Source organism: Nicotiana sylvestris, chromosome 9 (genome assembly GCF_000393655.2).
Source record: "Nicotiana sylvestris chromosome 9, ASM39365v2, whole genome shotgun sequence".
In the NCBI taxonomy this organism is placed as follows: domain Eukaryota; kingdom Viridiplantae; phylum Streptophyta; class Magnoliopsida; order Solanales; family Solanaceae; genus Nicotiana; species Nicotiana sylvestris.
In genome coordinates, this window is record NC_091065.1 from 56796107 (window position 1) to 56868195 (window position 72089).

General features: G+C 36.4%; 3 protein-coding genes across 3 annotated transcripts; 1 reads left to right on the forward strand and 2 right to left on the reverse strand.

Annotated features, from left to right (window-relative positions):
* Positions 1–14561: 14561 nt before the first annotated feature.
* On the forward strand, positions 14562–18174 carry LOC104223403 (uncharacterized). The gene is made up of 4 exons (XM_009774836.2): positions 14562–14979; positions 17352–17477; positions 17552–17635; positions 17746–18174. Exons 1-4 carry the CDS (start codon positions 14673–14675, stop codon positions 17880–17882), a joined length of 654 nt encoding a protein of 217 aa, XP_009773138.1. The 5' UTR covers positions 14562–14672; the 3' UTR covers positions 17883–18174.
* Positions 18175–22612: 4438 nt separating this feature from the next.
* Positions 22613–27122, reverse strand: LOC104223402 (uncharacterized). Its single transcript, XM_009774835.2, has 5 exons — positions 26726–27122; positions 24792–26039; positions 24002–24151; positions 23730–23910; positions 22613–23059 (listed from the first exon to the last, which is right to left on the reverse strand). The coding sequence occupies exons 1-5, from the start codon at positions 26945–26947 to the stop codon at positions 22881–22883; spliced, it is 1980 nt and encodes a 659-aa protein (XP_009773137.1). The 5' UTR covers positions 26948–27122; the 3' UTR covers positions 22613–22880.
* A 9771-nt stretch (positions 27123–36893) lies between these two features.
* Positions 36894–38534, reverse strand: LOC104241274 (putative xyloglucan endotransglucosylase/hydrolase protein 1). The gene is made up of 4 exons (XM_009796203.1): positions 38363–38534; positions 38052–38152; positions 37734–37930; positions 36894–37316 (listed from the first exon to the last, which is right to left on the reverse strand). The coding sequence occupies exons 1-4, from the start codon at positions 38532–38534 to the stop codon at positions 36947–36949; spliced, it is 840 nt and encodes a 279-aa protein (XP_009794505.1). The 3' UTR covers positions 36894–36946.
* Between the last annotated feature and the right edge of the window lie 33555 nt (positions 38535–72089).

Consider the following 72089-nt stretch of genomic DNA (forward strand, 5'->3'; position numbering starts at 1 on the left):
TCAGGTCTTCTAATAATATAGAGGCGTTATGTGATAGAATTAAGGATGAAGCTATTGAGAAATGTTATCATGTGTGAATGACTTTGCTTATCATTTCACGGTGGATTATCAATATATAGTAATTTATGGAATAGCCTTCTAATTCATACTGAATGATGTATTTTGATTATTCAAATCATCATGTAAATAATAAGTAATTATACTAGATAATATTAAATGCTTTGGTATAACTATATATGTTATATTGAATTAAATCTTTAATATGTATGTTTACTTTATGTTTTATATCTGAATTAAGTAAAACTTCTATGAATATTTAAGTTTATTTTTCTATTTAAAATAATAATTAGACCTTAGTACGATCCTTTTAGGTAATTTGACACTCAAAAGTACTTTTTAGAAAGATCGACCAAATATAATTTGTTTATCAAATGTTGCAAAAAGTACTTCTTGAATGAATTGGCCAAACACAAACTGTTTTTTTCAATAGTACTTTTGGATAAAACAATTCTGAAATTAGTGCTTTTCAAAATAAACAATTTTTGACAGCTTGGCCAAACGGGCTCATATATGGATTGCACGAGGGGCTTTTGCATCTATACCCGATTTTGGGGTCACAATTGAACCTTAACCCACTTTGCAAAAAAGTTTGCAAGCGTACCCACGTTACGATCAACTTCAGACTTATTGGGTCTGAAGTTAAAAAGAATGGCTGAAGTGAAAAAATTGCAGTAATACACTTAAGGTCAAATAGGTCTGAAGTGCAACCAATGATTTCATGCACTTAAGGCTAATACGTCTGAAGTGAAAAATTGCACTTAAGATGCACTTAAGGCCAAAAAGTCTGAAGTGCAACAAATGTTTTCATTCATTTAAGGCCAATAAATCTGAAGTGAAAATTTGCACTTAAGATGCACTTAAGGCCAAATAGGTCTGAAGTGTAACTAATGGTTTCATGCACTTAAGGCCAATAAGTCTGAAGTGAAAAATTATACTTCAGATGCACTTAAGGCCAAAAAGTCTAAAGTGCAACAAACGTTTTCATTCACTTAAGTCCAATAAGCTTGAAGTGAAAATTGCCCAGAAACAGAAATTTATTCTTCGAATTATAACAATCCAACATACGACTTAATACCTAAATCTACTCCAAATGAGCTCAAATTTGAAACATAACGTCCAAATATCATGAGGAACAAACCCCAATCATTAATTTTTCAAAACAACAATAAATCTAATGAACCCATTTTGCAATTAAGAAAAATAAAAAGAAGAAACCCTAAGTAATAGTAAAAAAAATAAAGCATCATAACAACTAACCATTATAAAATACATAAACTATATTAAAATATATTCACAACCACCATATAAATCATTGTTGAAGAAGAAGAAGAAAACGAATGAGGAGAAGGAGTAGGATAAAGAGGGCTGAAGTTGTTTAAAAAGTGGATACAAGTTAAAACTCTTTTAAAAAGTGGGTATAGGTTAAATGGGGGCGACCTAATAGGACGCACCATGTAATTTTTACATTGCACGATTACAGGAAAAGCTCATAATGACCCTATATTATAAACGATCTAATGGTCTACAAGGGTATGTTTCAAGTCATTGGGTTGTTATTAGAATAATTACTCAATTCATTGTTACGACCCGAATTTCCCACTGTCGAAATCGTAATGGCGCCTACTCTTGAAAGTTAGGCAAGCAAAACAGATAGAGTTCTAACACATTTATTATTAACCCAAACAGTAAAGATAATGATAACTACAGCTAAACAGATATAAAATGTGAAAATTTTATAACAGATCCAAAACTCTAAAATAAGTCTACCCCAATGATCTGGTGTCACAATTTCACGAACATCTAAGAATTTCTACAAACACTGGTTTAAAACAAATACAGTTGTTCTCAAAATGAAAAAAGACAGGAAATCTAAGACAGAAGGAAGGGGACTCCAGGGTCTGCGAATGCCAGTGGGTCTCCTGTAGACTGAAGGAAGCAACCTCGAACTCTACTCACAAGGTCTGGCACCGAAATTTGCACAGAAAGTGCATAGTGCAGTATCAGTATAACCGACCCCATGTACTGGTAAGTGCCAAGCCTAACCTAGGCGAAGTAGTGATGAGGCTAGGACACGACAAACAACATAAACCTGTGCAGTTAAATAATATACTAATAAAATAACAATAATAGAAGCTAAACAAAAATTAACGGAAAGGGGCAACATGCTATAGGGGCATCAGAATAAGGAATCATAGTAATAACGGGAATTAAACAATTAATGCACTTGAACCGATAACAGCAAATAATCACAACAAACATAAAATGCACGGCATCACCCTTCGTACTTTTACTCTCAATCATCACCATGCAATCAATAATAGAAATGTGCACATCATCACCCTTCGTGCTTTATCTCTTTTCCTCACCATATGAATAATAGAAATATGCACGGTATCACCCTTCGTGCTTTACCTCTCTTCCTCACCATATGCATCAATATGAATGTAAATGTGCACGGCATCACCCTTTGTGCTTTTATCACTCTTCCTCACCATATGCATAAGTATGAATGTGTACGGCATCACCCTCCATGCTTTATCACTCTTCCTCACCATAACAACAACATAAACAACAACAACCCGGCAAGGGCATCACAATCAAACAACTATGTTTCATCATTTAATTTCACAATAGAAATCTCAACTTGAGCCGATACTCACCCAATATCCAAATCAGAAACAACATAGTAAAACTTGTTAACATGATCAATAACTAACTTAAGCAGGAAATATACGTATAAAGAAACGCAACAGTCATAAGTATAGAACTCACTCGCATGCTATGACCAGACAACGACGTATAGATACTCGTCACCATACCTATACATCGTACTAAACAACTAACAAGTAGCAAATAGGGAAAACAATACCTAATCTCTCAATCTAAGGTTAGCCATAACACTTACCTCGATTCCACTGCCACAACTAAACCTGATGGGTTTTCAATGTCTTTGCCTTATGCTTCTTATGTTTTGATGATCTAACAAACTTATTGTCTAGAACCAGATAAAGAACCTCAACCACCTGGTGTACTCTTCAAATGAACAATACTCAGTCTGATCTCCAGCAAGTGAGTGAACAACCACAAGGAAGAACACAACAGGGACCTGGTCCCTTAGGGTTCTCCGACAGAAGTACAAGTCAGTTGTACAGATGGAACATAACAGTAGATAGTGACTATCCGCAACTGATTACAAAGCAGAACACAACAGGGACCTGGTCCCTTAGGGTTCCCTAATAGAAGAACAAGTCAACTATACAGTTGGAACGCAACTGTAGAAAGTGATTGTCCGCAACTGTACACGCGATAGTGAAGCAGACAACGCGACAGTCACTTCTCATTGGGAAGAAGTGTGTGCTAAGAGGTGATATCACCATTGTGATGTCTTTTGTAGTATAACAACCTGGTGCAAGGCACAACACTTCACTTGAGCATTCAGTAATATTCTCTCAAGCATTAAAGTGTTCATCCGGCATTGAAGTCACTGGTGTGTCAAGAACAAGAAGTCAACTCCACTAAAGGATCAGTTTCACAATGAGTCTATGTGTATCCGTAGTTGAGTTGTAATCTTGTTATTTGTACTTCATTGTAACTCCTATCTTGCTTTTTAGAAGCTTTGTTTTAGGAAACCCAAAATCCGTAAACTTTCTATGTTTATGTTGGGACTAGGTTTAGTCATAAATTTAAAGCCTTTGTAACTAGAGAGTCACAAAGTGGCTTGTGATATGAGTATCACAAGTTAGTTAAGTTGAATCTTTTGTAGTAGAGGTATTACAAAGTGGCTTGTAATAGTGAGATTACAAGTCAGTGAAGTTAAAAGCCTACAAGGGTAGGCCGTGATTTTTGTCCCCTTGTGTGGGATTTTTTCAGGTAAAAATCATGTGTCTCATTTACTTGCAGTTTTACTAGCATTCTCAGCATAACCTTATAGAGAACCAGGTACACTACTATTTGGTGGACTCATATAATCTAACAATTGGTATCAGAACGGGTTTTTTATAAAAGGCTAACACCTAGAAAGGATCTCAATGGATGCTCCACCCAACTTTGAGGAAGGATAATCAACCTATAGACCTCCTAAATTCAATGGTCAATACTACAGCTGGTGGAAGACTTGCATGCATGATTTTATAATGGCTGGAGATTCAGAACTGTGGGACATCATCTGTGATGGTCCACATGTTTCTATGAAGAAGCTTGAAGAAACAGGACCAATGGTGCCGAAAGACAGAAAAAAGTACAGCTTCATTGACAGAAAAGCCGTAGAAAAGAACTATCGTGCCAAGAAAATCTTGGTGTATGGCATAGGACCCGATGAGTACAATAGAGTCTCAACTTGTGATACAGTCAAAGAAATATGGGATGCATTGCAAACCGCACACGAAGGAACTACTCAGGTTAAACAGTCCAAGATTGGCATGCTCACCGTAGAGTATGAGCTCTTCAAGATGAATTATGATGAGTCTATACAGGATATGCACACCAGATTCACCTCCATCATAAATGAGCTTCATTCACTTGGAGATGTTATTCCCAGAAACAAGCTTGTAAGGAAAATCCTCAGTGTTCTACCTGGTTCTTGGGAAAGTAAGGTAAATGCCATCACTGAAGCTAAAGATCTACAAACTCTAATCATGGATGAGTTTATTAGTAATCAGAAGACATACGAGATGAAAAGAAAGAAATACAGTGAAAGGAGAGAGCCAAAGAAAGAAAAGAACCTAGTACTCAAGGCTGAAAGCAGTGACTCAAGTGATGAAGATAGTGATATGGCCTATCTTACTAAAAGATTTTAAAAGATGGTTCAAATGAATGGTGGTATACCAAAGAGAGGCAGTTCAAGTAAGGCAAGGAACAATGATCTATGTCACAGGTGCAGAAAGCCAGGGCATTTCATCAAAGACTGCCCACTCACGAAACAAGAGCAATGCAAACAAAATCCTGACAAAGCAGCAAAAAGGAACCTGGTTCCAGACAAATGATTCAATCAAAAAAGTGCAGCTAACAACATTGCGAAGCAGGCTCTTGCTGCTTGGGGAGACTCCTCCAGTGAATCAGAAAGGGAACCAAATGCAAAAAACAGTTCCATGATGGCAGTAGAAACTGAAGCAACGAAGTATGACTCACTGTTCGCGCTGATGGCTCAGTCTGATGAGGATGAAGATGATGAGGTAAATTTCAGGGATGTTCAGAGAAATCTGAAATCTTAATCTTCTAAGAAGCTAAGGTCATTAACAAATGTTCTAATTGATGCTTATTATAGTCTTGATAATGATAAGGAGATCCGACCATAGAACTAGGAGAAGCTGAACAATCTAGAGATGATTTGGTGGTCTGTATAGTGGACCTAAATGAGACCATAGCTAATCTTGAAAAAGAAAAAAAAAACTCTAAATGAAAAATTAACTAGTGTAGAATATGAGAGAGATGACCTGATGGTAGTGATCGTTGACTTGAAGGAAACAATAGAAGGTCTCAGTAATGAGAAACACACTCTAGAAGAAAAAATATCAACCACTGAGTAAGAGAGGGATGATTTTTTAGTGATAATCACTGACCTAGAGGAAACCATTGAGGGACTCAATAGAGAACATAGGACTGTGAGTCATGAGAAAGGGAAGGAAGTAGCTAGTGAGACACACATCAAGCTTGAACATGAACTAGTCTATGTGGTGAACGTGAGAAAAATCGGCAACTTCAAACTGAATTGGAGAAAGTAAAAATTGATCTTGAGAAATCTCTGTAGTGGACCTGGTCCTCATATGTTGTCACTGCCATGTATTTGAATAATAGTAGAAACAGGCATGAAATCGGGTTCCAAAAGGAGAAAACTCCTTACAACCCTCACAGCAAGTACATCACTATTTCTGATAACTGGTTGTGTACCCACTGTGGGAACAATAGGCACTTCAAAAGAAATTGCCAGGCCAAGGTTCAATCTGTTCAAAAAAACAAAGTGTTTACTGACAAAGTGACTACTAACAAGGGACCAGGTGTCGGTCGCAAGAAACGAATATTGCCTACATGGACTAGAAAATTCCTCATCTACCCCTTTTATCATAACAAAGGACCCAAACTAGTTTGGGATCCTAAATCTAACCCATAATTTACATGTGCAGGGAACAGTGAGAGGAAGCGGACTGCAATGAACCATGGACAATGGATGCTCAAAGCACGTGATTGGAATCACCATAGATTTCTTCTCACTGAAAGCCCTGCAGGAAAGGTATTTACCCTTTGAAAAAGGAAAGGGTACATTCTCAGTGCTGGAAAAGTTGGAAAATCTCCTTGTCACTCAATTGAGAACGTGTACTATATGGATGGCCTGGAGTACAGTCTCCTGAGTGTCTCTCAAATCTGCGATAAAGGGAATAAGGTACAGTTCTTATCAAAAGTGTACACAGTTACCAATTTGGTAACTGGAAAAATGGTCTTAGTGGCCAAAAGAAACAAGAACATCTACGTTGTTGATTTTGAATCTTTACAAGCTGGTGATATGAGATACTTGAAGTCAGTTGATAATGATGCAGAACTTTGGCATAGAAGATCGGGGCAAGCAAGCTTCTCACTTCTGAACAAATTGATTCAGAAGGACCTGGTTCGTGGTCTGTCAAATTCAAGATTCACCTGGACACTGGCTCTTAGAACAAAGGATGAGACTTTCGAGGTGTCTTAGGGCCTTTGTCAAGAAGATCTAAGTGAAGATAAAATTGAAGGCAGTATGCATCAGATTTGACCACGGGACTGAATGTGACAACGCCAAATTTGATGAGCTTGTAACAAAAATGGAATCACACACATCTTCTCAGCACCAAGGACTCCACAACAAAATGGTGTTGCTAAAAGAAAGAATAGAACTCTGGAAGACATGGCATGGACAATGCTCATCGATAGTGTAATCGCCAAAAATATCTGGGCAAAAGTAATAAACTCTGCTTGATACTTGGTGAACAGGTGTATGATCAGGTCCCTCCTGAACAAAATCCACTATGAGCTGCCAAATGGAAGAAAACCAAGGACAATTTATTTGAGAGTCTTTTTGAATGAAAATGCCATAGTTTTAACAACAGGAAGGACTAACTTGGGAAGTTTAATGCAAAAGGGATGAAGGAATCCTTCTGGGATACTCCCCACAAAGCAAAAGCCACAAATTCTACAACAAAAGAGCACACTGGTGGAAGGAAGTGTTCATGTGCTATTCAACGAGACACCTTTTTCTAACAAAGGAGGAAACAGTGATGATCAATATAATGAACAATGTCTGGCCCCTAAGAAATATCTAAGGTTTCAAATAAGAAGGCTAATATGATGAGTAAGATGAAGGAGACAGGTGAAAGACAATGCAACATTCTCTTCCACTTCTCATAAGGAACCTGGTACTTCAATTACTACCACTGAAGCTGAAGAAAAAATGGAGATGTAGAGCAAGACATTCTACAGGTAACAGAACAAGGAGTGCATGGAAATCCAATTAACCTGCTAAGTTCCTCTACTGATCAAACCTCAGTCCCATACTGGAAACACAAAAGCTCTCATCCACCTGATAACATAATCACTTCTCTTCATTCTGGTTTTAGACAAGAATCAAAAAAATAAATTTGTTTGACCCTTCTGTATTTCCACTCCAGAATAGAATTCAACGTCAAGTCCCAAGGAATCCTACTTGAAGGCTGCCAAAAGAAGTTTGAGATACCTAAGGGAACTTAAGACCTGGTCCTTTATTACCCCTCAAGTGATAGTTTTAATCTTATTAGGTATGCTGATGTTACCTATGCAGGTTATCTTGTGGACAGGAAAAATACTTCTGGAATGGCTCACTTGTCATGATCATGTCTCGTATCTTGGGGCACAAGGAAGCAAAACTCAATGGCTTCGTTAACAACTGAAGCAGAATGTGTAGCAACAGCATCCTGATATGCTCAAACCCTTTGAATTAAGCAGCAATTGGAAGATTTTGGGGTATTTTCTGATGGTATACCTTCTCTATCTAGTTCAAAATAAGAGGACCAAGCACATTGAAGTGAAGCATTATCTTCTGAGGATCAATATGGAGAAAGGGTTGATCTGTGGAAAGTCCTACGGCACAGAAGACCAATTTCCAGATATCCTCACCAAAGCCTTGAGGAGGGAACATTTTGGAAGAAACAAGGTGAAGCTGGGGTTATTGAAACCTAATGGAGAACCTGATTCTTCATCAGTTGGCTATGAAAAGTACCTTCAGGTAAAATTAGCTAAAGTGTTTTCTAGCAAAGCCTAACTCACATCGATACTGTTGCAGGTAAACACGCATGACAATCATAGAAGCTAAAGGTATAGTTATGAACTGTGAAAGAAGAGCTTCTAAAATCTTTTTCAAAAAAAATGTTCAGGCATCAGGTTCATGTACCACATGTTAGTAGTAATGTGCTTGTTCTGCATGCCCTCTCAAAAATATTAACAAAATTAACTCAACTGCCACATCATCCAACTTTTCAAAGTCTGTATGTCATGTCTTGTCTTTAAAATCCCGTCATCCCCTCTGCACGATAACGTTTTCCCACAAACCTACCGCCATTTTCAGAACTATTCAGAATCTATTTCTCCCTCTTCTCATCATTAGTCCTTTTTCCAATAAAACTTTCTTTCTCCCTCACAGCAAGTCATAAACCTCCATCTCTTCTGTATAGTTGTGATCCTCTCTTCATCTCTCTCTCTCTCACTTTACTGCTCACTCTACTTCTTTTCCAAATACTCCTATAATGGCAACCAAACGATCGCTTCCTTCTCCCACCATTAACACCACTCCCACTTCCCTATCATCCTTAAAATCATATCTATAGATTCACTATTCCACTCCTTTCAGTACTACTGTATCCACACATGGTTCATTCTCTTTTCCTATAGTTTTTTCTTTTCTGACGAATCCTGTTTTCCTCCCATGTATTGAAAACTCTATGTCTTGTCATTCTTCTAATCTCATCAAGGAACACTCAGGGGATTTCAGCTCTTAAGTGTCAGAGGTCTCTAAGGATGATCCTGATCAGTATCTAAACTCCTCCATTTTGGACTTAGTGACACTCACAGAGTCACTAAAAAAGGAAGCAATGCATAACATCATGGCTATCGCTGTTGAGAGTCTAATGAATGAAGGAGCATATCTCTCGTCTGAGTATCAGGGGGAAGAAACTCCATTCCTAGGCGATGTAAGAACCATAGTACTCCTCGAGCCTTTGACTCATGAGACGTTCCTAGAAAAAACTACTAAAGAATCTGATTCTCTTCTAGGCAAACCCATTTCTGCACCTCCTGATCATCTTAAGCTCTTAGAATCCTCCTCCAAGTCACCCACTATCAGGTCACAACAGAAAGAGGGTTTTGAGTCTACATTGCAGAAAAGTAGGAGGGGTGTCAAGACAAGGAAAAAGAGGTTGATGAATCAAGGGGAACTTGTTACTGACAAGAGTGTTCCTGTAAGTGGGATTGACAAAAATGCTCCAAAGGAACCTGCTTTCGATGAAACTATAAAAGCTCAAAAGTCTATGGATAAAGCTTCCGATGAAACTATTGAGAAACAAAATGGTGCATCCGTGAAGGGTAGCAGCAAGTCTAAGAAGAGTCTAGTTGAGCAAGTCATGTCTGAAGATGATACTATGGGGCTAGTAAGCTAGAAAGGAAATTATGTTGAAGGATCTAGCAAACGAAAACGGGAAACTTCTAGAGAACCTGGTCCTCTGAGGACCATGCCCAGTGATAGTGGTCTTTGGCAGCAGAGATTAAGAACTTAGAAAGTCTTGTGGAGTCGTACATTTGACCCAGCAATTTCATAGATGGATGGTATGAGACAAATTCTGGAGATAGTGGAATTTCAGCAATGAGAGCACTTGTTTCAGGGGAGCATGCCTCTGGTGTACAAAGATACGGTACAAAATTTCTATGCATCTCTCTTCACTGTTGAGGGGGATCATATTTGTACGCTAGTAAATGGAGTAGACTTTGTACTCGACGCTTCAGCATTGGGAAAGGTTCTCAGAATTCCATGTGAAGGAATGTTCTCAGTCAAAGGTGTCTGTGGTGTCAACTTTAGGAAAGCTATCATGAAAGAGCAAGCTATTCGGCAGGGGGAACAGGTGCATAAGAAGGTATTACTTCCTAATTATCAGCTTCTTTTTGAACTGGTCAATAAGGTGTTGTTACCTCGTTCTGAGAGACGGTCCATTGCTACAAAATTAGATATGGTCTTAATGGAGGCATTCGATGAGTTTGTCTTGATCAATCTGCCAGCAATCATAATAGATCATATGCAAAAGGTGGGAAACTTTAAAGGTGGGAATCATGGGCTACCATATGGTTTTCTCCTCACTCAAATGTTCAGATTTACAAGGTCCCCTTGGGTAATCCCAGAGGAGGCACACACAAGCAAACCTTCTCTAAAACTGCTCTAGAAGAATGTGAGTGCGTAGAAAGAGTTGGTGGAAGCATCTCGACCATTTCTCAGCTGATCAATGCTCAAAATGCAGCTTCTGAAGAGATCAGAAGGTTGAGGGCTCAAAATGCCATACTGGAAACTCAGCTCAGTCAAGCAGTTAAAGGACCCGATTCCATTAATGAAGAAGTTGCCCGCCTGACAAAGGAAAATGATAAGCTTCACCCAAAACTGCTTAAAGAATGTCAGACTGGACCTAGTTCTCAAGAACATTGCTGCCTCTTCTTCCAAGCCTCCCTCTTTTAGTGCCCCCTAGGATCCTCTCAATGGCCAACTATTTTTTGCTCTAATGTTTTGTGGCTGTTGTTTTCTTTTTGTTTGTCTTTTTGTGATAGGCATGCTGGATTTCACCACTACTGATCCTGTTTTGCTTAGTCCATTGTTAATATTAATGAAACAGCTCTTCTTTTTGCATGTAAAATATTGTTTTCCTCTGGCTTCTCTTTTCTATCATGCTATGTGCACATATGTGGCATGAGTTGGCTATGCTAGACTTCTTTATGCTGATTGCCTGCTTGTGTATCTTTTTAATGATGCCACAAAGGGGAAAGGTGTCAGGGTGTAAGGGCAGGGGTCAGGGAGTCAAGGTAAGGTCAGGGGACAGGGAGTTAATGTCAGGGAGTAAGGTCAGGGGTCAGGGGGAACTTGTATAGTTTCTTGCTACAAATATAAGAGATCTGATTAAGGGGGAATCAAAAGAAGAAGGCCAGGGGGAACATGTGTAATTTCTGGTACCTTATCTGGTTATCTCTACTCTAAACAAATACCATCACTGCCTAAGTTTGTCATCATAAAAAGGGGAAAATTGATGGGTTTTCAATGTCTTTGTCTTATATTTTGATGATCTAACAAACTTATTGTCTAGAACCAGATAAAGAACATCACCCACCTAGTGTACTCTTCAAATGAACAATGCTCAGTCTGATCTCCAGCAAATGAGTGAACAACCACAAGGAAGAATACAACAGGGACCTGGTCCCTTAGGGTTCTCCGACAGAAGTACAAGTCAGTTGTACAGATGGAACGTAACAGCAGATAGTGACTATCCACAAGTGATTACAAAGAGGAACACAACAGGGACCTGGTCCCTTAGGGTTCTCTGGTAGAAGTACAAGTCAACTATACAGCTGGAACGCAACTGCAGAAAGTAACTGTCCGCAACTATACACGCGATAATGCAGCAGATAGTGCAGCAATTACTTCTAATTGGGAAGAAGCGTGTGCCAAGATTTGACATTACCATTGTGATGTCTTTTGTAGTATAACAACTTGGTGCAAGGCACAACACCTCACTTGAGTATTCAGTGATATTCTCTCAAGTATTAAAGTGTTCATCCGGCATTGAAGTCACTGGTGTGTCAAGAGCAAGAAGACAACTCAACTAAAGGATCAGTTTCACAATGAGTCTATGTGTATCCGTAGTTAAGTTGTAATCTTATTATTTGTACTTCATTGTAACTCTTATCTTGCTTTTTAGAAGCTTTGTTTTAGGAATCCCAAAATCCGTACACTTTCTAAGTTTATGTTGTGACTAGGTTTAGTCATAAGTTTAAAGCCTTTGTAGCTAGAGAGTCACAAAGTGGCTTGTGGTAAGAGTATCACAAGTTAGCTAAGTTGAATCCTTTGTAGTAGAGGTATTACAAAGTGACTTGTAATAATGAGATTACAAGTTAGTGAAGTTAAAAGCCTACAAGGGTAGGTCGTGGTTTTTGTCCCCTTGTGTGGGATTTTTCCACGTAAAAAACTTGTGTCTCATTTACTTGCAGTTTTACTAGCATTCTCAGCATAACCTTATAGAGGACCAGGTACTCTACTGTTTGCTGGACTCATATAATCTAACAAAACCTCAATTACCGCTTTACTTCTCGTATCTAGTCATAATTAACTTAATAACATCAATAAATGCTAGAGAAAACAATTCTAATGCTTAATTTTAGGTTTCCCAACATTTTCCCCAAAAAGTTAAAACCTGACCCGAGGCTCACTTGGTCAAAACTCGAAATTCGGACCAAAATCCGATTACCCATTCACCCCTGAGTCCGGATATACAATTGGTTTTGAAATCCGACCTCAATTTGAGGTCTAAATCCTCAAATTTTAAAATTCCTAAATTCTTCCCAAAAATACCCAATTCCCCTATGAAAATCCCTAGATTTTGTGAAGAAATTTTGTAAAAAGATGAAATAGATTGAAGTAAATGAGGTAGAAGTTGTTTACCTATGATTTGGGGAAGAACTCTTCTTTAGAAAATCGCCTATGGGAGCTTAGGGTTTGAAAATTTGAGAAGTGAAGTGAAAATCCCGTCAAAACATGTTTTTGAATAGTTGCAGGTATCGCATTTGCGATCACAGGTTCGCAAATGCGACCAGTGCTTCGCAAATGCGAAGATTGGACTGGCATGCTGCCTTCGCAAATGCGAACAGATGTTCTCAATTGCGGGCCACTGTTCTAGTCGCATTTGCGATGATGAACTTCGCAAATGCGAAGGTCCCCTGCCCAGTCCAATCATCGCAAATACGATGATTCTTCGCAATTGCAGTGCTCGCATTTGCGAGCCTGACTTCGCAATTGCGAAATCTGCAGATCTGTAACACACCAACAAAATTCCTTAAGGCTCAAAACTCTCCGCAGCCTATCCAAAACTCACCCGAGCTCTCGGGGCTCCAAATCAAACATGCACACAATTCTAAAAATATCATACGAACTTGTTCGTGAGACAAATCGCCAAAATAACATCTTAAACAACGGATTTAATACCAAAACTCATGAAATTTTCAAGATAGTTCAAACTTCCTATTTTCTCAACCAAAGGTCCGAATCACGTCAAATTACTTCCGTTTCTCACCAAATTTTACAGATAAGATTTAAATATTATAACAGACCTGTACCGGGCTCTGGAACCAAAATATCGGTCTGATACCATCAAGTTCCAATAATATTCAATTTCCATAAACTATTATATTTTTCAGTTAATAATTTTCTTCAAAAATTTATTTCTCGGGTTAGGGACCTCGGAATTCGATTTCGGGCATACGCCTAAGTCCCATATTTTACTACGGACCTTACGGGACCATCAAATCACGGGTCCGGGTCCGTTTGCCAAAAATGTTGGCTGAAGTCAACTTTAATCAATTTTAAAAGCACAATTTAATATTTTTCTTAAATTTCACATAAAGACTTTACGAAAACGCGCTCGGACTGTGCACACAAATCGAGTAGAATGAAAATGAGATTTTTAAATCCTCGGAATACGAATTCGGATTCTAAAACGAAATATGACCCTGGCATCACGTTCATTCTCCAACCTGAAGTTACTGTTAATCATTTCCTCCCACAAAATTCATTTTTAGGCTTAGTTCAGTATCATATTCAAACCGTAATTTCTATTAAGATTATTTAATCATCATAAACAAAACTTTAGTTGTGAGATTACCTCTTTTGGCTCAAACCTTAACTTTGAAAAAAAATTGTGTTCTTGGTGATCTCTTAAAAATCTGAGAATTTTATGAATTGTGAATGTTACAACATGCATTAAATAGTTAAAATCACCATAAATAACTCACCTTATGAAACATCACGAAAGTGCCGTCAAATTCTAGAAATTGCAATACCAAAAACTATATCACATACTAGAATTAGAGCAAAATAATAAAAATTACACATTGAAAAATTGCATCCAAACATTAGAAATATACCAAAAATAAGAGAAACTGCAAAAGTTACAATGTGAGTTCCCATTAATTATTATTATTTTATATAGTTCCCGTTAAATCAACAGCCAAGGTTTGTTAGATAATTGTCGGAGGCAAAAGTGCTCATTTTTACAAACCTTAAGCACTAGAACAGCTTAGAGATAATACTAAAGGGATTAATTTAGACTTATCTGAAACATAAATGACCATTTCGCCATTACTTTAATATTTTGAAGGAAAAAAGAAGACCCGCAAACACCAATCCGACCCGCGGATCGGAATCCGGGTTAACAAAGGTTTCAGACACTTCCAGAGGTCCGTTAGAACTTGAAAGAGAAACACAAGTTCACTCACTACACATTCATCATCCACAATTCTACCCACCAAAGCTTAGCTATCTGCAGAAACGAATACAGAGAAGAAAAGGGTTATTATAAAATAAAAAAATTCCAAGAAAGATGAGTGGAGGGGATGATAAGAAGAGAGTAATAAAGCTGTTATGTCCTTCACTACCAAAGATAGTAGCAATAATTGCTTGGGAAGACCAAAGACTTGATCTTGGTTTCATTGCACGTGTTTTTGGGCTTGACCCAGCAACTATAAAGCTAAATGGTCACTTTATTAGTAGAGGGGTTGATCTTATTGCTTCCTCTGTTACGTGGAAGTCCCTTCTTTCGTTCTTCTCTGCTCGTGGGTTGGCCATTGGTGACTCTGATTCTCGCGCTCTCATTGTTGAAGGAAAGCTCTCTAAAGTTGGTTCCAAAAGTAAGCCCCCTTTGTTATCTCTTTGCTTCTTTTTCTCTTTCCTCTTTGTTGAACTATAGCTTTATATAATAGCAAGGGCGGACGTAGTGTACAAGTTATGTGTTCATCCCACCCAGTAACTTTGACTCAAATTTTGTCTGCGTTAAAAAATTTATTAAATAAATACAAATATAATATTTTGTACCTGTAAATCAAATGAGCTGTGGTAGTATTTCGAACTCAAACCCATAGAGTTCAAATCCTGAATTCGCCTTTATATAATCATGAGTTATGATCAAATCATCTAAAGGTTTAGACTGTTTGAGTTTCGATTTTTTTTTTGGGGGGGGGGGCTTTTCAACAGATGCTCGAGCAAGGTCTATCGAAAATAGTCTCTATACCTTCGCAAGCTAAGGGCACTAACCTTCCCAGACCCCAATTGTGGAATTACACTGGGCTGCTGCTGTTGTATTTTGGCACTTCAACGCTTAGACTTTATTTATTTTTGTTTTTTTGGAAGAGGTATGGCTGGGGCGGTTTTTTTTTTTTTTTTTTGGGGTGGGGGGTGGGGGGGAGGTTGGTTGAGTTCAAAATATTTTTGGCAATGGGTAGCAGTAAGTTCAAACCTTTACCAGCTCCTGTAACAGATCAAACTGAGTGAACTTTTCATTGAAAAGCTTAAATTGTTGGATAGATGAAACACATATTGTTTAATTCTGCAAAAATAATAAATGGAAAATCAAATATTGAGTTCTATTTTTAGGCTGAACTAGGATAGGGTCTATATGGGAATCATGAGAATGTGTTATTACTTTATATTTTAGGCTATAAACAGTATAGCAAGTCTTATATATAACAACACCAATTGTTTGATAAGATTTGCGTTGTTATATTTTCCATTTCAATATATAACCATGCCAAATTTTATCAAACAATTTGACGGGGCTTCTGTGTTGTTGATACACACAACATACGCACGCACACACAAAGAGACATATGTTTACTTGTGCTTTATGGAAGCAGTGATTGTTGAGAATATGCAGGGTTGGATTATGTAATCCTCAAAAAATTGATTGCCGTAGATAAAAATTCTGCTTCAATGTTCATAGACATCTTAGGTTTTGCTGGGAGAAACCACAAATAAGATAAATCTACAAATGGCGGTAGATTTATAGGACTACTAATGTTACGTGTAAATACAAGCAGTAAATTTGTGTTAGTGTTGGAACTTTTGTGCAGAAGTAAAACCGTGAATTTATAGCCTGCATTTTGCTCAAAAGTTCAATTTGATTATTCAGGAAGGTTTAAGTTTTGCAAAATTACGAGGCTTTGGTGATGTAAATGGTCTGGAACATGAAACGGAAAAAAGGTGTCAGATGAGTTTTCAAGCTTTATATGTATGTACATAACACCTAACGGGATAATTTATGATTTTCTTTTACTCTAATCCATCCATAGCCTTATAGATCTGATATACAGATCTATTGATTTTGCATTTTCTCTTATTTGTGACTTCAAAACATAAGATGCAGATCTGATAGTTCCCACAACCTTCTAGATTGAAGGATTACAGACCAATGGCGATGATGCGTTGACATTTCTTATTCATCAATAAATGAATGAATAACTAATGGATGATATTAAGAAAATATGACAATATATTATGTTTCGGTCCAGCTACCTGGGTTCGATTGAATGTCACTCAAGTTGACGTTTCCTAAGTGTGCTACTCCGTAAGCGTCTCCCTCCCTGGCTTGAGTGTGCGCAAAACAAAATGCTAGCACATCTTATGCAGTAAATTGCAGAATTGAATAAATGGTGGCAGAATATCGCATCCTGTATTTGGTGGACAGTCTGGAATGAGAGGAACTCCAGATGTTTTGAGGATGTTAGGAACCCCCTTCAGAGAATCAAATGAAATGTTTAGTACTTCTCTTTTTTGGTGTAAAGAAGCCCTGTAAATGATAGTGACTCCGTACTTGATATCATAGAATCCTTGTAAGTTTTCGTCGTGCGGGGATTCTTTACTGTTTTTGGGATATGTATTTTCACTTCTACCAGCACAAACTTTATGCTGTTTTCATTTATAAAATGTTATAATTCTCAAAAAATAAAAAAAATGTTGCATGTCATTGTGAAGTGCTGCTTCCAAGCTATTAGTCTGTCAGCTACTGCCTCAAAGTTGAAGGTTGACAGGTGAGTAAATGTATGTGACCCAAAAAAAAAAAAAGAATCATCAAGGGTCGTAGGTTTCGGAGACTTGATATCATTTTGAAGCTATTTAGAAGTCATGTGTGTGCTTATTCACCTCCCACCACCATTCTCCTGCTTTCCCTCAGGTTACGAACCGTGATTTAAAGTACTTGTTGTTGAATGTGAATGTTATCGTGCAGGAACACGTAGTCCAATAGAAGTTGAAAAAGGAGTGCTCTGCATGAAGGAACTCAATGGTGAGAGAGAAGAACATCTTGAGGACGCCACCTCCCTCAGTAACAAGAAATTTAAGGAAAGGAATAGAGGTAATGAAAGATTTAGACATTCCTCTCCATGAAGTAAGCTATATTATCCATCTTATATACCTCTGCTTGTGCAGGAGTTGGATTGAACCTAAAAAGGAAGCTGTGTTTGGAAGATTCTGGTCTCTTGAAGAGGACAAGAACAAATAAATGTGATTCAGGTTTGCTACAATGGAATAGGCTTACTGGTGTCTTATATCTCAATTCCTTGGGCAGTAGTGTTGTATCTCTTCATTTCTACTCAGAATGGTTGTTTCTGGTATAATTTCAGGTATGCGAGAGAGGGAAGTTGATTTTCAAAAAGCTATTTCAGATAAGCCACTTGTATGCAGTTTGGCTAGTGAAAATCTGAAAAGGATTAGAGATGATGAGATGGTTGTAACTGCCTCTTTCAAGAGAATAAGATAATTAACCAAATACTGACTGTGTTAGCAGGTTGTTTATTGAAGGCATTGTTACCATTGTACTCACCTGTAAATCCTTGCTAGTGGGTTAAAGTAGTTGATGACAGAATTTTGATGTGGGAAAAGCCTTTCTTGAGTTTGTCAACGTAGATTATATGACTTGCCCTTTGTAGTTTCTGATAGGTGAGAAGATGGCTTTTTCCTTTTTTCGATGCCTGCATTATTCACCGTATAATTAAATTTGTGGTATTTGAAGACCACATTACCACCTAACATTGTGGTATTTAGCCACTCCATTTCAGAGGTAAGTCTATGAGATGTTACATCTTGCGTTTTCGTACGTTAAAATTTCGTCTTCAGTTAATTGACGTAGATTTGAGGATGAGATTATATTGAGATTATAAGCATTTATGCTATTTATAACAAGCCATAAGTAAGTGCCGTGAAAGATAAAGGGTAAACGAATCAAAGAAAATGAGTTTCGTTGAAGGTTGTCGATTGGGGATAAAATGCGGCCCGAGCTACAATACCCGATATTTATGGACTAGTGCCATACAAAGTACTCTATAACCACGATAATAGGATACATAAAGTGTGTTAAAAGTAAGTAGTATTTTAAGTAATTTGAGATAATTTTTAATTATGTGAGTAATTGATTAATTATTGATTTAATGGAAAATTAACCCCACGTGACAGCAAGTGGAGAAAGATCTAATAGTGACTCTTGACTTTAGGCAATTAAATTAGGAGGACACATGCATTCATCTAATAGTGACTCTTGACTTTAGGCAATTAAATTAGGAGGACACATGCATTCCTTACAAACACAAACACGTAGAAAGGGAAGTTATATTAGTCATTCTTACACTTTATCTTCAATTGATATCAAAATTCATTTGGGGGAGTTATAGAAAGGGAAAAGCCAGGGACGAAAAGGTGAGGGGATTTGGAAATTCATACAAGACTCAATATTATAATAGCAACGGGATTTTGCGATTCTAAGGGAGTACGGTGCAATTTTTCTTAAGAATATCATACGGATTTTTTCCTACTCCAGGTATGTTAAGGTTAAGCCCTTCCTTCATTTTGGTATGATCACGTAACTACATGAGTTTGATAACGAGGCATAAAGAGAAGTTCGTATTCCTGAACTTATGTACATTATCCTAGTCTCATAAATTATAGTATTTTCCCTTATCAGGACTTTATGTTCAGTTAAATATTGTCTACTTCCAGTCAAGAGAGCAGAGGGTCTATATATATACAGTATTATAATATTGTTACCACCATCGAGCTATAATCGATGGGCAGGTTCCTATTGGGCAACCTCTGATCAAATGGTAAGTTATATACCGAGCCTACTGTGGCAGAGCACCTATGAGCGAGCCCAGTATTGCCGAGATACAGAGCCTAGTATGGTTGAGTGCCTATGAGCGAGCCTACTACGGCGGAGCAGTTACACGTTCCGAGCCTTATAGGGCCGGACATTTATTTTACTTACTATATTGAGAGAGTTGAGTTAGTATCAGCAGGTAAGTATAAGTCCAGGTCATTTTTGACTCCCAGTTACTTTCAGTTATTATATTATCAGTTCCGGTTCAGCTTTCAGTTATTTTATTGTCTTGCATACTCGATACATTATTTTGTATTGACGTCCCCTTTTCTAGGGACACTGCATTTCATGCGTGCAGGTTCAGACAGACAGATGGGTAGACCTCATCAGTAGGTGCTGCCCGAGTTCATCTTTATCGGTTAGCTTCACGTCCTTCGGAGTTGTCGGGTCTAGAGTTTTGTGTACATCTTGTCTATATATGTATATAGGTTATGGATAGGTCATGGTCCTATTCCGATCACAGTACATCCATCAGTAAAGGTTTGTAGATATATCCTATCAGTTAGTGCAGTATGTCGGACTTGTAGGCCTTGTATGTATATTTTGTTGGTTTGTCAGCTGTAGTAGTTATCACGGCCTTGTCGGCCCAATTTTATATTAATGTTTAGTCAGCGTTAATTTCCGTTCAATTTTATATTTTGCTTCGTAAATTGTCTTGCAATGTGGCTCATGGCCAAAGTATGACATTATATGTTCAGAGGCCCTTAGTCGCAAATTGGTACGCAATAATAGGTGAGGAATCGGGTGCCGGTCTCGCCCCCCAGGTTCGGGGCGTGACAAATGTCCGGAGGTGAAAGGTGTTTCGATGGCTTAGATTAGGGTCATTAAGGACAGGGGCGTATCTAGGGGGTTCCATGGGGCACGTGGACCCATGCTCCCTTCCCAATACCATGTATAATAATGTTATATTTTTTTAAAAAAAATACTTAAATATATGTGCGTGCATCCATGCTCAAAGTATTATGTGATGTAATAGTTACTGAGTCTACCTCTCTAAGTGAGGTTGCAAGGTCAAATCTTATATCAATCTTGTTATTTTTTCTTTTCTTTTTCCCCTAGAACTAGATACCCACGAGAGATAAGCATGTCTTTTGTTACTTTTTGCGTATTAATTAAGTACTTTTTCTTTTATTTCTTTTTTTGTTTGATTTATTTTTTCAAAATTTTCACACATTAAAATTTCTATTCTTCTTTTGTCACCGTTAAATCTTATATGATTAAACAAAATATGTATATTAAAACTAGTAACATTGTATGATGTAGCATATAACTAATGGGTTCAACTGATCCCGATATTTTTAACATGGATAATAGATATAGATGCAAGAGAAATATTTTTTTCTAAAGTTTTAATTTTGAACTTATAATTCAAAAGTGTAACGGGTGCGCAATAGTAAGAAATAAAGGTTGAACATGTAAAATGTATATCCTGGATCCACACCTTCTTAATAGTGCACCCATCCTGCCAAGATCCTGGTTCCGCCTCTGATTAAGGACATGTATGATAGAGCTAAGACTCGGATTAGGACAATGGGGGCGACTCAGAGCATTTTCCGGTTGTTATGGGGTTACACCAAGGATGTGTGCTTAGCCCGTTCGTATTTGTTCTGGCGATGGACGCTCTGACACACCATATTCAAGGGGAGGTGCCGTGGTGTATGTTATTCGTCGATGTTATAGTCCTGATTGATGAGACGCGAAGTGGTGTTAATGAGAGCTTGGAGGTTTGGAGGCAGACTCTTGAGTCTAAAGGTTTCAAGTTGAGCAGGACTAAGACAGAATAAATGGAGTGTAAGTTTAGCGGCGTGTCGGGAGAAGCAGACATGGAGGTGAGGCTTGCCTCTCAAATCATCCCCATGAAAGGGAGCTTCAAGTATCTGGGATCGGTTTTCCAGGGTATCAGGAGATTGACGAGGATGTCACGCACCATATAGGGGTAGGGTAGATGAAATGGAGGCTAGCGCCTGGCGTCTTGTATGACAGGAAGGTGCCCCCGGAACTTAAAAGTAAGTTCTATAGAGTGGTGGTTAGGCCGACCATGATGTATGGTGCAGAGTGTTGGCTAGTCAAGAATTCCCATATCCAGAAGATGAAAGTTGCAGAAATGAGGATGTTGAGATGGATGTGCGAGCACACTCGGATGGATAAGATTAGGAATAAAGATATCTGGGGTGAAGGTGGGCGTGGCTCCCATTGAAGACAAAATGCGGGAAGCTAGGCTTAGATGGTTCGGGCACATGCAGAGGAGAAGCTTGGATGCTCCGGTAAGGAGGTGTGAGCAGCTGACATTGACGGGTATGAAGAGAGGAAGAGGGCGGCCCAAAAAATATTGGGGAGAGGTGATCAAGCGGGACATGGCGCGGCTGCAAATTTCCGAGGACATGGCCCTTGATAGGAAATTGTGGAGGTCGAGCATTAAGGTTGTAGGTTAGGAGATAGGAGGCTAGTCTGATAGTGTTCTGTTTTAGACTGCTAGTGGCTCTAGTTGTGTCCTTAGTACTTCATTAGGGTTGTCGGTTAGGTTGTAAGAGGATAGTGTGGAAGTATTTTGTCCTAGGATGTTAGTGGCTCTTGTTGTGTCCTTAGTATTCCATCGCGTATGTGTTATTACTTGTCTCTCTATTTTCTGGTTATTATGTTGCTGAAGTTATCTTTCTGGATTCCTTTGTTGTTACTGCTACATTGTCTCGTTTCATCTTATTATCCCGATGGTCTATCGGAAACAACTTTCCTACTCCGATAAGAAATGCGTGCACACTACCGTCCGCAGACCTTTTGTGGAATTTCACTGGGCTGTTGATATTTGTTTGTATCTTCTTCTTTTTCTCAAAAGTTTAAATTTATTTACTAGAGCGAGAGGGTACTTATCTATTTAATCTACCTTTCGAAACATTTCTTAGTTAAAAGTTGTGGTGGAAAATAGATTTAAAAAATAATTACCCATTCATTTTATCCATTAAGAAATGGGTTGGATAATAAATTTTTTTTAAAATGTATCAAATATGGATAAGATTCATAGTATCCACTTAAAAAATAGATAACTAATTAATTTAACTTTTACATTTGCAAAGACTCAAATTGAAAATGCCTCAAATTTAGAAGATTAAAAATTCTCCCAAAAGTCATGGATGATATGAATACCCATATTATCTGTCGGTTAACCAAATTTCCATTTGTTTCAATATGGGTCGGACCGAATATTTTAGCCGTTTTTTGAGTTACCATTCTCGACCCATCAATATCTGACCGACCCGCTTGTTTGTCACCCCTAATTACAAGAGTTGAAGATACCGGTACCTGATAATAAAAAAAGTAGGGGATGCGAGATACGGGAACAGACATAAAAAGAAAAAAGAAAAAAAGGAACTCGACATAGTAGACCTATCCTAGCCTCATTAGCACTACGGTTTTAAATTCTTCAGCAATCACTCAGAGGGACATGTAAAGCTAAGAGCTAATTGTACACAAATGCGGTTGACAATTAATTGAATGATACAATGCTCAATCCTAGATAAGGAAGCTTGAGGTTGATTCATAAAATCTATGCAATTAGTCCGTGGAATCAGGTAACATATTGTACAAAACCCCTTATGTAGCTTCATTTGGAGGTTATCCAAAGTACTGCCAAGCAACAGCAATACCCGCCACCAGTATCACTCTGAGAATCAGCTTATAACTGACTTTTGATGATGATGATGCGGACGATTTCGGTGGTTCCAACGGTTTTCCCCTCAATTTAGCTGATAGTTTGGACAGTAGCACGCCTATAAGACTACTGTCCTTGGTAGCTGCAAGCAGGCAGAGAAAAACATCAACATCTGAAACACACTTTATTACCCAATTGTTATATCAACCAACTTCATTTAAATTAGTTGGTGCAAGTTAATATGGAGCATTTGTCTCTTTTCTTGTTCATTTCATTTTGCTGCTAATAAACATCAAGATCAATATCTGAAACTCGAACTTGACCAATATCAACCCCGTTCCCACATCAAATTAATAGTGGTAAGCTATGTGAATGCGCTGTGTTCATTATGTTGTATCCACATACATTCCAGTACTACATAGTTTGTCATTTAAGGAAAATAAGGATTTTCTAGGACTACAGATTTTCCAATCCCACCCTTTAACCCTACACTGACATATAAATATTGACCAGAGTAAGAATAAGTTTGGCAAACACCAGCACGGTGTAAATGAAACAACAACAATAAGCCTTAATTCCAGGAAATTGGTAATATATCCTTTTTTATCAGGTAGCAAGTTGGTAAGTATCTTTTGCTTTCATTACCAGAAACTTTAAAGATATTAAAACAACAGAGTGGAGTAAAATATACATCCATGCAAATCCAACTGAGAAAGACTACTTTCACCATCCAGTAGAATCCCAGTGAGGTGTGCACTCTACTTATCAGAATTAAAGCAACATGATACTTATATTACCAGAGAGAAATTTACCTTTACTTTTCAGAAGCCTCTCCTCCTCTTCGACACGCCTACGTAGTGCGTTAAGAAGTGATCCAAAATATAGAGCAAATACAGTGCATGTAATTGTGATGACATTGTATGGCATGCTAAAATCAGGAGTGGTCAAGGGTACAAGCAATACTTCTGTGTACCATAGAACAGGGCTTTCTTCCTGGAAAGAAGCAGATGCTCAATAGGATGCATATTCAATACAATATCATATTACATAAGAGCTTCACTTGTTTAACAATACCAATTGGTACCTGTAGCTTGGATAAGAGAGGTGACTTGCAAGAAGATTTATCCTCAAATAAATGCAGTTTTGTCTTGATCTCGGGAAACCTGATTAAAGCTGATGGAATGTCAAAACCCTGATTAGCATCTGGAGGATACTCATCGATGTGCAGAAAACCCTGTGAAGAAATCCAAAGAAATAAAGGTAAAGTTAAACCGGTCGATCGCTGGTGCTAATATACATCAATTTGCTTTCTACCTGTTCCATTAGATTCAAAATAATCTAGGCCTCACAGATACCTCGGTCAATTCCACAGAGATATAGAACAAGAAATTGGAAATATCACCGTATCGGTTTACAAATAACCATCCCTGGCCCAAACAGCTTTACAAGATAATCATACAAGCAGACAAAAAGTAGTTTAAAAATTTAAGACTACAGAAAGGCTGCACAGCATCTGACATCAAATCAACTTATAAGGTATTTTGTCTTTACTCCAAGTACAAATATTCATGTGAAGCCTGAATTATGTCTATACTTACAAATTTTCTATACAGAAACTCCAAACGAGTTATGTTTATACTCTATAATTACCAATCTCCTATCAATAACTCCCAAAATGAGATGATTAGATAGCTCCTTATCAAGAAAATAATATATATATATATATATATATATATATATAGAGAGAGAGAGAGAGAGAGATAGAGAGAGAGAGATAATTAGATAGCCATCCTAGCTGACCATTGTTCTTTAGTACACTAAAAATTACATATCAGCAAATTTATTCTAGATAAACTGGAAAAGGCAATACATACCTTATCAAACTCCAATGTCAATATCACCGAGTTCACATCACAGGGTAATCGCAATGCTATTTCCATTAGCCCAGGAGAAACCTTGTCTTCAGAAGGCGAGACATTTGTCCTTTCTATGACATCTGCTAAACTATGCAGACGTTCATCAAGATACACTTTGAGTGTGTGGTAATAAACCTTGACATACCAAGGCACAACTTGGAACACATCAACCCGTAACGAGCATCTTCCGTCCTCATCATCAGAAGAATCCGTATACTCACTTCTTCCTACAGATTTCAAGGAGATGGCTATTGCACCCCTTTCATTCCCACTTCCCATAAGGAACCTGCTAGCCTGCAAAGGTGCCAGTTGAGATGACCATGTCACGGGATGCTTCCACCTGAACTCCAAGTCAAATGGCCTTGAATCACTGCTATTTGCTAGAGAATATTCATATAGAAGGGATGACTCCTTGTGAAAGCCATAAACTTCTTTAATTACCCTAACTGGGGAATCAGACATTTCAAAGCTCATATCTCTCCAAGCTTGAGATACCAAATTCTTAACATCAGATTCTTGTTGCATAGCTGAAGTACTCTTCAATTCTGACACCAAATTCGGCTCTAATTGGACATACACGTTACTAGTATTTGAAAGAATACACCTTCCACTAACTTTTCGTCCAAACAACGAGCTCAATGACCAACTTGGCTGTCGTATTGAGCCAAATGTCATGCCACTTCCTAAAGTAACCGGTTGAAGAACAACGGTAAGTGTCTGTTCAAGCACCATTCCGGAAATTGCTTCAGCTAGATCAAATTCATTCGAGACCAAATGCAATCTCTGAGAGTGATAAAATCCTCTGTAGATAGAAGGTCTGTCCATCAATGCAGAAAGCCCAGCTTTGTCTCGGCAAGGAAGCAACTTTAGCCATGGAGTGAGGTTCTCTGTGCAAACAGCCTCACGGGGCAATGTGCCGTACCTGACATTTGTGGTAAATGACTTGAAGCTCCACCGAGGAGCAGAATATGCAGTTGATGACTCTAGGAAGTTAATAGAAGCACAAAAGAGCCCTGAAAGAGCATGGGTTAAATTTCTCCAAGAAGCGTCGACCTGATGTTGTGGAACATCAAAACTAGCCCACAGTTCAACTCCAGGTGGCTTCGCATTTCTACTTGAAATGGGGTCGTATCCACCCCAGCGTCCATAATTCCAGCGACCTTGTGTGAAGGACAGCTCCATTTCTCGAACTCTAAATTTATGAACCTAATCACACAATTGAGTATTATATTTTTATGAATCAACTGCTCAATTTACTCATGCACGCATAATTCAGTCCAAACTCACCTCACTTCAGCACTTACAACTTTCCAGAATAAAAAAGGAATAAAACACGAATTGCATGTTTCCTTGGTGTCAGATTTCATCCGATTACTTGTTATCATATCCCTTAAGGAAGGGTACCCATCTTCCATATTAATTGTCTACATATGCGACTCTTCTAGAATATCAATTAATTAATTACGCCTCAATCCTAACTAATTGGGACTGGCCATGTGAATCCTCTGTACCCATTCAGCTCTATTTGGTCCCGTTTTCATTCTAATACTAAAATATTTGGTCTTTCAAGGTAAATTAAGGCTTCCTTAAAGTTAAAAGTTGTTAAATCTCACGCTTATCTCCGCATGGCTTACTTAGAACTAAACAAAACTGACAAATGTGAGAACTAATGCAAATGTAACGATAACAACTACGCCTTAATCTCGACTAGTTAGTATTCCTATATAGACACTTTACTTTCATTGTGCTATGTTAGCATTCTATCTAATTGCATATGATTTTTCCACCTCGTCCCCTACCATATACAGAGCTAAAAAAAAATGCTAATACGAAACTAAATAAAATCAAAAAATATTCATTGAGATAATAAGAAGCCCAAATTGAAAGTGTACCAGCTGATAAATGGATTTGGGGAAGAGACTGTGGTGGGGTCCATGAGTGCGAGTTGGAGGGATTTTACTTTCGAAGTGAAAATGCGCCAACACTTTACGATCTGGTAATGGCCTCAACAACAGTGCTTCTGAGAACTCTTCTTCACTTTGTTCGGCAATAATAATTGACCCGAAGCTCTTAAAGAGCAGAATAAATAGCAAAATTGATCTTAATCGAACCATTAATAATGGGCCTCTTGCTAATGAGCGTTACCGCTGATATTAGTACTGGGGATATTTGAAGAGCAATTCCGCCATTAGAAGAGCTTCAACGTGTGTTAAAACTTAAATCAATGGTTTGAAGAATTTTGGATACATTTGGGGTTTTGGCTGGTTGACCCGTTTAGACCTGGGATCCGATCCCATTTGGTTTCCTTTTTTTCTTTTTCCATTTAAAATGTTCCCCGTCTTTTTTCTAATTGTTATAAATATATTATATTATGGATGTTCATTTAGTACTCCGTTGTAAATAAGCTTCCTGAAGAAGCTTATCCATATGGGACTCCACCGTAAATATGTTTATCTATTTAAGTACTCTATTGGAAATAAGCTTCCTGAAGAAGCTTATCACTTCGATACCCGGTTATGGATAAACATTACCCCCGGTAGAAGATTATCCATACCGGGTATAATAAGCTTATCCTTTCAGTACCCAGTTATGGATAAATATTATCCCCGGTAGAAGATTATCCATACCGGGTATAATAAGCTTATCCTTTCAGTACCCAGTTATGGATAAACATTACCCCCGGTAGAAGATTATCCATACCGGGTATAATAAGCTTATCCTTTCAGTACCCAGTTATGGATAAACATTACCCCCGGTAGAAGATTATCCATATCGGGTATAATAAGCTTATCCTTTCAGTACTCCGTTATGGATAAACATTGCTCTCAGTAGAAGATTATCCATATCTGGTATAGTAGCAGCTTACACAGCAGCTTCCTTTCTTCTATAAATAGAAGAGATTTCAGTTCATTATGTACATCAGTTTGAATTCGAATAATATATCAGTTTCTCTCTATACTTGTCTTTACTTTACAAGGGAGTTTTTTCCGATTAAAGGACAATCGAAACGGGATTTATTTATTTATTTTAGAGTCGCCACTTGGGAGATTTAGGGTGTCCCAAGTCACCAATTTTAATCCCGAATCGAGGAAAAGAATGACTCTGTATTACAGTCTGCGCATCAGAAATCCGGATAAGGAATTCTGTTAACCCGGGAGAAGGTGTTAGGCATTCCCGAGTTCCGTGGTTCTAGCACGGTCGCTCAACTGTTATAATGGCTAAAATATCTGATTTTAATACATGTTCAAAAAAAACTATAGTGCAATTTTAACTTTTAACCGCTTGTATTGTTATTATTATATTTTAAAGAGTGTGAACATCGTTGGCGGATGGTTTAGACTTTTAGGGTTTTTGTCTTATTTTTGTTTTGTTTTGTTTTGTAAAATGTAAGACAAAGGGGTTTGGGTCTTTTGGGTTATGGACTGGGTCGACCCAGTTCGAAATGGACTGGGTCGTAGGGAAGATTGGGTCATTTTTGGGCCTGTGGCTTGAAATCGAAGAAGAGGCCCAATTCCGACTTTCTTTATATTTTCGCTCTCTTTTCTTCTTTTATTTTTCTAAAACTAAATTATAAAAATACTTAAACTATTATTAAGAATTAAATTAAGTTATAAAAGCACAAATTAACTCCCAATAACAATTAACGCACAATTAAGTATTAATTAAGCATAAAATTGTATATTTGGACATTAAATGCTAAAAATGCAAACGATGCCTATTTTTGTAATTTTTAATTTTTGTAAAACAAATTCAATTACTAACAATTGTAGAATTAAATCCTACATGCAAAATGCGACATATTTTTGTATTTTTTATTAATTTAGCAAATAAACATGCACAGACAAATGCAAATAATTATTCAAAATATCACAAAATTACACACCAAAGAAAAATCATTTTATTTTTGGATTTTTTGGGAGTAATTCTCATATTGGGAAAAAATCACGTGCTTACAATAATATAACAGTTTCTCTCTATACTTGTCTTTACTTTACAGTCTTTATTTTATAACACGTTATCAGCACGAGACTCTGCCATCTCGAGCAAATATTTTGAGAGTATCTGAGGTAAGAACTTTCTTTTCCTAAATAATGTCAAATCTTTCTAAACTTGAATTTGTAGCCCTGGATATATCGGGCAAAAGCTACATGTCTTGGGTGCTTGATGCTGAAATTCATCTTGATGTGATGGGTCTGGCAGACACCATCAAAGACAAAAATCAGGCATCAAACCAAGACCGTGCCAAAGCAATGATATTCTTACGCCATCACCTTGATGAGGGCCTGAAAATGGAATATCTTACTGTTAAAGATCCAGTCATACTGTGGAATAATTTGAAAGATAGATATGACCACCTGAAGATGGTCGTTCTTCCACAGGCACGATATGATTGGACTCATCTAAGGCTACAAGATTTTAAATCTATCAGTGAGTATAATTCTGCTATGTTCAGAATTATTTCCCAATTGAAGTTATGTGGTGATAATATTACTGATCATGATATGTTGGAGAAAACTTTCACCACTTTTCATGCCTCGAATATGCTCCTGCAGCAGCAATATCGAGAGATGGGATTTAAAAAGTATTCTGAACTTATCTCACATCTTCTTATAGCCGAGCAACATAATGGGCTATTAATGAAAAATCATGAAAGCCGGCCTACTGGTTCTTGCCATTCCCTGAAGTGAATGAGACGAACTTCCACCAGGCTAAACGTGGAAAAGGTCGTGGCTCCAGTCGTGGTCATGGTCGTGGTCGGGAAAGAAACACTAATCATGGTAATAATAATACACCAAAGAACGCTCCTCACCACCAACAGTGAAAAAGGAAGGAACAAAAGCATGAAGCGGTGCAAGCACCAAATGCAGAAAATGCATGCTATAGATGTGGAGAAAAAGGGCACTGGTCACGTACCTGTCGTACGCCAAAGCACCTGGTTGAGCTTTATCAAGCCTCCCTAAAGAAGACAGAGAAAAATGTTGAAGCAAATTTTATTTCTGAAGATAATTTAGACTTCATGCATTTGGATGTAACTGATTACCTTGCACTCCCAGAAGGAGAAACAAGTCATGTAATCGGTGGTGAATATGTAGAAATGTAAATATTTTAATTTTTGTTATTTGTAATAGATAGTATGGTTATGTAATTGTTGTACATAAAGAAAAATTATGATTTGATAATGATGTTTACTATAATATATCTTGTTTATGTCATTTTGAAGAATATGGATAACATTATTAGATCAACTTAAACTCTAGCAGAGTTTGCAAGAAATATACAACCACAAGAAGTGGTTATATTTCGTATATCTCATTGTAATTATATTTTGTTAACTACCAGAAGTGGTATATGCCTATGATCACCAGAAGTGATAATTTAGGCTTTCTATGGTTACAATTGAAGATAAGCTACATAAATATTCTCTATATTAAATGCACGCCTCGATTTGCTCCTGAAGTAGTAAATATTTTAAAAGAAGTTGAGGCATCACAATTTGATGTGATTAATGCGCATTCAGATAATTATGTTCGATTTCCTGAAGGATGAGAACTTTTGATAATATTAATCCATTCCCTGAAGTGAATGTGACAATACTAATAAGTCGGGTAAATATGAACGCGCTCTTGATGTGAATACATTACAATTCACCTCCAGAAGAGTTAATATAATTGAGAGAATATATACTCAATATTTCGTATTTTAAATTTGCTCCTGAAGAAGTAACACAATTGAAATTGCCTCCTGAAGTGGAAAAATATTATGAAGAGGAGTTTTCGTGTGCTTAAACAATTGTTTTACATTGTTTATTTGATTGTGATTTTCTCTCATGACACCAGCAGTGTCTGAGCAATATTTGATAGTACAAAATGTATCAACAACTCCTGAAGAGCTAAATGTTTGCCTAAAGAATACATGACACCAGTAGTGCCAGATAAATATTAGATTGTGGATAATAAATGAAGGCTCTCGAAGAGCTTATATACAAATATGTCATTCATATTATATGATTATGGTCAAAACATATGTTGTAGTAAACCTGAAGTTTACTAATACAAATGGCTATCATATTGAGACTACAAATGATTGGAAGATTGATAATCTTCATGTTTCCACAATCATAGGGGGTAAAATAATATGTATGTGAGAAGTTACCCGCCTTATTCTTTAATTTGTACTATATCATGTATCACAGTAAACCAGAAGTTTACTAAAGCAAAAGTTTATGCCATAGTAAACCAGAAGTTTACTAAGAGATAGCACATGACATGATAAACTTGAAGTTTTCATTTGCCATTTTTAAATGAGCTATTTGAGAATTCAGATAAGCATATACTAAAGAACTAGAAGATTCTTCAGGAATTCTCATGTGTTGCTTGTTCTCATAATGAATTGATTATACCAGCTAAAGTTGGGACTAAGACCCCTGATTCTGAAATATATAAAAGGTGAATATGGGCCCGTTCACCTATCATGTGAACCACTTATAGGTGCATATATGAGATGGTTACATGTGTAATTATTGTCAACCTGCAGTTTGGCATTTGGAATTGCTTTTCTCGATTAAGAGCATAATTTTCAGATTATGAAATCAAGACAGTTCATCTTGATAATGCTGGTTTATATCCAAGCTGGTTTAGCATTGAATACCTCCTATTAATGGCTAAACCATTGCTTATGAGAACAAAGCTTCATGTGTTGGTCTAAGATTTTCTAAATTGCATATAGCAGCACTTGTATGCATCAGATCAACAATATATGATAAGTCCTCCCTTCACAATTGGTTTAGGATCAGAAACCAAATATTTTTACTATCTTTTGTTGCGTGGTATATGATTAATTTCTCTACCATAATACACAAAGATATGTTTCCCAAAGATGATTGGGGATATATGTTAGTTTTTCTAACATTTGGGGGATGGAATAAACAGTTGAAAAATATGCTATATGAATCGAATTATCATGATCCTCACTTAGAAGATAATTCAAGTCGAATGCCAGAAGCATTTGCTGATCCAAAATTAAATATCATATTTCAGCTGCAAATGCTCCTATTAAAATTAAAGTCCCTGAAGGATAGAGTTTACTGTACGCATGAAGCGTGGTAGACCAATCGGTTCCAAAGGTAACAATCCTTGAAAAATAGTAGGAGCTAATGATCAAAATGAGGAGGAAATAAGCTCTAGAAGAGCCCACGACATAACATTTCATGAAACTCCCGAAAAAGTTCAGGTACCTGAAAATAAAGAAAGTGATGAGATCTCCACAAGTTATGTCGCTTCGGAACTGACACAAAATGATCGTCGACGATATATTTAATACAATATAGTGCACAATATTGTAAAAGATTGTGAGGATCGGACTAGCAGTCCAGACACTTGAAGATGTCATACCATTTAGATACAAGTCTTAACCTATATGACTTATTTGGCTAAATCTATATGAAGATCCTTGAAGGATTGAAAATGCCCGAAGCATATAATTCAAAGTCTTGAGAAATGTACTCGATCAAATTATAAAGATCTTTGTACGGTTTAAAGCAATCTGTGCGCGTGTGGTATAATCGCCTCAGTAAATATTTGCTGAAAGAAAGTTACATAAATTATGTTATTTGTCCATGTATTTTTATAAAGAAAATGTCATCAAAATTTGTTACACTTGCTGTTTATGTTGGTGACATAAATCTTATTGGAACTCCGGAAGAGCTCCAAGAGGGTCTTAAAAATACTTTTACATGGACAAAGTGTACCCATTAAGTACACCAATGAATATTCAATCACTTGAAGTGAATAAGGATCCGTTCCAACCTCTAGAAGAGGATGAGGAGCTCCTTGGTCCTGAAATACTCTATCTCGGTGTAGATGGTGCACTTATTTATCTTGCTAATGCTAACAAAAGTGGTGCAGATCGTATTGGTAATGCAGATGCATGTTATTTATCCGATACCCATAAAGCTCGATTTCAAACCGGCAAGCAGGGAGGCATATGATTGAGATCAGTGATTCATTCGAGAAACATGTGGGTTGGAATGTGATAAAAGACCCACAATATTATACGGAGACAATGTTTCATGCATAGCACTATTAAAGGGAGGATTTATAAAAGGAGATAGAACGAAGAACATTTCACCAGAATTATTCTACATACATGATCTTCAGGAAAATTGTGACATTGATGTGCATCAAATTAGTTCAAGTGACAATCCAACAGATTGTCTTTACCAACATCAATTTTTGAGAATATGGTATACAAGATTGGAATGCGAGACTCAAATATTTGAAATAAGGTTTTCTTCAGGGGGAGTAAAATGCGTGTTGTACTCTTTTTCCCTTACTAAGGTTTTTCCCAAAGGGTTTTCCTTATAAGGTTTTTAATGAGGCAGCCAGCAATGCGTATTACTAAATATGTGTACTTTTTTTCCTTCACTAGGATTTTTTTCCCACGTGATTTTTCCTAGTAAGGTTTTAATGAGACACATTATCTTTAATGAACATCCAAGGGGGAGTATTATAAATATATTATATTATGAATGTTCATTTAGTACTCCGTTGTAAATAAGCTTCCTGAAGAAGCTTATCCATATGGGACTCCACCGTAAATATGTTTATCTATTTAAGTATTCTATTGGAAATAAGCTTCCTGAAGAAGTTTATCACTTCGATACCCGGTTATGGATAAACATTACCCCCAGTAGAAGATTATCCATACCGGGTATAATAAGTTTATCCTTTCAGTACCTAGTTATGGATAAATATTACCCCCGATAGAAGATTATTCATACCGGATATAATAAGCTTATCTTTTCAGTACCCAGTTATGGATAAATACTATCCCCGGTAGAAGATTATCCATACCGGGTATAATAAGCTTATCCTTTCAGTACCCAATTATGGATAAACATTACCCCCGGTAGAAGATTATCCATATCAGGTATAATAAGCTTATCCTTTCAGTACTCCGTTATGGATAAACATTGCTCTCAGTAGAAGATTATCCATATCTGGTATAGTAGCAGCTTACACAACATCTTCTTTTCTTCTATAAATAGAAGAAATTTCAGTTCATTATATACATCAGTTTGAATTCAAATAATATAACAGTTTCTCTATATACTTGTCTTTACTTTACAGTCTTTATTTTATAACACTAATCAGTTTTTGTTTGGCTTCTATTTTTTAGTTTATTTTTTAAAGTACCTTGTTCAAAAATATTTATATTAGTATATATTTATAGCAATTTCTTTTCTTTTACCTAAGAAATAAGGGTTAATTGCAGAGTAGGTCATCGAACTATAATAAAAATAAATATTTAAAATAAAAGTAGTTTTATAATATATATTATATATTATTGAAAATTATATTCAATTCTATTATTATTCTGAAAGTATATATGCTAGAAAATTAATTTTTTATTTTTTATTTTATAGATAAAATTTATTTATTTTATAGGTAAGTCCATAATATCAAATACCTATTTTAGAGGGTAAATAGGTATTTGACAATTAAAAATTTGAGAAATCTGGTTAAGAGACCTTCTGAATGCTATAGACATAGCTAAGTGACTTTTCTATTACAAACTAAAAAAAAAATGACTTTACTTATAATTTCAAATAATTGAGTGATCATTTAAGTAATGAACTCACCTCCATTAGTGATGAGTCCTAGGTAGGAGTGACAAACGGGCGGGTCGGGTCGGATATGGTTCGGTCGAAAACGTGTAATGAAAAAATGGATCAATTATCCGACCCGACCCATATTTAATATGGATAAAAAATGGGTTAACCGACGGATAATATGAGTTACCCATATTATTCATGACTTCTTGTATATGATCACTTTTTGGAAAATTCTTATGAGTAAATGACGTTGTATGGCCGTCCAAATATTTTAATAGCCCATATTTTCATCTTTGACCCGAAATGGCCTTTAGGCCCAATTCTTTTGCAAGTTGTAGTCACAATTTCCAATGCACTTCTCTTTCCAATTCATTCGTATTTCCTACTCCTCTAGTTGTTTGTTATTCTCCTCCCACTTCCATCATCGATATAATCACCACCAATCCAGCTTATCTCCACCGCCTTCCTCACACCACCGCTCCAATTTATCTCCACCACTGATCTCACTACCACCGATTCACCATATTTCCATAAGTAAATCTTCATCTCCCTCTCAAAACACTCTTAAATCTCAACCACAAAATCAAATCGAGACCAACAATCATCCACTGTGATTCGAAAATTTATAGACATAATTTTTCTTTGCCTAAACAATCTCCACCACTACCTCTAACCAATGATAATTTTATTATCTTCCGTGTTGCTTCCTTCCTCTTCTATAAAAGTCATGCAATTCTAGATCTTTAAGGAATTATAGCAAATACTTGGCTAGTGATATCTATCGGTCATGGCTGCGATCAGATAAAGACTCCTGTGACCTTCCCTTTTGCTTTCCTTTTCGGCTCCGACTTTTTTGCAGCTACCTTACAAATGTATATATAATGTCTATATGTTGTATAATAGGTGTATATGTACTATTATACAATTTATATACAATATTTATACAATATATAATGTTGTTGGTGGGTAGTTGGTGCTTTGTGAGCCGTTTGGAGGTTGGGCTTCATGAATCTTTTGGATGCATTTATGTGCATTTCCTAAGAAGAAGTAAAAGGTGAAGTGTATTTGTGGAGGTGGTTATTGCTGCTGCTTTCTTCTTCTTCTTCTTCTTGAATATGAGATGTATAATTTGTGTATACATGTACAATGTATATTTAGTGTATCTTTTATGTATAATATCTATGTATCTGTATACACTTTGAATTTTTATACAGTATACACTAATTATACAATATATATACACTAATTATACAATTGTAACTACGAGAATTTTTCCAGTCTTTGGGTTATTTTTGGTGAGCAAAAAAAGAGATGGAATTGTATATACACTATTACATTGTATAATTTTTTTATATAAAGTGTATCCTATATTTTTTTCAGTGTATCCCTAAATAATCCTAATGTATCTTTAGTGTCCCCCCTCCATATATATATATATATATATATATATATATATATATATATATAATACCAAATTTTTTATTTCATTACCACTAATTTCAAGATCTTCTTTTCTCTTTCAAGCTTCGAAACTGGGGGAAAAAATAAGAATAAAGAAAATTGAGCTTACATATGCCAGGTAGAAGAAGTCATACATGATACCACAATATTGCAATTTCTGCAGTGTGTAGCTCTATTAGTTTGATAGGTATTTGTTTTGGGGACAATACAGTTGGCACACTGTACTGTGTATATTTGTTGTCCAAATAGGTACGTTGCAATTCTTAGGTGTTAGTAATCACTTTCTCTCGTCCAACGACTACAACTCTTTAATTTGCTCATCTAATTCTTCTGCACCTAACAAATCGTGTACTTATGGAATATTTGAACCGTGAAAAAAAGAAAGAGGAGTAAAAATAGTTTGCATACGGTAAGTTTGGGCTAGCCGGTATAATTAGTTTGGGGTTATGAGTTGTCTGACTAATATTTATGGCTACTGGATGATATTTGTTTTCTCCGACCGGCTAAAAGTGAATTTCTCTCTATTCTTATTCCCTTAACCCGAGGAACCCCAATTTGAGGCTTTACAAATGTACAAGTTAGACTCATTGGTTATCTATTGGTTACTCATTAATTATTCATTTTCTAAATGAAAAATATGAGTCTTATCCATATTTGACATGTTTTTAAATAGTTCATTATCTAATTCATTTTTTAATAGATAATATGAGTGGTTAACTATTTTCTTTTAACCATTTTGCCACCCCTAGTCCTAGGTGAAGAACGAGGATAATCATTCTGCACTTAAAGACAAAAATTGTGTTCCAATATTAGATCAGAAATCAAGTATATTGAGATATTCAAAGACAAAAATGATGGACACTAAATTGTTATTCAACAGTTGGACGATGAAACCTCTAGTACTCCAAAGGATATCCTTGCGGTATTAAGATATAATATATATTCATATATGTTACCAATCAGAAGTCCAAATTCCCTTCGTTTTTTATTCCATTAATTATTGTGTTGGTTCTAATACTGATCCAATGAAACAAGACAACTAAGAATTATTATAAGAACATTCTGGGAACTGAACAAAGCCTGGGACACAATAATCATAAGTCATATACTGTTTCCTAAAATTGGCCATTTTTTGTCTCTGTAGAGGGCTGAGAACCTTAAATCTGTTCCATGGTTGGTTAACTGGTGAAGAACAATCATTCCCAGGTTGTGGAAAACAACCTGAAATTTTGAAGTGTTGATAATGAGCTATAAATGGTGCTAAACTCCAATCAATATCTCCAGCCCAACCACTGCTGTTTGAGTACCATACGCTTGCCTCTATCTGCATTGGACTTGTCGGGTAATTTACATTTGCTTTCACTTTGAGGTTCATGAATTCCCTTACTGGTATATCATCTATGAAGAAACTGCAAAAAAGATCAAGGTTAAGAATATAGACTTTTTGAACTTAGCTCAATCGTAAAAACTAACTCATGAGATGAAAATTGCGGAAAGACATATAAGGAGATAGATAACAACTTATGCCCTCAACCAATGTGAGATTTTAACACCTTACGCCCAGGGTTGAACGCTTGAGCATGAAGTAACATGGAAGCCCAACATTGAGTAAACCAAGAAAATGCATGATGGGTCAGCCTTTGATGTCATGCTAAGAAAAATGATCTGCCCTACTCATGTGCCTAGGCCATATAAAGAGACGGTAACCCGTACCCTCAAACAATGTGGGCCTCCAACATCTGATTTGAACACCATTAAGGTGAGTGACAGCTGATTTGAACACCACTTAGCTTATTCTTAAATAAAAAGGGATGTAGTTTGCTTACACTATTTGGAATGGATTGTAGAGAATTTGATAGGTATGAAAATCTTGTGAAGGATCAAAGGGAAGTTGGAATATTTGTTCTCTAAAACCCCAATCATTAGCAAATACATTGGTTTGTAGTTTCCCTTGTGTACCCAGAAACTCGAAATCGATCTCATCGTGGGTCCCTGGTGGTGAACCATCTACTTGTGAGGTTAGCTGCCAAAAACCAATTGTCAAGTCAAAAATAGAGAAAAAGGTGAAAATTCTTATGTACCAATAATTACTCTAATGTAATTTTGAGTGTAGAAAGAAAAGATTGAGTATTATAATTCTATACGTAGAGAGATGTGATAACTCCTCCAGTTTTCTTGTCTGGTAACTTCATCCTGATTACAAATAAGCCAGATTCGTATAGGAATTTGGACTTAAAACCAGCTCCTACATACACACACAAAAATTATATGTTAGTATAAGTTAAACTAACATGAGTTGTATAGCCACAGTTAGAAATAATCACAATTCTAACATTTCAAGCCAATTGGAATCGGCTATATAAAATCATACTATTCCTTCTTTTTTTTCAAAGTGATTAAAGACATAGCAAAAAGAAAAAGAAAAAAAAGAGAGAGAAAAGAAGTGAGAATAAACCTGAGGAGTTGTCTAAAAGAAGTGTTACTTCAGTTCCTTGGTTAATGATGGATAAATGGTTTTCTCCCCATGTAGGTTCGTAACTGTTGTTGAAGCTAATATCAGCATTAGAAAGCCCCACAATAAAGAGAAGTATAAGACTAGTAACAATATTCATCAGAAAATAAGCCATCTATAAAGAAATAGAACTATTCGTAAAAATAATGACATTACTACTCAACTGTGTTCCTAATTACTTCAATTTTATATTGCTATAGCGTATGGCTTATTTAAGCAAGAACTTAAACAACATACTATGGAGAGTATAAAATTTAGTGACTTTCTAAAAAGAATCATGAACACCAGATTTGCTGAACTTATTATATTATTTCCTTAATAAACTGGAAATTAATCAAAGCTTGTAATAATATATCCCATTCCAGCTTTGCATTGCAATGACATAACATTTATATACTGCAATTAGAGGCGGAGCCAGGATTTGAACTTTATGGGTTCGGGATTGTAATACTTTTAATTTACTGAGTTCTAAATTAATAAGTTATATATATTCAATGAATTTCTTAAAATTACGGATACATAGTTTGAACAAATGTTACTGAGTTCGGCTGAACCCGCATCCGACACTGCGCACTCTGCCTCCGCCCCTCGCTGCAATGTATTAAAAGATGGATACTTGAGGTGTTCATGTATGTTTAAAGCATACTAGTCTTAGGGTACGCGCGTTGCACGTGTACCCTATATCGATGAGCATCATTTTTTAGAATTATACATATATTATTAATTAGTATGTTTGAGTTATTAAATATAAGCTAAAACTAAGATAAGTTTCTGAAAATGATATATATCGATTCTATTTAGGTGGCTAGCCATTTGAGCTGGTATAATTATTACTGTAGTAATTATAGTTATAAAACATAGGGAAAAAAAAATATATGAACTAATAAGATCCATAATTGATATGTATTAGAACACCTTCCAAAAAAGAAATTTAGATATTATATATATTTATAAAGCAAAAGACTTAGAGTTTGAGAACTAAATATCCTTAAATATTGAAGGAGTGTCGCCTAATATTACCGACTTTAATAACAGTTAGTTCTTACTTATTCTTCGTGGACTTTGCCATTTAATTTTAGATTATTTTTATATTTTGTAAAAAAAGTTATATTACATAATTCAAATAAGAAACAGTTTTATACAAGGTATTTAATATGAGAATCTTTTATATATTCAAATAATGAAGAATTTAATGCACAAAAGTTTAGTTGATTTAAACTACTCCCTCCGGTCCAAAATAAGTGATTTTTGGCCTTTTTTTTGTGGTCCAAAATAAGTGATTTTTCCATATTTCAAGAATGAATTAATTGTTTTTTTCCTACATTGCCCTTGGAATAAATAATGTTGGAGTATGTGTTAGGAATATTTATGTGAAGAGATAGTAAATGTTAATATGATCAATTTCATTGTTAATTAATGTTAAAAGATGGATTTCTTAATCTGTGTGAAAACAACTAAAAAATTACTTATTTTGAACCGGAGGAAGTACTAAATATTCGAACAAAAGCTTAATCTCAAGCAATCATATTCCAAAGAAAATAGAATAAGCATATCTAAGTTGTAACCCCATGTTTTGTGAAATAAAGTATTGGAAAGAAATACTAACAGTTTAAATAATCTAGGAAATTTAAAACATTATTCTTTGAACCGAAGGATCATAAAATCTTTTAACTAAAGTGGTAGAATCATATTTTACCTTGTCCTAACTCCTAAGTATTGGTTCGTGATAATTGAATCACTAAACAAATTAGTTGTGATATCTAATTATAGAACACAATCGTTCTAACTCTAACAAAATAAAATAAAAACAAATACACAAATAACAATATTCTCAAATTTTAGAATTATGTGTAACTTAAAGCTCATTAATTTAAAAGGTAAATGATTTATAGAAAGTAAATCGTATTTGAACTTAAAGTCCTAAATATTAGGATTTCTTATATAGTTCAAATAAGGGTTGATTTATTAAATAAAGTTATAGTTTTTTTTCTAAATTCCTAAATATTAGTTAAATGACTGTTTTGTCTAATGTGAATTATATTCTTAAAGGGTAAAAAAGGCGAATAATATTTCGCTAAGGGCCGTCGTGCTTTTAATATAGTATAGATTACGTATGATCCTTTAAAATTATCTGATATTATTAGTTTAGATTTTAGCGGAGACATAAAAGTGCTCATTTTTACAAATTTAGTAATATAAGTGCTCAAGGATAAATATAAAGGACCAATTTAGACCTACCCAAACATAAAGGGCCGATTTTCCTGAATGATTTAAGAAAGAGACTTTTTCCTTCCTATACCATATATGAAACCTTATTATTAAAAATGTGCATAGTTTCATATTTACCCGCCATGTTCACAGTTATTCTACAAAATATATACCATTCATTAAATACTAATTATGAATGGTATATATTTAAGGTTCTTCTTGAAACTGTGTTCTCACCAGCGCTTCTCCTTTTAAAGGTGCTTCCCTTGAAGTTTGGGAAGATGATGTCCCTGAATAAAAGAATATTGTTTCTAGGAATCCAATTGCAGACCGATGCAGATGCTTAAATCTCTTCTCCTTGAAATCATATCCTACAATCTTTACAGTAGTTGAACAAGTTTATTAAGACCTTGCCACTCCTTTCCTTGCACAGGAACTCACTTAGCATCTCCATTAAAAATACAAATCGAGAGACGGATAAGCAAAAAATTAAAGAATTGCTGATCATTGCCAATTATTAGGAGCCGATTCCTTCCTAATTAGGCGCGCTACAAATCTGGAACTAAATATTCTTCCAGATATTCCTATTTAGGCACGCTACAATTATGGAAGTAAATATTCTTCCAGATATTTTTCACCATTGACAACCATTAAAAAGCTTGAAGATTTGAATTCAAATTTGGGTTTTCAAAAATCATTATTTGTTTGGATTGGGTGTTGTTGAAAATAATCAGGAATATGGTTTGGAGTTTATATTTCAATTTTGAGTGGTTTTGGTGAAGATTAGACTTGGTTTTGACTGAATTTCAGATTGAAACTCGAAGAAGAAGAAGAAGAAGAAGAAGAAGAAGAAGAAGAAGAAGAAGAAGAAGAAGAAGAAGAAGAAGAAGAAGAAGAAGAAGAAGAAGAAGAAGAAGAAGACATATTGCAGAAATTGTAGATAAATTGTAGATTATTTGTATTTTGATTGTAGATGCTTTATTTTCTGTTTTCACAAATAAAAAATGGCTAAAACTTCTACAAATCTTCTGAAAAAACGCAATTATGTCAAAAATCACAATTATGCTACAATTGAATGGGAATTGGGATATAAAAATTCAATGTACCAAGTTTGTAGATATTTTGTAGATAAATTATAGATGATTTGTATTCTAATTGTAGATGCTTTGTTTTCTGTTTCACAAATAAAAAATGACTAAAACTTCTACAAAATCTTCTGCAAAAAACGCAATTATGCCGAAAATACCAATTAAGCTACAATTGAATGGGAATTAGGGTATTAAAATTTAATGTACCCAGTTTGTAGATATTTTGTAGATAAATTGTAGATTATTTGTATTCTGATTGTAGATGTTTGTTTTTTGTTTTCACAAATAAAAAACGACTAAAACTTCTACAAATCTTCTGCAAAAAACGGAATTATGTCAAAAATACCAATTAAGCTACACTTGAATGAGAAATTGTACCAGTGTCGAAAATACCAATTAAGCTACAAGCTACAATCGAACCTCAATCCCACACACTAGCAGGTTAGATTTATGCTTTCGTGTCAACATGCAGAATATATTTGAATGCTAGCGGCAGGTGAATGCATGTTAATTTAATTGAACATATTTGCACGATCCAAATATGCTTGACAATCTGTATTAGATAGATAGCAAAATTTAATTGAATTCAGCTTTTGTTAACTAACAAAATTAAAGTTTTTCACACGCTTTGTGTAATTTGACTAGTACCAACAAGTTGCTCGCCATTTATTCCTAAAACCATATTAAGTACAAAAATTTATTCGCCGTTGGTTTTAAATGATTATGATTTTATGCATATTTTCAAACAATCTGTATCATAAAAAAAATTTATGAGCTGAACTCAATTAGGTGACATATTTTAATATGTTAACAAAAACTGCTCAAGGTAAGGATGCTAGCTTTTTAGGTTAAAATACACTATGGTATAGAATTGGTAATTTAGTATACTAAGTGTAATTAAGTCAAACCCTAAACATTGAGAGTAATAAAGTTTCCTACGTGGCATAGAAATATAAAAATTCCTTTAAGAAAATATATGGACTCACGCTTGAATGATTTCTACCCCATAGATTTTGCACTTAAATATATTCCTATAAATATTTTAAATCCTAAACAGAATCAAAATTAAAGTAGTGCCTGACATAGTTTAAAATTTTTAGGACATATATATCTGAGTATTGCACGCCAAAAGACTATCTGAAAGTCGAATCAGAGCTTTATAAAGATAATTTTCTCCTTTATTTTTGGCATTTTCCAATAGTATATATATTAGTCCCTTTGACTTTTTGATAATACCATTTTTACCGGGCCATTTCAAAGATTCATATTACATTGCATATACTGATGTACATTGTACACTACCCAGAAGCTTCTTCTTTTTGATTTATTAAATTACTCTAGACACTCCTATAAAAACTTGGTTGCGAATACATACTTATATTTCAAAATCACTTAAACCTCTTAAAAATTAAAATTCTACACAAATATAACAATTATTCGTATATTTGTGTAAAAATCATAATATATAGGGAGGTTGAGTGTTAGATTTAGGTATGGCTGTCCAACGGGATGGGCCGTCCCGTCCCGCTTCAAGTTAAATGGGATGGGCCAATGTTAAACGAGACACGGGATGAGATGGGACGGGACAGCCATTTCGTCCCGTTTGTCCCGTCCCGTTTCGTTCCGTCCCTTCCCGTCCCTCGTCCCGTCCTGCGTCCCGCCAGATTTTGTTTTTAAAAAACCTAGCCGTTGGGCAACGACTTAAATTGCAAAAATAGTTGTTGCCAACGGTCCAAACAACCCCTACCCCCTCCCCCACCCACCCCTCCCCCCCTCCCCTCCCCCTAAACTTTTAATATAACCCCTAAGTTTATTAAATTATACTTTGGCCCTATTTTCTACTATAAATACACCCCATTCTTCTTCCATTTTTCCCACAAAAAATTAATCTTCTGTAAGGAGTAAGCCTAAGGCTGAACGTCCCAAAACATCACTTGTATGAAAATTTTTTAAACATGATAAAGTCAATCATCGTGCTATATGTGAAAAATATAAGCAAGTATTTGCACACACAACAAGTGGTGGGATGGGGGGTTTAAGTAGACACTTAATAAGGGATCACAAATCTGTATAGATACAAGCTAACATAGAAGCCGGAAAAATTATAGATCCTACCATCAGTACTGACACTCCTAGTGGATCTGGTTCTAATCAAATTCAACAACAACGTGACCCTGCTTCTGGTCATGTTTTACGCAAATATAACAAAGATAGAGATCGTGAGAATTTAGCAAAAATGGTGGTTGTCTGTGGCTTACCTTTTACTTTCCCTTCTCACCCTGCTTTTGTGCATTATATACAAGAAACTTATAACCCTACTTTTCAAGGTTTCCCTAAGACTACGGTTAGAAATGATGTTTTTTAAATTTCAAACCGAATATCTTCAGTATATTCGTTGTGTATTTTTTCACTTAGATTGTAAAGTGTCTATCACATCTGATATAGGTCGTAGTCCTAATGGTTGTGATTATTTAACTGTTGCATGTCATTGGGTTGACCATCACTGGAACTTGCAAAAACGTTGGTTATAAATTTGTTGATTCAAAACACACTAAAGCATATATTGCAACTATTGTTCTACAAATACTTGATTTTTATGCACTCATTAATAAAGTTTTAATTATCACCTTAGATAATGCTTCTGCTAACACAACCACAGCAAATAGCTTAAATCTAGACTTTGTTCAATTAATCCAACAATTTTTCATGTTTGATGTGCATGCCATATTTTTAACTTGGTTGTAAAAGATGGTCTTAATTTATTTTCTGATGCTTGTAGTAAAATACAACATGTTTGTGGCTATATTTTTCGTGCTCATAAACAAAGTAGAATTCGTGAATTTGCTCAACAATGTGCTAGTGCTAACCTTCCATTTAGAAAAGTTCCAAAAGATGTTTGTACTAGGTGGAATTCTACTTATGAAATGCTTAAAGTTGCTTATGATTATCGGGTGCCTATCCAAAAGGTATTTAATATGCATAATGCTCACCCTGTTGATCAAATTATTGATTCTGATTGGGATGAGATCAGAGAGCTTACTAAATTTTTAGAAATTTTTTATTATGCTACAAAATAATTTCTGGTATATATTATCCTACTGTTACACAAATATTATGGTATATTTGTGGAATTTCCGTTGTATTTGGTAAGTATAAAATAAATCCAACTTATGCGCCGGCCATTAAAGAAATGATTTTAAAATTTAAAAAGTAATTTTTTTCCTATTCCCGAAGTTTATTTAATTTCTACTCTACTTAACACATCTTTAAAACTAAGAGGTGCAAAGGGACTTGTTCGTAAAATTTATGAGAATTTAGAAATTCAAGAAAATGAACAACCATCTCTCGAAAACTGCCAAGCTAGCATATATTCTTATGCTAGATCAATGTTTGATAAATATAAATCTATGGATACAACTGGTTGTGAAACTGCCCCTTCTACTTCTAAGTCTAGAGCAGAAATTTTATGGGAAGATATGGATGATATAACAGGTTTTGATTCCTCTATTGATGATGAACTTGGTTCTTATCTTAATCAAGGATTGGAAAATATTAAAGACGAAGAAGGCAAGGAACAACTTTTGTCATGGTGGAGGGAGCGTGGCAAGACTTTTCCAACACTTTCAATTATGGTCCGAGATATCCTGGCTATTCAAGCATCATCAATAGCATCAGAGCGTGTTTTTAGCGCGGCAAGATTTCCAATTGGAGATCATAGACATTCATTAGCGGAGGACAGTCTAGAGATTTCCGTATTATTCAGATATTGGATTAATTCAGAAAGAAGAAATCTGGGTTTTGAAAAATTAACTACTAGAGAAGAAGAAGAATACAATGAGATACTAACCATTGAGAGCGATGACGGCATGGAGCTCATGGAACATCAATCAACATTGCCAATTCCAGCAGAATGTCCGAGAGATATTATTGATAAGTTACAAAGAAGCTATATATGAGCTTACAAATATTAGTATGATAATTTGTAATTGGCTACTAAAAGGCCTAGTTCAAACAGAACCCTTCCTAGAAGGTGGCTGCGTAGATTAGGTGTTCTTCAAAAGAATTATATTTATATTTGAGATTTGAAAGTTATATTAATAAAATAAAAGGCTCTAAGCGTTGAATTTTATTTATGAATTGTCTTAGTTACTTAATAGTTAATACTTTGAAATTATATTATATAAATTTTAACTCTATTATAAATTTATAATTACTAGAATATTTCATTACAAGTCTTTTGTTTTAATATTTTATAATTCTTTACTTAGATCTAATTTTCATTTTAACATAGTAACATTTAAGTTTATTAAATAAGTTAAAAATTTAGCCGTTGCAAACTTTAAAAACATAGTAATTTTCAAAAAACTAGACGTTTTTTAAAAAAATACACTTAAGGCCCACGAACTCGTCCCGTCTCGTCCCGTTCTGTCCCGTCCCATCCCGTTTGTTAGCGGGACGGGATGGTACAAACGTTTTGTCCCGTCCCGCCACCATCCTGCTTAAATGTCATTTCGTTCCATCCCGTTAATTTGGTCCCGTCCCGTCCCGTTGGACAGCCATAGATTTAGGTAATATGAAATGTGTGTGCAATTGAAAGTACAAATATGTTATAGTATAAACTACGCTTTTTGTGAAAAGACATAAGTATCCCTCAAATTTAACTTAGATTTGCTGTTAAAGACCTATAATTTTTGGGGGCCTATTACCTCAGAACTATACTGAAGTGGAAATCATCTTAAGCAGTAACGTGGCATAGCAGTGTATGCACGTTCATTTAGCGCGTGAGAAGGCAAATCAACTCTAAAAATCTATCCTCTTAACACCACATGTCAAGCAGATTGGAAATTTTGTTTTACTCCACTCCTTTTTAGTCTTATCACGACTCAAAAAGGAAATTGAGAAATATCATAACACAACCAAAACGGAGATATAATAGTATCTTCCAAAACACGGAAATACTAAGTCATAAGCTCTACATGAAATACATAATAAGTCTAAAAAATACATCACTATTTGAGATGCATAAACAATAGAAAATGAAGTAAGAGGGTGTCTCCAAGGCCTGTGAACTGAACAAGAGGGATACGTTGAAGTGTCCAACAACTCTAGCCCAACTCTTTATTGATCAGCTTGATCTAAAGTACCTCGATTTGCACAAAAAATGTGCATAAGCGTAGTATGAGTACACCACAGTTGGTACCCAGTAAATATCAAGACTAACCTCAGTGGAGTAGTGACGAGGTTCAAGTCATAATACTCACTAGTCAATAACCTGTGTGAAATATCAATAGAAAACTGACAACAGAAAGCATAACAGAACCAATATCAACAACCTCAAAGAATGTGTAACAACAACTCAATATAGAATAATTCATTTTTACCAACAAAATATCAATGGCAACGGGTCATGTGATAACATATCAAATTTAACCAAACAACTCATAAAGCACAAGACGAAATCATTTAAGAAATACGTTTGAGATCAAAACATCAACCTCGGTTCCAACATATGATCAATAACAAAGGAATACCCCGATTTATCTCATAACATTCCCAACAAAGTCACCCTTATATCGCCGCATGCATATAAATAATGGAACGCCTCCCTTATGTCGCCACATGCACATAAATAGCCACCCTTATCTCGCCTCATGCACATCACAATAAAATGTCTCCCTTATGTCGCCGCATGCGTATCTCGCCACTCTTATACTCCACACAATAAAAATCAACTTGTATATCATGTCAATATGTGCCACAATACCACAAAACAACAACACCCAAAGTCTCATCAAGATGTAGCTCATGGCTCAATAATAAGGTGCACAATAACATAGAGCGCAGGAGTATTCAATAATAAAGCATGTTTCAAATGAAAAACAACCCCAGTTCAAGGCATATTAATAGCCTAAGGCCTAATCCGTTTACAAACCACACATATGTCCGTGTACACACTCATCACCTCGTGTACACGTCGTTTCACACAACACAAATATGCAAATTAGACCAAATCCTAAGGGATAATTTTCCGATACAAAGTTAGGCAAGATACTTACCTCAATTAGGTTAAATCAATACTCAAAAAATACTTTTCCTTTACAGTTCATCTTCGTCCGCCCCAAATCTAGCCAAAAATGACTCAGTCTCATCAAATAATTGAAGGGAATTCAATTTTAATTAATAAAGTTGAGATATTTGCCTAATTCCCTAAAAGCCAACAAAATTTAACCTCGGGAATGCCCGATCAAAACCCAAGTCGAAGGGTAGATTTCGACTACCCATAATCCCATGAGTCCAAATATATGATTGGTTTCCAAAATCAAGTCCAAATCGACTCTCAAATCTCAATTTTTTTTTTTTTGGAAAAGTTTTATAAAAAATCCCAATTTCATTCATGGATTCATCAACTAAATGGTAAATCAAAGACGAGATTAATGAAAAATAATCAAACTCGAGTAAAAAAAAAATACTTACTCAATCCAAGTGGATGAAAAATGCCTCAAAAAGTAGCTCAAACCGAGCTCCCAATCTCAAAATATAAAATAATGAGTCTAAGTCCCACAATCTCACTTATTAATGCAACTGCAGATGTCGCATTTATTACCGGAGGTTCGTAGATATTGCATTTGCAACTAGAGGTTCACAAATGCGACCTTCGCAAATGCAACACATGCATCATAATTGCCAAGCCTACCCAGCCCAGGCAGTGTCGCAAATTGCGAAACGATCTTTCTTGCCCAGGTCCCCCTTTGCAATTGCGAGGCTGGCTTCGCAAATGCAAAGCTTGCCACTCCCATACCACCTTCGCAATTGTGACATGTACATTGCAAATGCGAACTGGTGCTTGTATTTGCGAGACTTGCAACACTAGACAAAACCAGCAAATCTGAAACAAATTCAAAATACTCTGAAACTCATCCGAGCCACACAAGTCTAGAAACAACATATGAACTCGCTCGCAAGCTCAAAACACCAATATAACATATGGGACCACGAAATGAATACCAAAACACATAGAAATCACAATAAAACTCAAGAACTTCTAAAATCACAACCAAGCGTCCGATTCCTACCAAACCAACTCGGAATGATACCAAACTTTGCACTCTATTACCAAATGAAAAATGGACATATTCCAAGCCCCGAAACCGAAACATGAACTTGATAACCATGAAGTCAACCCATGGTCAAACTTATAAAATTTCTAAACTTTTAAATTTCTAACTTCCGGCAAAAAGAGCTAATTAATCCTAGGAACCTTCGAATTTCATTTCGAGCATATGTCTAAGTCTAAAAATACCATATAAACCTATTGGAACCATCAAAATATCGTTCTAGGGTCATTTTCACAAGAGTAAAACCTTGGTCAACTCTTCCAACTTAAGCTTCCAAATTAAAAATCAAATATTCCAAATCAATCCAAAACCTCCCCGAAACCAAACCAACTATTCCCGAAAGTGACATAACAACAAATAGACATATGTGGAGCCTCAAATGGGGAAATGAGACTCAAATGACCCTATTCCCCATCTTAAAAAACGTTCATCCTCAAATGAGTATAGAAACATACCTGAAGTGCCAAAAAGGCGAGGATATCGGCTCCACATATCATGCTCAGTCTCCCAAGTTGCCTCCTTGATCAGTTGACCTCTCCCTTGAACCTTCACCAATGCAATGTTCTTCGACCTCAACTTCCGGACCTGTCTATCCAAAATAGCCACCGACTCCTCAGCATAAGACAAATCCTTATCCAATTACACCGAGTTGAAATCTAACACATGTGACAGATCCACATAGTACTTTCGGAGCATGGAAACATAGAACACCATATGAACTCCTGACAATATGGGTGGAAAAATAAGCATGTAGGCCATCTCACCAACTCTCTCAAGAACCTCAAAAGGACCAATATACCAAGGGCTCAACTTTCCCTTCTTTTCGAACCTCATCACACCCTTCATGGGCGAAATTCTAAGTAGAACCCTCTCACCTACCATGAACGCCACATCACAGGCCTTCTTATCAGCATAACGCTTTTGCCTGAACTGCACAGTACGAAGCTGCTCCTAAATCAACTTTACCTTCTCCAAAGCATCACGAACCAAATCAGTGCCCAACAACCTAGCCTCCCCGTGCTCAAACCAACCAATCGGAGAACACATTTCCTCCCTTATAAGGCCTCATATGGAGCCATATGGATGCTCGACTAGTAGTTGTTGTAGGGGAATCTACTAGCAATAGGAAATGATCCCACTGACCCCGAAATCAATTACATTGGCCCATAACATGTCCTCCAAGATACGAATAATGCGCTCAGACTGTCCATCTGTATGGGGATGAAATATTGTACTCAACTCAACCTGTGTGTCCAACTCACACTGCACGGTTCTCCAAAAATATGATGTGAACTATGTGCCTTGATTCGAGATAATAGACACTAGCACACCGTGGAGGCGAAGGATCTCTATAAGATAAATTCAAGCAGTTGCTCTGAAGAGTAGGTAGTCATGACTGGAATAAAGTATGCAGAGTTAGTTAGTCTGTCCATAATGACCCACACATTATCGAATCTCCTCAAGGTCCGTGGCAATCCAACAAAAAAATCCATAGTGATATGCTCTTACTTTCACTTCAGAATATCTAGCCTCTAAAGCAAACTGTCCGGCCTCTGATGCTCATACTTAACTTGATGATAGTTCAAACACCATACCATATACTCAACAATATCTTTCTTCATTATTCTCCCACCAGTAGTGTTGCTTCAAATCATGATACATCTTCGCGACGCCTGGATGAATGGAATACCGCAAACTATGGGCCTATCAATAATCAGATCCCACGACCCATCCACACTGGGCACACAAATTCGGCCATGAAGCCTCAATACTATATTATCATCGATAGTCACCTCCTTGGAATTACCATATTGCACCGTGTCCTTAAGGACCAACAAGTGGGGATCATCATATTGACGTGCCTTAATTGCTTAAACATGGATGACTGTGATACAACGTAAGTAAGAACCCTGGTAGGCTCCGAAACATCCAAACTCACAAACCTGTTGGCCAGAGCCTGAACATCCAAAGCTAACAGTATCTCCCCAATTGGAATAAAAGCAAGACTCCCCATGCTCTCAGCTTTCCTACTCAAAGCATCGGTCACCATATTGGCCTTCTCGGGATGATAAAAAATGGTGATATCATAGTCCTTTAGTAGATATAACTATCTCTGTTGCCTCAACTTCTGTTTCTGTTGTTTAAATAGGTGCCGGAGACTCATCTGATCCGTGAACACCTCACAAGACACGCTGTAAAGATATTGCCTCCAAATCATAAGCGCGTGAACAAAGGCAGCTCTCCAAATCGTACATTAGGTAGTTCTTCTCATGGGGCTTCAACTGACGTGAAGAATAAGCAATCACTCTACACCCTGCATCAACACACACCTGAAGAGCGTAAAACACTATAGAAAATTGATGCTCGCTAGCCAAATATAGTATAGTATAATTATCGTCTCCAAGGAGATTGGAATTAAATAATGTTCAAGTAATTTCTGGTGGAACGCTATTCAGGATGATTAACACTTTGATTGGAATGATTATAAACTAAAGTTAACTATTAAAATTAAAGCAATTAACAATTGATCACAGAGAACTAGAGAGTAAAGCAATAGGTTATTATCAAGACGAAGAATAAGGGTTTTGACATGATAGGTACAAGACTGTTATCCTAGATATGACGTTGTTATATTTCACTCTTGAGGTTCTATTGAATCTCACGAATTCATTATGTGATTAGCTTATACTTCTGATTCAGACTCCTCTCCCGATTAAATCTAAATCTTTCAAATAAACTAATGCGAAGTGCAATGAAACTTGTATGAATCTATTGGTAGGAATGATCAAAGAGAAATTTCTTGCGAATATTTCTCAATCTTAATTTAAACAGTAACTCAAAAAGCTCTCTCGATTACTTCAAAGAATCACCAAAATAAACTAAGGCATATGCTGCAATAATATTCAATAAGATATTCCTCTTTTGATTTAACGCTATAAAGAATAAAATCACAACTAATATTGAAGCTCCTCCAATAAATTCAAGCAATTAAACAATAGTCAAATCTATAAGCAACAACTAAATCACCAAATCATTCAAACCCTAAGGCAAACTACTCCATATATATGGAGAAAGTTATCTCAAAAAGAGTTAAAGAATAAGAAAGCATTAATCCAATGTTACAATCCAAACTCGTGTATTGAATTGGTTGAAGGAAGATGAATTCTTGTGTCTTTAAGCCTCTAATGCTCTCCAAAAGCTCCCAAAGTCAAAAGTCTCTTCAAAAACATCTTTTTAGTGTATTTATATCATGTAGGAGTAGTCCCAAACGAAACTACCAGTTCCAAGACGAAACATAAAAATACTCTGAGAAAAGTGTACTGGAGTGCCGCACCTAGCACCGCACGATGCGTCGTGCTATTGGGAAAGTTCATAGAGTAGTTTTTGACAGATAGCAGCACAAAAGCACTGCCGGGTTGTGCGACTATGCACTTTTTATAAAGTAAATTATTTTCGTCCATTTGTTATATCTAGACTTGACTCCTGACCACCAAACATGATCCCGACTTAATTTCTTGGCCTTTTACTCAGACGTAAAAGCTCCAACTTGTTCAATTAGCTCCAAATTATCTTAATAGCTCGGAATTATTTCCTACAAGGCATAAAGCACGTAATAAGTGCAAATCACCATTATTTAAGCTCAACCACAAGTAAAATGCAGTGATTAGAGTACAAACTATGACTAAAACACGGATTTATAGCCTACCATCAACACTCCACACTTAAACTATTGCTCATTCTCGAGCAATCAAATTGCACTTCATATAGAGACAACCTTCTTATCAGACAACTTCTCAAACGCATCACGCCAAGAATATTCAAAGCAGATTAAGCACCTTATCATAACATCCTAGCCTCAAGACTCGACTCACATGCGACACGTATTTCAAAAACCTACTCACTTACTCTAACTCAGAGGCCAAAGACATTACCTTTCCTTCGCAAAATCATGTGCCCTTACACCAAACATAGAAAGGCATTCCACACACAATAAATTTCAAGAACAATTAAAAACTCAAGATAGAAAAAGAATTAACTCACTCTCAGAACAAAATTCTTATGCCATAGAAGACGTACCATAGGCTTGCTTGTAGTGTAATCCTCTACTAATTGAGCTCATTTTATCAAAGATCATGTAGGACTTTATTTTGGATGTAATGTAGGCTACGAGACGGGAATGATACATTTGGATATAGTGACTACACCTCCCTAAGTACTTTAATACATATACATTAATAATTTAAACCCCACACTTGTGTTGAACCAAACTCCAACCTTCACACATAGTAGCATCAAGCTCCTAATATCTTTAAGCTCAAACAAAATTAGAACTACCACTAGCAAGGAATCAATTATTTTTCTTTTCTAAGTTCTGATTTTTTTTTTCCAATTCCTACAAGTGGCTCTCACAAATTTTCAAACAATGTACCTTTCTCCTTTTTCAATAGTTCTACTCAAAAACCCAATCATACCTCCACTTAGCTTTTATCAAGCTTATAAATATTTCAAGTTCTCATGAGAGGTAAAAGGTTCAAACAGATCGTCATTCAAATAAAGGGGTCAGGCTTGTAATATGGTTGCCAAATAAATAGGGTTACAGGCTCAAAGGGGATAACTAGGATACACAATAATTGGTTGGGTAAAAACATATATCTGGCTCAACAAAAAAATACTTATATCACTTCCTATACTAAACAAGACTACCATTTCGCTTTTCAAATACACTAAGCAAGTTCTAGACATCAACTTACATGCACAATATATCAACCAAATCCTCACACACACTGTGGCACATAACTCACTTAGGATCGCATCTATCTCGACTCTTTCATCAAAGCAATTATGCAGCGTCTAAATCAAATACTTTAAGGCACTTATACATGAGTCAAGAACTGAGTCTAGGCATCACAACTAAGGTACTCACTACTCTTAAGTCACAACAAAGTTAGGAAAAGTCGTCTCCATTTACCACTAGAGCACAAGACTTTTTTATTCCTAGCAAAAGAAAAACTAACTACATCCGGTTCAAGAAAAACTCTTGGAAAAGAACCACGGATAAAGAAAAATCAAGGGGGAATTGTTACACTGCCTAAAAAAACAAAAAATATACTTTTTTTCTTCTACTTTGATCCCTCAAAAAAACAGTCGAGGAAAGCCATCGTCGGTAAAGTAAAAAAAAATTCAAACCAAAACACAAGAAAACAAACATGCATGTACATATTTACATCCCCCACCCCACACTTTAAATTGTGTCATGTCCCTATGACACATAAATAAAAAGGAAACTCCCCTAATTCATCTAGTTGGGGTCTGAATCGCAGTCGAGATCTCCTTTACAAGCCCAACCTAGTGCATAGATCCATGCTGAGAGCTTTTTTTCTGCCTTCTTTAGGTACACCCCACACTTATCAGGCTTACTCTCTCCAGTTCGCTCCTTTAGGGCCCCCATTTCTCCTTCCATCTTGAAGATTACCCTTTCTTCCCCTACTTTGAACATGAGCTACCTTTTCTGAATGTCCAGAATTGCTCTGCCAGCAGCCAAGAAGGGTCTCCCTAAAATCAAAAAGACCTCTTTATTCTCTTCCATGTTCACCATGATGAAGTCCACATGGAACATAAATTTATCCACCATAACTATCACATCTTCCACTATTCCTTCAGGTATGATTGTGGTCTGATCCACCAGCTGCAAAGACATAGGTATCGACCTGATTTCTCCAATCTCTCCGTCCTATTTCTTGAAAATATAAAAAGGCATAAGATTAATAAAAGCACCTGAATCACACAACGATTTTTCAAATTTAGTAATTCCTAAAGAGCAAGGTAGTAAAACTCCCTGGATCTCTACACTTTTGAGAGAGCTTAATTTGCAGAATGGTACTATAGTGCTCTGTGAGCTTGTAAACCGGTGTCTCTTCCACTTTTCGCTTGTTGTACAATATCTCCTTCAAGAACTTAGCATAAGCTGGCATCTGAGAGAGCACCTTTGTGAATGGTAGATTAACATTCACCTAGTTGAGCACATCTAGGAAACACCCAAATTGTTTGTCCAGCTTCTCTCTTCTATGCTTCTGAGGGAAAGGTAAAACATGCATATATTTACTTTATTCAATCTCCTCATTTATTTCCTTCCTATATTTTTTCTTCTTTTGAGCTCTAGTCTTCCCCTTCTTCTTCTTCAGACAATCATCTACCATCACCTCACTTTTTGAATGTTGCTATTAATCTGCTCCTCCACAATTTCTACTTGTCCTTTAATCAACTCATTCCGTTGTTTTGCCATGGGATCCTTCACTACATGCCCACTTCTCAGAGACACTGCATTTATTTTCTCTTTTAAATTTCTTTTAGTATCAACATGGAGAGTTCCTGGAACCCTCTCAGATAATAGATTCGCAAGTTGTCCCACCTGTCTCTCTAAGTTCTGGATGGTTGTGTCGTGAAGTTCAAGTCTCACATCTGTCTTAATGATAAATGTCTTTATTAGATCTTCCATTCTAGACTGATTGGACTGTTGAGGCTAGTACTGCTGCCTCTGCTGATTTAGAAAACCTGAAGTTCCTTGTCCCTGGGGTCTGGAGTTATTCTATTTCCATGCATTCGCACTAGCACTGGGTGAACTCCAAGAAAGGCCTAGGTGCCTCTGCCCCATAGAGTTAAAATTATTGCCACTTTGGTAGTTGCCTCTATCAAAGCTCCCCACATCATTTACCACTTTATATGCAGTCGAGGCTTGACACTCATGCGTTGGATGACCTATTCCTCAAAAATCGTAAACCGGGGATGACTGGCTCTAGACCTTGGCCAAGTTTAACTTTCTTATCTCTATGGTCGTGGTGTCTAGCTAGGCTTACACTGATGTATTAGAATCCACTTGATGTCCCCAACCCTTTTCCTTCTCTCGTTATCCTCTGCAGACCAATTATTTGCATCTTCAGATAATTCATTCAAATTTGCAACAATTTCCTCAGGAGTTTTCTTCATAAGAGGACCTCCCACTGCATTGTTTAGCGTCCTCCTGCCAAAGGGTGTCAGCCCATCCCAAAAATCTTGGAGTTGCATCCATAAATCTACTCCATGATGCTAACATCTTCTCAAAATGTTCTTAAACCTTTCCCATGCTTCAAACAATGTTTTTGTATCTTTTGCTCGAAGTTGTGGATCTCTCTTCAAATTTTCCCTGTTTTAACAACTAAAAAATATTTTTCAATGAACTTCTTTGTCATGTCTTCCCATATTTGAATTAATCCAGTCGGCAAACTTCGCAACCAATGCTTATCATCTTCCCTCAATGAAAAAGAAAAGGTTCTTAAGTAGATAGCATATTTCGATTCCCCGCTGTGCTGGAAGGTATTCATAATCTTATCAAAATCCATCAAATGATTATTTGGATCTTAGTTGGGTTTGCTTTGGAAAACACAATTGTTCTAAATGGTCTGAAGTAGCCCTTGCCTGATCTTAAAATTATTGGGTTCGATCGGATGATGGCGTACACTAGATACCCCTTGGTTGTAGACTGGCCTGGCATAGTCTCCTAGTGATTGACCAGGCTTGGGCATATTATTTCAAATTAGTCTTCAAACAGAGGTCGGTTCAGGTTGAATCTTCATCCTCCATTCCCGTCAACAGTTTCATCTACTCTGAGAGCTGCTTTAGCAGCTGCCGGTGCAACTACTTCCCATGCAACCAAATCAACTATCTTCTCATCGTTCTTAGCCATGTTCTCTTGGGTTGAAGATTTCCCCAAGAATTCCCTGGTGGGTTTTTCTCTTGCTCAGTTGTCGCAGGTGTTTTTCCAACTCTGATGTGTAGGGTATTACTTTTTTTGAAGAAGATCGATTCATACACCAACGAACTTAACTTGTTACATGCACATGGAAGAGAAAACCATGAAGAATAAAATAAAATTGATTCCTGAATTAGCACCAAAAACTATTTTGAACAGTATTGATTGCCAATCCCCGACAACGACGCCAAAATTTGATGAGCGCAAAACAAGCATGAAATTGATGCTCGCTAGCTAAAGATAGTATAGTATAATTATCGTCTCCATAGGGATTGACATTAAATAATATTCAAGTAATTTCTAGTTGAACGCTATTTAGGGTGATTAACAGTTTGATTGGAATGATTATGAACTAAAGTTAACAATTAAAATTAAAGCAATTAACAATTGATCACAAAATTGTGGAGGATGAAGAGAGATATTTTTGGGCATGTTTTGCGGTGTTTGAATTTTCCGCAGGTTAAGTATGAGCATCAAAAATCAGGCAGTTTGACACAGAGATTGGTGATAACTGAGTAAAAGTGGGAGCGCATTACGATGGACTTTGTGGTAGGGTTGCCACAGACTTTGAAGAGATAGCATTGTTGCGTTATTATGGACAAACTGGCCCAAGTCTATGCATTTCATTCTGGTCATGACTTTTTGCACTCCAGAAAAGTTGGCTCAGATCTACATCAAAGATTGTCTGTTTGCATGGTGTACCCATTTGTATTATATTGGATTGAAGCACTAATTTACATAAAAAATTTGGGGAGCTATTCAACATGAGTTGGGCATGCAGGTAGAGCTGAGTACTGCATTCTACTCTTAGATGGATAGGCTGTTGGGGAAAAACGCACATACAAGTATACACGATTGTCAAGTAATAAAATTACTAGAAGTTAGATGTCGAACCCACACAGACATGTTATCAACTATTAACTAAATTAGGATATCCTAATTATCTAAACGAGGATTGAACCAAGAAGTATTTGAATTTAAACTATTTACAATAAATAAAAACAAATAGTGAACTCTTAATAAAGGAAGAGCAAATATTTATATTATCAATGTGATGAAAACAACCTAGGGTTATGGGCCATCAAATAATTCCATTGTATTCTTTAATTGAACTGACTAACTAATTTATTTGATATATTGGTTGACAGGGTTAATATTGCTTATAAGAATCTATCGAGTTCTTACTCTCCTATTCAAGCTAACCTAATGCGTATATGTCGATAGAGTTAGAATCAACAAGAATGTATTTATAATTTTCATTTAATAACCAAGTAAGAGAACTAGAATATGCCTATCCTAACCGCGAATCTATTCCCCGATGTTCAGGTTCAAGAACTTGCTCTACTTAATCCTATGTATAATCTAGAATTCCCTCTTTCGAGTTTAATTTTAGATTCCTATATAGTATTCAATTGGTGATCAAATAATTAAATAACTAAGTGCATGATGGAATAAATAAACCAATACGATAAAACAAGAAATTAAAATCAATGTTTGAATAACAATAGTCATGAAAGAATAACAACCCTAGAACGTTGATTTTTAGCTCCACATAGACATGGTATCCAAATAACAAATCATCCAAAAGAAACATAAAATTATTAAGTTTGATAAGAAAGTCCATTTATGGTTTTCCGCCTATATTCTTGCTATTGCTATTATTATTTCTCTTACTATTTCTAAGATTATAAACTGCATGGGTATATTAAGTGAGTATCTTTTGACTTGAAAACATCTCCACCACATCACTTAGGTTAGTCAAGATACTAACTAAGTGCTTGGGATCAATTATACTCACACTACACTACTACCCCTTGCGTGCAGGTATTTGAAGCTAAGCATCTGCAGAGTTCGAGGGCAAGCATTCAAGACTACAGCGTTCCAACCGACTGCTATCATCTTATTCATGGTAGTATAGGATTTGTGTTTCCGTTTATGTAACGTCCAAACATATGATGTAGTTTCTTTTCGCCAATGTTGTAAATTGGAAATCTTATAAGTTGCTCATGACTTGTACTTTCGGATCTTGGTTTAGTTGCATCTAAATTGTTTTCATATTTCTCCATTAATTGAAGATCTTTGGTTTGGTTGATGATTTGTGTTATTTGTCTTATCTAGAAGGTTGGGCTAGGTGCCATCACGACTGAGATTTTGGGTCGTGACATTAACAGATCCTTCACATGTCCTTTTCTGGGAAATAATTGAGATAGACAAGTGACTAACATATGAAAATCTCTCGGTTGCTATACTTGATTGACAAGTCTGAATGTTAAGAACAAATAGGCAGCATTGGTTAATGTTTTATAGCATAGTCAAGATGTTGAGGAAGCAACATGGGAAGCGGAGGAGGACATAAAAAAACATATCCCTATCTTGTATCATCCGAGGAAGGAAAATGTGGTAGCGGATGCCTTGAGAAGAAAGGTTGAATGTATAGGGAGTTTGGCATTTATACCATCAATGGAGAGGCCTTTGGTTATGGATGTTCAGGCTTTAGCCAATAGATTTTTGAGACTGGATATTTCTGAGCCTTGTAGAGTTCTTGCTTGTATTGTTGCACAATCATCCTTTTTAAGTGCATTAAGTCTCACAAGTATGATGATCCCCATTTGTTTATCCTCAAGGACACGGTGTTGCGAGGTGGTGCTAAGAGGTGACTATTGGTGATGATGGTGTATTGGGACTTTAGGGTCGCATTTGAGTTCCTAATGTGGATGGTTTGAAAGAGTTAATTATTGAGGAGGCTCATAGTTCGCAGTATTCTATTCATCTAAGTGCTACGAAGATGTATCGTGACTTGTAGAAGAACTATTGGTGGTGGAGGATGAAGGGAGACATTGTTGGGCATGTTTTGCAGTATTTGAATTTTCAGCAGGTCAAGTATGAGCATAAAAAACTAGGCGGTTTGACTCAGAGATTGGTGATATTAGAGTTAAAGTGGGAGCGTATTACGATGGACTTTGTGGTAGGATTGCCACAGACTTCGAAGTGATAGCATTGTTTGGGGCATTGTGGACATAGTGACCAAGTCTATGCATTTCATTCCGGTCATGACTTTTTACACTCCAAAAAAGTTGGCTCATATCTACATCAAGAGATTGTCCGTTTGCATAGTATGCCAATTTCTATTATATTGTATCAAGGCACTAATTTACATCAGACTTTTGGGTAGCTATTCAGCATGAGTTGGGCATGCAGATGGAGCTGAGTACTGTATTCCACTCTTAGATGGATAGGCTATTGGGGCAAAACGTACACACAAGTATACACGAACGTCAAGTAATAAAGTGACTAGAAGTCAGATGTCGAACCCGCACGGACCTATTATTAACTGTTAACTAAATTATGATATCCTAATTATCTAAACAAGAATTGAACCAAGAAATATTTGAATCTAAACCAACTACAATAAATAAAAAAAATAGTGAACTCTAAACAAAGGAAGAGCAAATATTTATATTATCAATGTGATGAAAACAACCTAGGGTTATGGGCTATCAAACAATTCTATTGTATTCTTCACTTAAATTGACTAACTAATTTATTTGATTTATTGGTTGACAGGGTTAATATTGCTTACATGAATCTATCAAGTTCTTACTCGCCTATTGAAGCTAACCTAATGTCTATATGCCGATAGATTTAGAATTAACAAGAATGCATTTATAATTCTCATTTAATAACCAAGTAAGACAACTAGAATATGTCTATCATAACTCCAAATCTATTCGTCGATGCCCAGGTTGAAGAACTAGCTCTATTTAATCCTATGTATAATCAAGAATTCCCACTTTCGAGTTCAATTCTAGATTCCTATATAGTATTCAATTAGTGATCAAATAATTAAATAACTAAGTGCATGATGGAATAAATAAACCAATACGATAAACAAGAAATCAAAATCAATTTTCGAATAACAATAGTCATGAAAGAATCACAACCCTAGAACGTAGATTTTTAGCTCCACATGGACATGGTATCCAAATAACAAATCATCCAAAAAAACATAAAATTATTAAGTTTGGTGGAAGAAAGTCCATTTATGGTTTTCCGTCTATATTCTGTTATTACTATTATTATTTCTCTTACTATTTTTATGATTATAGACTGCATAGGTATATTAAGTGAGTATCTTTTGACTTGAAAACCTCACCACCATGTCACTGAGGTTAGTCAAGATACTAACTGAGTGTTTGGGATCAATTATACACATACTACACTATTGCACCTTGCATGCAGGTATTTGGAGCTAAGCAGTTGCAGAGTTCGAGGGCAAGCGTTCAAGACTACAATGTTCCAGCCGTCTACTATCATCTTGTTACATGGTAGTACAGGATTTGTATTTTCGTTTATGTAACTTCCAAACATATGATGTAGTTTCTTCTCGCCAATGTTGTAAATTGGAAATCTTATAAGTTGCTCATGACTTGTACTTTTGGATCTTGGTTTAGTTGCATCTAAATTGTTTTCATATTTCTCCCTTAATTGAAGATCTTTGGTTTGGTTTATGATTTGTGTTATTTGTCTTATCTAGCAGGTTCGGCTAGGTGCCAGCACAATTGGGATTTTAGGTCGTGACATTAAAAGATCCTTCACATGTCCTTTTCCAGGGAAATATTGAGATAGACAAGTGACTAACATATGAAAATCTCTCGGTTTCTATACTTGATTACAAGTCTGAAGGTTAATAACAAAGAGGTAGCATCGGTTAATGTTTTATGACATAGTCAAGATGTTGAGAAAGCAACATGGGAAACGTAGCAGGACATAAAGAAAACATATCCCTATTCATTTCAAGAAAATGAAATTTAGGATTGGATATTTTACTAATGTGCCTTATATTTCCTTTTGACTTGCATTATAATCACTTGTGTTTTTGTAAAGTGTATTGAGCTTTTGTTGGTATGTAAAAGTGCATTGTATTGAATGTGAGCCTCGTGGAGCCGTTTTGCTTTATGTATATCTTATTTTTGTGGATTGTTGATAGGTAGAAATCTTGGGATAGTCCTATTTACAAAGGAGATTCTGCAAAAAAAATGGAATTTGGAGAGTTAGTCAAAAAGGAAAACCAATGAGAGGCAAATTGATGCCAATGTTAGGAGGCTAAACATAAGACTTTTGTACTTAAATACGACCAAAAACAAATATTCGGGGAAGATTTAGTTTCTATACACCTTAAAGTATACCATATCTTATCCCAAGACAATATTACAAGCTTTGAAAAGTCCTACTTGACTGGGGATTAAGACTCCTATATTGGTGGATAGCAACAGAGTGTGCATACTTATGGTATTATCGGTGTGCAAGTGAAAAATTCTTTGTTGAGTGAGAGTGATTCATTCTATATGCCCTGTTGTGTTATGATTTATTCATGGAGATGTGTGTTTTGGACACTTATTTGATTGCAAGGTACAATAAATAATCTTTCTTGAAAAGGAAGTCTGAAAAATCCTAACTGCTTAGTTGTGATTTAGGTGCAAGGTTTTGTGTTTGCTCGAGGATGAGTAAATGTTTAAGTCTGGGGTAGTGATTGTAATAATTCGATAGGTCATTTTGAGTTCTATGGCTCTATTTCATGATTTGAGCCCTTGAATCGCTTCGTTTGGTGTTCTATGACTTGTGTGCATAATGCATTTTGAATTCGAAAATGTTTAGATGTGTTTTGGAAGAGAAATTCTAACTCTAAAGTCTTAATATTGTTGGACTTGACCACAATCAACATTCTTAGTAATCGACCTCGGATCGGTATTTTAAAGATTATGATAGGTTCATATTATGATTTTGGATTGTACATATGTTTGAGTTGGGTCCCGGATAACCCGATGTCGTTTCGGTACTTATAGTTGAAAGGTGGAAAATTTGAACATATGAACAGTTGAAATTTTTTGGTTTTGATAATTAATTCTTTGATTTGATATTATTTTGATGTTTTGAGCCTTCAAGCGACTTTGTGTAAGGTCTATATACTTGTTAGGATGTTTGTACTGGGACCCCATGGCTCAGATAAGTTTCGAATTGGTTTCGGATGAGGTTTTTTGTTGTTGGTGCGCTGAACCTACAGTTACCGCACCTGCGATGACCAGGTAGGCAAGTGCAAGGTCGTCCCTGCTTGGGTTGGCTCGCATCTGCATGAAAGGGGATCCAGGCAGAGTGTCGCACCTATGATGCTCAGGTGCGCAGGTGCGAGGCCATATATGCATGATGCTTATTTTTATTTGCGGAGGGGCTCAAGGTTGAAAGAATGTCGCACCTGCACGAATTTGGTTGTGAATGTAGTGGCCGCCTTTGCAATTTGTGGTTGCGTCTGCTACATATACACCAACATAGGCTCACACCTGTGAGCCATATCTACAGCGCCTGCGGTATCGCACCTATGGTATCTGAGGCCTGAAAAAGTGGAAGAATTGCTAGATTAGCTCCCTTTCCTCTATTTTTTAGATCTAGACTACATAAGGAGGCAATTTTTGAGAGGATTCTCACCCAACTTGAAAGCTTAGTAATTTTAATTTACTTTTGATTAATTTTCCTGATTTTCTATAGATTTTCACCCTTAAATATAGAATTTCAAAGAGTAGAAATGGGGTTTTGGGTAGAAACTTAAGAAGATAATATTTGAGTTTTAAACCTCAATTTGAGGTTGATCTGGAAACTAATCACATGTTTGGATTCGAGGATAAATGGATAATTCACATTCGGTTATGATTTCGAATTTCAACCACATAGGGCTTGAGTTGACTTTTTATTGACTTTTCTAGATAGGATAAAATCAAACCTTTTTGCTACTAGGAAACGTTTATAAAGCTTGTTTTGACTTATTTATGTATTATTTTACTAGATTGAGTTGTTTAGAGGCTTTTTTTTAAAGGAAACACGGTATTGTAGTTTTCAACTTAAATTGAGGGAATTAAGTTGTAAATGGCTTATACATGCTATATGTGCTGAGGGTACATATAAGCATGGTGACTAGTGTGTACACGTTGCCAGGGTTACATCATGCTTGGGTAGAACTAGTCTTATTCATGCTTGTTTTTTTTTCTTTTGTGTCACACCTCATTTTTTCTACACCCCCCGTAAAGGGGTATATAAGGGGAGTTTTTTCAATTAAAGGACAATGGAAATGGAATTATTTATTAAAGATTCAGAGTCGACACTTGGGATAATTTATGGTGTCCCAAGTCACCGGTTCAAATCCCGAATTGAGGAAAAGATTGACTCTGTATTACAGTCCGCGAACCAGAAATCTGGGTAAGGAATTCTGTTAACCCGGGAGAAGATGTTAGGCATTCCCGAGTTTCGTGGTTCTAGCACGGTCGCTCAAATGTTATTATTGGCCTAATTATCTGATTTAAAACACTTTTAAACCTATGTGCATTTTTAACTTTAAAACCACTTTTATTTGTTTTGAGGAAGATTTTAGCGTCGTCTAAAACATGTCTTTGGACCGCGCCACATGAAATATACCCGCAATTCGAAACACATTTTGTTCAACGCTATTAAGGTTTGGATTTGGGTTACATGAAATGCACACCCGAGTTTAGGAAGGTAAATTATTAAAATAACGCACCTAAAGCAACTACACATTTTTAACTTTGCGAGGGCCATGGAAAATTCGCTAAATGGCGCGCCTCTAGTTCTAAGAATTTTAAAAGAAATAATTAAGCGAGGGCCACACAGTTGTCATTTTTGTTTGGCACGGCGCACCTCGATTTATTTTGAAAAAGAAAACCAATTAATTAAAGAAGAATTCGGGAACGTCTACTCATTCAAAAGAAATTTCAATCTTATTAAATGGCTTAAAAAGGTACCATATTAAGAGGGTCAGCTAATTCAAAACAAATCGTTTTGCAAAACAACCAAAAATCAAACTCATTCAAATTGCCTCCAAGCATGGGCTCCAATGAACCCAGCTCTTAAGGATGAGAAGAAATACAAGTACCAAATGTGATAATTAAATTAACAACCATTTACATGTTATTGGGCCAGCTTTAAGCCCAAAGTTTCTGAACCAAGGATTGAGTGAGATCGACTGCCAATCAGCTAAGGCTATATGAACATAAAATAAATTGTTTTTTTTTAATTTCTGAATTTAACTAATCTAGCACAAATCAACTAACTAAACTTCTGATTTTATCTTTTATGCCTTCTTAAGCCTAACCTGCCATAGGATGAATCCATTAATAATCAAACGATCTACTGGGCTCACGAACTAAGCCCAAATAGTAAGGGCATTACCCCTCTCTTGTTACTGGCTTTAAAGCCCAGGCTCCAGAGATCCAAAACTTTGCCAAAGCTAAAAATGAAGTTCAGGCCTCCGTATCGAATCCTTACCAGTACTAAAAATAATTGCACTCAACCAACTCACAATGAACTACAACATTCCACAGTAAACGAGTTGTAAGGAAATTTCAAAAGCCAACAGATGCAATGCTTAAATTTAACTACATTACTAATGAAATCAACAAGTATTCAGGCTTGCATTCGATCCTAAGCTAAACTTACAAACACCAGCCCCCAAACTTCCACCAATCTTTTTCCCTTGATACGAAACAGTAACAACTTATAGAGAATTAGCATAGTTTTGCTTGAATTCAGAAATCAGCCCCAAAACTCTTAAAGAGCACAAGTTCATTTCTATGACATACTAATCATAAAAGATGTGAGAGCTTTAGCACAGTTATATTCAGTCGGGCCTCAACTCAAAGTACATGCTCTTTGTCACTCGTTGACAAGAATTTGAAGAAATACCTTGGAAATAAGAGGAAACAATAAGAGAATAAGGCTCAGCAGATGAAAAAGCAGCAGCAACACAGCAGGGTTCAACACCAACAACCCATTTCAAACAGAAAATTATGTGAAATAGTCCAAAAATACTTTAATCGAACAGTAACCAAGCAAATCTTCAAACCAAACTTTTAAAACCAAATTCAATCTATTTTAAACCTCACATGAATCAGAAAATGGTTTCAGAAATTCAAAACCTCAAAATTCCAAACAAGATCAATGGAACAGTGTTTTTATAAAATAAAAAAAATCTCAGCTGTTTATGATTTTTCTGGATTTTTCTCTCTGAATTCCTCCCTTGAATAGAAAGAAAATGTGCCTTTATAGGCAAGGGAGTAGGGCAACACTAGAGAAATTAGATTTGCACTTCTACCCTCCTCCAATTTTCATTTTAGCTTAAAAATCCCTAGCCAATTTTCATTTTTGCTTAATGCACCTTAATTAGAAAACAGAAATTAAGAAATGACCCCCACCCCATGCTTCCTAGAAGCTTCCTAGTTCTGTTACCAAGAGATTCCCCATACCAATTTCCCCAATTACCCTTTTTAGCTACTGTTATTTACCCTCCCAACCTAAACTAACTATGCGTCAGGCCAACCCAAACAACCGAAATTCTGGGGATGTTGTTGGGACGGGTCACAATAAATCAAGGGCCTAAGAATTCCACATGGCCCATGCATATTCTGAGACCCAAAACTCTGACCCAAACAAGTTGGCATTCAAACGATGGCCCCAAAGAACTCAATCAATTTTAATACTAACAAACCGACTTAATTCTATCCCTCTAACAAAAATATCCAGAGTTAACTCATGGCTACTGCTATATGAATTTTAAACTAATGAGCAGCAGAAATAGAAGGAAAAATAAAAGAAAAAGAAAGAATGAAGATGGAGGAGAAACAGAAGAAAATGAATTTAATAACGAATGGACGAGGAAGATGACTTAGAAAGGACGAAGAAAAATACCTCTAAGTTCGCACGGGTAAAGCTTGATGAACTTTAACAACTTCGATTTGATTTGAAACAAGTATTAGCCATATGTTCTCAAATAAAACAAATGGGCAATACCTGTTTCAAACCCTATCATTCAAGGGGACTCGAAGGTTTGATAGATTCTACTCTTCTTCATTTTTTTAGCTCCAAACTGGACTGATTTGGTGAGGACTTGGGAAAATAGTGGTGGATTGGGGTTGAGGAAAGGGTGATGATTGCATGGACGGATTCTGAGTAGTGTTCAGGCTCCGCCGCCGGCCGGAATTGGCGAAGAGGTTGAAGGCGACGCTAGGGTTTTCATTAGAGAGGTGAAGGAGATGGACGAGGGGGTCTGTTTGGAACTGAACTGATCTCAACTCTTAGGACATATTTAGTTAACACAAAGAAGCAACCCCCACAGTTGGATGAGCCAAAATTAAGGGCTCAGATTAATTTAAACCCGCCAAACTCTAAACGGCGACGTTTTGGCGGCCTTGACATCTTAGAGGTCTGGGCCGGGTATGTGACAAATTTGGGGATTGACTTGGGGCTGGATTTCACTTGGGCCAGGGGAAAAATAGAAGTAGCCCAAACTAACTCTCTTCTTCTTTTATTTCCTATTTCAAATCAATTTTTCCAAAAATTCTTTTTCTTCCTCTTTTTTCCAAAATTAAATTTAAATCTAAATTAAATCCTAAAACCTAATAACCTATCAAAAACACAAATTAAACCTAAAGAATAATTACCAAAATTAATAAAGAAAACTACTCAAAATTCAAAACTAAAATTAAAAAGTGCAAATTAAACTATTTTTTTGTAATTTTTCCATTTTTATAAACAACTAATTTGCTAATTAATCTTAAAAATACAAAGTCAAATCCTAAATACAAATGCAACCTATATTTTTGTATTTTTTATTAATTTAAATAAATTAAACACGCACAAGCAAATACAATTAACAAGAAAGTGCTACAAAAATCTACAAAATTGCAAACCAATGAAAAAGAATTATTTTGTTTTGAATTTATGGGAGTAATTCATATAGGGAAAACACGAAGGGAGTAATTCACATGCTCACAGCTGCCCCTCTTTGCTCGGAAACACGAAGAGTTTTCGTGCAAAGATAAAGTGAGCGAATACGAGCGATTTTTGCCCGTTTGAATACTCCGTGTGAAGCATTTTTTGAAAGATTTGACTGCACCCTGCTTCTAAGGCTGCCTACATATCCTTGGCTATAAATGAATCAGGTCAGTGTAGTTCGGAAAGTTTTGGTAGTTGGGACTACCATGGAGCTGTGATTTCACTGTTGTTGTTGCTGCTGCTACTGCTTACTGAACCCCTTATTATACCATGACAAAATAAAAGGAAACTAGACTAAACTATGATCTATGAATTAGAAAAGTCCTATCTATATCTTCAAACTTGATCTTGTGATCCTTGTTGCCTTGTTGACCTGTATTCTCCCGGTGAAGTCCCTTTGTTGCCGACTTGAATTGTAATCTAAGATGTTTTCCCTTTTCTCCAGGTGGACGCTTGATTGCTAAACTCGAATTGTACTCTGAGATGCTTTCCCTTTCTCCAGGTGGACGCCTGACAGTTGAACTTGAACTGTATTCCCGTGCTCTCCAGGTGGGCGCCTGACTGCTGAACTTGAGTTGTATTCCCATGCTCTCTAGGTGGGCGCCTGACTACTGAGCTTGAATTGTATTCCCGTGCTCTCCAGGTGGGCGCCTGACTGCTGAACTTGAATTGTATTCCTGTGCTCTCCAGGTGGGCGCCTGACTGCTGAACTTGAACTGTATTCCCGTGCTCTCCAGGTGGACGCCTGACTGCTGAACTTGAATTGTATTCTCGAGCTCTCCAGGTGGGCGCCTGATTGCTGAACTTGAATTGTATTCTCGTGCTCTCCAGGTGGGCACCTGATTGCTGAACTTGAACTATATTCTTGTGCTCTCCAAGTGGGCGCCTGATTGCTGAACTTGAACTGTATTCCTGTGCTCTCCAGGTGGGTACCTGATTTCAACAAAAATAAACAAAACAAATAAAATTTTCTGCCACAGTTTGGTAGCTGGGCGCATATGTGAGTGTTAAACTGAATCATGTTACCAAATATTACTAAGAATTTGAAAGCCAGGTCCCATTATCCAGGGGGTCCTGACAACTCCTATTTAAATAACAATTTTAAAATCTAAGTTATGTCTTTTAAAGGTGCGACTTCCGCTAAATCTTGTTATCTAAGAAGGTCTTAAAACTACACCCCATTATCCAGGATTGTCCTGAAAATCAAAAGTCAAGTTTTATCTTAAGAGTGACTATTTTACGGCTAAATTATATTACCCTACACCAGAACTTACGCTAAATTTGTTATCCAATGGAAATTTTAAAGCTAGGTCCCATTATTCAAGAGGGTCCTGACAACTCTTAATTAAATCCTATCTTAAACATGCAAACTTTGAAAACCAACTTATATTCCTTGGGGTACATTTATGCTAGATTTTTCTACTTATGATTGTTTCGATTTTTAAACTAGGTCCCATTTTTCAGGAGGGTCCTGAGAATTTACAGTCAAACCTGTCTGATGCTTGCCTTTCCTTATGGTAGGTTTCTCCGAAACAATCGAAATTTCCTGCCCCTATTTCAATCAAAGAAAAATCTTGTCAGTTTAAAATGTAGTGGTTAGTTTGTGGCATTCTTGCTGGAAATGACCTCCCCGCTGTCGTGCTTTGTTTTGATTGACTTCTCCTGAACTGGCCAAGAGCCGCTTGACCTCCCGACTGACTTTCAAATCCCATGACATTGGATGACCCGAGTGTTCTATACCCAAGCCGTTGTGTTACATCTCTGCCCCTATTTGTTTGAACTTCTGCATTTCCCACGAAATTACCAAACCATTTCAACGATGGAACTTCCTCTGACCTTTTATACCCCATTTCACATCATACTATCTCTAGCAATGCCTTGGCCGTCCTGTGCCTTGTGCAGCTTTGGAAGTTGGGAGTAAGATTTGAAATTCCTTCTTATTTGCTTAAACAGAACTGACATTGGGAACATCTTAGAGAAATAAACCCAAAAGAAATGAAATGCAATGACTTTCAGAGTTAAGGATAAGAAAAATCCAAAACTGGAAGACTATCTGAAGGGGAAAAAGAAAAGAGACTTATCTGAGTGGAGCAGCCGGCACCAACGATCATGACATGCATTTCGGATTAATCGGCCCAATCTGTCCAACCAATCAACTTTCAGTTGCCATACTTTGTTGCCCCGGAGTTTCCATAACCTGACTTCTTCACCAAAACCTTGACATTGTTCAACTCGCGGTGCCCTGAAGGGTCTTCACCAACAAGCCTCTCTCATTTGTTCATCTCTCAACTCACTTTCGCCTTACGGTGCCCGTGAGAGTTTTCACCAATAAGACTCTCTCATTTTTTATTTCTCTTAGCTCCCGGTGCCTTACGGTGCCCGTGAGGGTTTTCACCAATAAGACTCTCTCATTTTTCATTTTCTTGCTTGGACCAGAGTGTTGCCCCTGATATGAATCACCTCTACTTGCTCGACTTGGCATCTCTTAAAGACTGATCGGAAGGTCTTTCTTTGGACCGTAACATGGGATTTTGGATAGGGTTAAAAAGAAAGGATATCAAAGGCTCAAAACAATTCATATGGGTTAAAAATTACAATTTTTGGAACCAGATTTTCTCACAACAATCACAACTTCTGCCTCAGTTTCTTTGCTTGGGTGCTTTTGGATTTTTGTTTTGATGGGACCGAACCGCGAGGGTGCCTACATATCCTTAAAAAGAATCAGGTCAAATGTAGTTCATGTCGTAGAAATTGCTTTGTTGTTGAGATTCTTCTTTTCTGTTCTTCCTCTCTCTTCTTTCTTTTCTTTTTCCTTTTTCTCTTTTTGTTGTTTTGTTGTTTTTTTTCTTTTTCTTTTTCTTTCTCTTTTTTTTTCTTTTTTTTCTTCTTTTTTTTCTTCTTTTTCTTTCCTTATTTTTTTTCTTTTTTTTCTCTTTTCACTCTTTTTCTTTTCTCTTTTTCCTTTACTTATCTTTCGCACTTGTGCTTCTGATCTTTTCTACTAATTCTGAAAGAGGAATATGAAAGGAAATAAGTAAGGCTCAAAGGGGTAACAAAATATAAAGTGTTTAGATAGCAGAACAAAAATTCCTTTGTCATTCCAATCTTCAAAATATGCCAAGTACAAACAAATACAATTTAACCCAAAGAAAATCATACATAATATCTCTTGGCCACATCGGAATTGATGGACATTTCTACACACTTGCCTTCTATGCCTGTTAAATACAAAGCACCATTGGACAACACTCTAGTTACGATGAACGACCCCTGCCAATTTGGGGCGAACTTGCCTTTTGCTTCAGCCTGATATGGAAGGATGCGTTTCAATACTAACTGACCTACTTCAAACTTCCGTGGACGCACCTTCTTATTATATGCTCTTGCCATTCTCTTTTGATACAACTAGCCATGACACACTGCTAATCTTTTCTCATCAATCAAACTCAGTTGCTCCATGCGGGTTTTGACCCATTCATCATCATCAATTCCGGCCTCATTAATAATCCGAAGGGACGGGATTTCAACTTCCGCGGTATTACTGCTTCAGTGCCATATACAAACAAATAAGGAGTTTCCCCTACTAAAGTACGAATAGTAGTGCGATAACCCAACAATACAAAAGGCAGCTTTTCATGTCATTGCCTGGACCCTTCCACCATTTTCCGAAGTATCTTCTTTATGTTCTTATTAGCTGCCTTGACTGCTCCATTCGCCTTGGGGCGGTATGGGGTGGAATTGCGATGTGTAATCTTAAACTGCTGACATACCTCTTTCATCAGATGACTATTAAGATTAGCACCATTATCTGTGATGATTACCTTCGGGATCCCGAACCGACAAATGATATTTGAGCGCACAAAATCAACCACCGCTTTCTTGGTTACAGACTTGAACGTTTTAGCCTCCACCCACTTGGTGAAATAGTCGATGGCCACTAGAATGAACATGTGCCCATTTGATACTGCCAGCTCAATTGGACCAATGACATCCATGCCCCATGCAACAAAAGGCCACTGTGCAGACATTGTGTGCAATTCCGATGGTGGAGAATGGATCAAATCTCCATGCACTTGGCACTGATGACATTTGCGCACGAAACTGTTACAATCTCGCTCCATAGTGAGCCAATAATAACCTGCTTGGAGAATCTTCTTTGCCAGCATGTACCCACTCATGTATGGTCCACATACTCCAGAATGTACCTCGGTCCTGATAGTTGTGGCCTGTCTAGCATCTATGCATCTCAATAATCCAAGATTCGAAGTCCTTTTGTACAAAACCCCTCCGCTGAAGAAAAATCCGCTCGCCAACCGCCGAATTGTTCTCTTTTGATCACTTGTGGCTTGTACCGGATACACCCCCATCCTGATATATTCTTTGATATCATGAAACCAAGGCTCACCATCAAGCTCTTGTTCTACCACATTACAGTAACATGCTGATCATGGACCTAAATATGCAACGGGTCAACATAAGACTTATCCGGATGATGTAATATTGACGCCAAGGTAGCCAAAGAACAACAACTTCATTATGGATCCTTGGAATATGCCTGAACTCTACTGATCGAAACCGTTGACAAAGATCATGCAAACATTGCCGGAACGGTATGAGTTTTAAATCTCGTGTTTCCCATT

What these genes read in the sequence shown, in the direction of transcription:
- LOC104223403 (XM_009774836.2), top strand. Translation starts at nt 14,673, where the DNA reads ATGAGTGGAGGGGATGATAAGAAGAGAGTAATAAAGCTGTTATGTCCT. An exon ending in CTCTAAAGTTGGTTCCAAAA is followed by an intron (nt 14,980 to 17,351) that starts GTAAGCCCCCTT and finishes GTTATCGTGCAG; the next exon opens with GAACACGTAGTCCAATAGAA. An exon ending in ATTTAAGGAAAGGAATAGAG is followed by an intron (nt 17,478 to 17,551) that starts GTAATGAAAGAT and finishes CTGCTTGTGCAG; the next exon opens with GAGTTGGATTGAACCTAAAA.
- LOC104223402 (XM_009774835.2), bottom strand. Translation starts at nt 26,947, where the DNA reads ATGGTTCGATTAAGATCAATTTTGCTATTTATTCTGCTCTTTAAGAGC. An exon ending in CTCTCTTATCCAAGCTACAG is followed by an intron (nt 23,911 to 24,001) that starts GTACCAATTGGT and finishes GCTTCTTTCCAG; the next exon opens with GAAGAAAGCCCTGTTCTATG. An exon ending in GAGGCTTCTGAAAAGTAAAG is followed by an intron (nt 23,060 to 23,729) that starts GTAAATTTCTCT and finishes GCCTGCTTGCAG; the next exon opens with CTACCAAGGACAGTAGTCTT.
- LOC104241274 (XM_009796203.1), bottom strand. Translation starts at nt 38,534, where the DNA reads ATGGCTTATTTTCTGATGAATATTGTTACTAGTCTTATACTTCTCTTT. An exon ending in TCTTTTAGACAACTCCTCAG is followed by an intron (nt 38,153 to 38,362) that starts GTTTATTCTCAC and finishes GTGTGTATGTAG; the next exon opens with GAGCTGGTTTTAAGTCCAAA. An exon ending in TACAATCCATTCCAAATAGT is followed by an intron (nt 37,317 to 37,733) that starts GTAAGCAAACTA and finishes TCTTTTTTGCAG; the next exon opens with TTTCTTCATAGATGATATAC.